Consider the following 72,089-nt stretch of genomic DNA (forward strand, 5'->3'; position numbering starts at 1 on the left):
TGTCTCCTCAAATTGTCACAGAAAAATCTATTTTTGGGGGGCGGCTAGGTGGCACAGTGTATAGAACACCAGCCCTTGGGGTCAGGAGTACCTGAGTTCAAATCTGGCCTCAGACACTTAATAATTACCTAACTGTGTGGCCTTGGGCAAGTCACTTAACCCTATTGCCTTGCAACAAAAAAAAACCTAAAAAAAAAGAAAAATCTATTTTCTTTATCTTTATAGAGATGGACAATGAAGACACTCTTGAGGGACAACCTCAACTTGCCATATAATCCAGAAAATTTCAGTCAGCTTTTATATAAGCCCACCTTGTAAATCTTAACTGGAATAGAATCAGTACCAGTTGCTTTACCACAGGAGAGTAACTTAATGGCAATCAAAACCTCTTCTTCAGTTGGAAATTTGACTTGGCATTGACTTCAACCTAAGATAAATGATCAATGACTTTAATATTGATTGATGAGAATATGTTGAGAACTCTATGGAAATGTTCAGTCATCTCTCCAGGATCATGTCATAATAAATAATCAATATGAATCCATCAGTACTGAATAGTTGAGATGCAATATATGTCTTTGACCCATAAATAGCTTTCAGAGCATCATAAAAGTGCTTTGGATTATTACTATAAGCATAAAACTGAATATCATCTGCCTTCTTACTGAACTAAGAATCCTACAACTCTCTAAGCTTCAGGAGTACTTTGCTTTTGATGGAGTTAAATGCTACCTTCTTAGAAATGTATGAACTATTCTGCTAGTAAACCTGGTAGATTTCTCATTTTTCATTTAGCAGCTTCTGAATTTTCCTTAATTTTCATCAAATTAGTCTTGAAGTTTGAGAATGATCTGATCCAGATGAGCAAATGCAATGCTTTACATCAAATCTCTGAAAGCTGCCCGTTCCTTTTGTGCTCTTGTGTTGGTTCAACTTTCCCCTCCAAGTAAGCAGCAAATTCTTCCCTCTCAGAGAGATAATCTAATCTGTTGACATTAAGTCTTCTGATAGTCATTTTGCCTTGAGGTTGTTGCTTTTGTTGAATGTGAATATTTATCTTGGAGAGGATAGTTCTGTGATCAGTCCAAAACTCTGCACCACACATTTCCTTCATCACCTTCATCTTCTGTCTCTTCTTACAATCACATATCCTATCAAATGCCAATGATTGCTGTGAGGGAGCATTCACAAGTTTTATTGCATTTAGGTAAATGGAAGACAATGTTGGTGATAAGAATGTCTTGAGATGCATAAGTCTTCAGAAGTCAGTAACTATTTGCTATTGCTCTTTCCAGCTTCATTCTTCCCAAAGACTCCCTGCCATGTCTGGTAGACTAAGTCTATTTTTGCTCAGTCACCCAGAATTATAAGCTTGTCTTCCTTTGAAACATTGATGATAAGGGTATCTAGGTCTTCATAAAATTGTCATGGTGGGAACATGAACATTGATGATGGTGGCAGGGCATTTTCTTGCCAATGGAAATTTCATTGTCATGTACCTGTCATTATTCCTTTTGATAGGCATATGAACTTCCTGATTAGATTAATTTTGATTGTTCTTTCCCCATCTAGCATGCATCTAGCATGGACTTCAGCTCCAATCTTCATTTGCCAGCCTTGTTTCATTCAGGGCTGCTTTTTTGTTGTGGTATCTGCTGAGTTCTCCCTCAACAAGAATTTTTCATCTTTCAGGTCTACCAGATTACATGTTATCCATAAATAATGCACATTCCATGGACCAATGGAAAGTGAAATCTTTTCAGAAATGTATGTGTATGTGTGTAACTGGCCTTAAAACCAGAAAAGGCCTGGGTTTAGTCCAGCCTCTTATTCATTCTGGCTATGTAGCTCTGGGAAGGTAGGTGATGCAGTGGATAGACTGCTGGTCTAGATCTGTCACAAAGATTCTTCGTAGCTGTGTGACCTTGGGCAAGTCACTTAACTCCATTGGCTTAAATTTTAAAAAAAGTTGACTGCAAATATTCTTTTTCCTTAGTTCAAATCTGACCTCAGACAATTACTAGCTGTGTGCCATTGGGCAAATCATTTAACCTTCTTTGCCTCAGTTTCCTCACCTATAAAATGAGCTATAGAAGGAAATGGCAAATGACTTCAGTATCTTGAAAAGACAGAGCTGAAAAAGTGACTGAACATAATAACAATTGCCTGAATGCCAATCTACTTTCCCCAACTGAAGTCTAATCCCATTAGCTGAGGATTATTCCCATCTCCCAAGAAGTAAGTAATAGGGAAGAATTGGGATAACTCTTAACTCACCTTCTTATTAAAATATCTATCAAATTGGAATTGTCTTACCTTTGTCAAAGGAGGTCCAAATGATGCACCAGACCAATCAGAAGGAAAACAGACCTAAGTTTAAGAGACCAGTTGGCTCTCACTCAAGATATTTTGGTCATTGAGAGAAGCCATTGACCCAATTTATTGGTTATTGCTAGATTGACTAATAAATTGATCGTGCACAGGTTATTTGGCTGAGATGTCCAGTCTGATCCATTTTACTTAGTTTAAGTGTCACTGTTAGTGAACTGTCCTATTCTTGTCCTAGTGAAAACTGCGTTTCAGTCTGCCTTTGTAATTTTACTCACCACAAGTCAAATAACCTTAGAGGGGGTAGACACTAGTACCGGGGGCAAGATGGGGGGATCAGAAAAGACCACTTAGAGATCTTTTGAGTATGAGTAAATTTAATGCAGGTCAATCACTTAACCCTGTTTGCCTCCATTTCCTCATCTGTAAAATGAGTTGGTGAGGGAAAAGCAAACCACTCCAGTATCTTTGCCAATAAAATCCCAAATTGGGTCATGAAGAGTCAAAAATGACTGAATGTGAATGAGACTGATGCAAGTATGATGCTACTTCATTGTATATATTTTATGAGGTAAATTTTTAGGCTTCTTTAATCCTCTAGCTCTAGTAGTGAATTTAAATACCTAAATATCATTCCCTACCCATATTCTTTCCTGGATATCAATAAATCTGTTTTCCAACAACTATCTGAAATTATCACATATGTCATTTAACAAGTTTTAAGATTGAGAGGGGAAAACATGGCATCTTTATTCTGAGCATAAGCAGTCCTCAACAATGGCATGCCAAATTATTCTTTGAAATAAAAGTTGTAAAACTAAACCCAATTTTATTTGTAAATCAACAGAAAAATATGACAGATCTATCACTATGTCTGATTTTATATGTTTACAATGAAATGAGAATTGATACTACAAAGTAGAAGCTCCAAGAGCAATTGTTATCTTCACAGAGTTTGGTTTAGCAATGGCAAAACCTACCTTCAGTTTCTTACTGACATTACTGTTCTTGCTTAATTAATCAATTGCTAATACTAATTTCTCTGTTTACTCATTCTAAAGTCAGAACACAATGGAAGGAGAAGCCACACCTGGATTCAGGCCTTCATTGAATTTATGGCTCATGCTCAAAAACAATTGCAAATATAGTCCAAAGTAAAATCCAGACCAATCTGATTTTTGAATGACCTGAGTTGTTCTTTTCTATTAGTGCAAATGGCTAAGAGTTAGTTTACTCTGTCAAATTATTTATATAGATTGAGAGGTTTTTTAAAAAAAAAACATATTATTTCTCCCTCAACCCCTAGAAAATTATAAATTGTGGGAATTTTTTTATCATAGTCTCAGTGACATAGCACCAGATTACCAAATTAAGCTGATGACTGAGTTGAATGAACACAGCATTAACCAAAAAAACTAAGCATGCTAGATAAAGTTAGAAATGTCCTTTGGTTTACATTTTCTCTATCCTTTTACTTGGTCTTCAGAGACCTTCTCCTAAATGGTTTATCTTTATCTCACTAAACTTTCCATAAAACTGAGTGAGTTGAACTAGATAATTTCTAAGGTCTGTAATCATTTTTCATTTCTATAATTCTATTATAATTTTCCACCAGAGTCTCTTCCATTTCACCCAAGGAGATCCACTTTTCATCTCTAGTCAAATTGATTTAGTCTGTTTCCATGTCTTTGTGTAAGCTCTTGCTCTCTTTGAAAGCAGCATGAACTTCCTCTCTGCCAACCTCAGAGACAGAAACAAGGAGGTTGTAAGAGACTTCTAAACTTTTGCCTTCTATAGCATATCTGAGTCATTAGGTACCACTTTAAGCTAGTGACAAGGAATTAATTATCACAATGAAATAATACATTCCTTTTTGAGGCAGCTCCAAAAGTGTGCTGGTAAATTTTAATAATAAGGTTTCTGACAAAAAAAAATAATGCATGCATAACATACTTTTAAGTTTAATCAGTATCATTAACATTTTCTCCACCACTTTCTTAAGTCTTCAGTCGACAACACAAGCCTTAACAAGGACTGATCAAGCCCTGGTTTATAGTGGTTTATGGTGATTTCCTGGTTTATAGTGATTTCCAGTTTCCAAGGTATAAATGAAAATGTAATTGGTTCTTGCAAGCAAGTGTGACTTGACTTCAGTAAAACCCTTAAAGTTCTATTAGATTAGGAAAGTTTTTGTTATAACAAGCCAAAATGGCTCTACTTCTGATTTTTACATATTGTTCCTAGTTCTTTCCTCTGGGATCAAAGAGAATGTCTAATTCTAATAAAGTATATACAGAAATATCATGTGGAAAAAAGTTATCATATTCTCTTTTTCAGACAACATTTCTTAAATCTAATCCTTGCTCTATCTGACCTTCAGTTCCCTCACCATTCCCATAACTCAACTTTAAACACACTTGCTGTCAGTTTCTTTCCTAATCTGTAATACTCAGATCTGGATATAATACTTAGCATATAGTCTGAGCAGGACTGGTCAATCTCTAGATTCTATGACCCTCTTTTTTTTTTTAAGGTTTTTGCAAGGCAGATGGGGTTAAGTGGCTTGCCCAAGGCCACACAGGTAATTATTAAGTGTCTGAGGTCAGATTTGAACTCAGGTACTCCTGACTCCAGGGCCAGTGCTTTATCCACTGTGCCACCTAGCCACCCCTTCTATGACCCTCTTAATGCAGATAAGATAGCAATTAGCATTTTGTTAGCTCTGTCACACTGACTATCCTCAGTCTTGTGGGAATCCTTTCTGCTTTCTCAATGATGGTGCTGGGAAAAGGGGTAAAGGATACAAGGAATCATGGTGCTTATTTTCTATAAACAATAATTTGGCTCTTGGTACTATAAATGTGGGATCAATGGCCATTGATTGAGTGAAGGAATTGAATCATAAAAATCTTGACACTTTTATTTAAAAAATGAAACCAAAAGGCTAAAGGAAGATGCTATTAAAGGGAAAGATGACTAAGAAGTTCATTGAATGGCAGGGTTGGATTCACTGTGCATTAGAGTCAATAAGAAATATTTTCATTTCATATTATAGTGAAAATAAAAAATATTTTCAAAAAGACCATTATGAAAATAAATGTAGTCTAGGTGCCAATGCATATCACAAAGGATAAAAAAATGACTTCATTTCAAAGATTGACCTAGATGAGAATGACAAAAAATAGAAATAAAAAGTTAACTATATAGTACAGAGAAAAGAAATGTAAGAGAACAAAACTGTAAAAATATTCCAGAAGTCTTTTATCTATGCATCATGATTCATTTCTTCAACATAAGAATCAGCAAAGTACGAGACAAGAATCAAGTTTCATAATAAAAAATAAAATTGATCATATTTTAACTTATCAGGAAAAGCTTTTCATTAATACATTTGTAGTATATTGAAGGGAGACACAAAGAACTGAGGATCATTATGTATTTGTTTTATGGATTAATGAATTGATTTACCAATCTTAAAGTACAATATAAATGCTAGTTGCTACTTTTGCTTTTGTTGTCGCTACCATTATTTGTTGTGTGTGGGTTTTTTTTTTTATCATTTGTGACTTCATTTGGGGTTTTGGTAAAGATACTGGAGTGGTTTGCCATTTCCTTCTCCAGCTCATTTCACAGATGAGGAAAGTGAGGTGAACAGATTTAAATGACTTGTCAAGGGTCACACATGAACTCACAAAGTTGAATCTTTCTGACTCTATAGTGGGCTCACTATTCACTATGCCACTTAGCTTCTCCAATTGCCATTGACAATTTTCTACTATTAACTAGCCCTTGGTTCTCAGAAAGCAGGTAGTATTTTTCTAGAAGCATACTGAAAACTTTTCTAGTTTAGTATGACCTGCCAGAACATACATGTCCTTTGCATAGTCTTTGACAATTTAAGTTCACTTCAATAACATGATAACCACTAGAATAGGATTCTGAGCAGTCATTTTTTAAAAATACAATATTATTCTATTACATTCATAGACCACAATTAATTGACTCTCGCCCTTATTTGAGACTAATTTTGATTCAATGTGTTGTTGTTGGGGGTTTTTGCCTGTATAAAGAATGCTGCTGTAAATATGTTGTAATATATAGGATAATTTTTTTTTGTCATTAACATCCTAGCAAGAGAATTACTAGATCAAAGGGCATGAACAACATCTGTGAATATTTAGTGACAGGTTTTTTTTCTTGCACAATTCCAAATTGATTTCCTGAATGGTCAAACTACTTTACAGCCCTATGAACAGATCATTCTATAACCCCTTCAAATGCTCACTATTTCAGTTTTTATAACCAGATAGGTGTGAGGTGTGACAGAATTGCTTTAATTTTTATTTTTATTCATATTGGTGATTTGGAAGTTTTTCATATGTTTCTTGATCATTTGTGTTTTTTATTCTGAAAACAGTTTACTCATATCTATGAATGGCTATCAGTCATATATTTGAGGAGATTCCTTATTTGTCTTGAAAATCAGACTTTAGTGTAATTTAATGCAAAGATTTTTTTCTTGCTGTTTTATTTTTCTTTTTATTCTATCTGCATTGGTTGTTGTTTATGGGGTGAAATTACATATTAGAAATTGCCTAGTTTATCTTCTATCCATTATTTGATAAACAATTATTACCATACCATAGTTGTGAATGGCATTTCCTTCTGTTCTCCACTTAAAAAAATTTATATGAACTGATTGCATATATATAACCTATACCAGACTGCTTATCATCTCAGGAATGGAGAGAGGGAAATAATTTGGAACTCAAAATTTAAAAAAAGTTAAAAATTGTCTTTATATGCAACTGGGAAAAATAAAATATTAATAATGAAAAAATATATATGATCATAGTAAATCCCCTAGTCCTCCTGATTCAAGGGCTGGTGCTCTAACCACTGGTCCACCTAACCAACATATCCTTTTAAAGCTTATTGTGTTACATGGTATAAAATGTGCATTATTTCTGAATAACTGCTTTCTAGTTTTCCCACAAGTTCTTGTCTGGAAGGCTTTCCCCCAAAATACTAGAAGTTGTTGGATTTACTGAACATTAGATTATTGAATTAATCATCTAGTTCTTCCTTCTCATTTTTGCTGGCTATAATAGTGCATAGAAGTTTCTATGTTTCCTCATTGGTCACTGTGGGTTTTTCTTTATTTTTAATTTTAGTCATTTTATTTTCTTCTCTCTTTCCCACTTTCTTTTGCTCTCCTCCTCCTCCTTCCTCTCTTCCTCCCCTCTACCTCCTCCTCCTCCTCCTCTTCCTTCTCCTTCTCTTCCTTCTCCTTCTCTTCTCCTTCTCCTCTTCCTCCTCCTCCTCCTTCTTCTACTTCTTCTTCTTCTTCTTCTTCTTTCTTTTTCTCTTTTTCTCCTCCTTTTTCTTCTTCCTCTTCTTCTTCATTAATAATAGAGAGATATAGAGAAAGGGGAGAAGGTTCTTCCCTTTCCCTCATTTCTCTCTCTCTCTCTCTCTCTCTCTCTCTGTAATCAATGATTTATCTAGTTTGTTAATCTATTCAAATAACCAAGTCAGTAGAGATCTGTCTGGCTGCTTAAATGTCATGAGGAATCTACCACTGGTGTTGGCTACAGTTAGATTTAAATAGCTCCCCCAATTATCTCCACATGCACTGCTTGCTTCTATCCCCCTCCAGTTGCTCATCTATTATAATGTTGATTCCTCAATTAATGACTGTATGAAAATATGAGAAGGATAGAGGAAGTGGGAGAAGTGATGACCATGTGTGTTTTAAGGACCCCTTTCTGTTATTTCAGATCAGAAAACTTTGCATTATATGTAGATTTTCCCCATATGATAATTTTTAAGAGAAGTTAGGAAAATTTTCCTGTAGAAGGTGGGATTTTAAGGAATCCATGAAAGTCAGTTATTTGGAGCAGCAGATTGCCTAAGGAGAAGATGATTCTTTTCTGGCTGAGAAGTCACTATTTATCCTTATTATATAATGGTTGGAGGTGGTGGATTCTAAGAGTTATCCTATTCCTAGGGTAATTCCACCAATTTTTTTCATTTCTAACATATTGTTTGTTTTGTTTTGTTTTGTTTAGGTTTTTGCAAGGCAAAGGGGGTTAAGTGGCTTGCCCAAGGCCACACAGCTAAGTAATTATTAAGTGTCTGAGATCAGATTTGAACCCAGGTACTCCTGACTCCAAGGCCGGTGCTTTATCCACTACGCCACCTAGCCACCTAGCCACCCCTGCATTTCTAACATATTAAAAGAGGTGAATGGTGAGCCAGTCATGGTGTCATACACAATCCCAGTCACTGTGAAGATTTAAGCTGGTGGATGTTTGAGCTCAGGAATTTTGACCTACCATGTACTATGCAGATTGAATGTCTGCAGAAAGTTTAACATCAATTGTCGAGCCCTAGAGAACTGGGCTTCCACTGACCAGTCGATCAATAAACATGTATTAATCACCTACTACATTTCAGTAATGTGTAAAACACTGAGCACAAAAAAGGGGAGGCAGAAGATAGTCCCTGTCCTCAACTTTATAATCTAATGAGAGATAATATGCAAGCAAATATATACAAAGCAAATTATATAGAGGATAAATAGGAAATGATTAAAAGAGGGAAAGCACTGGAATTAAGAGGGCTTAGGGAACCTCTTCCTGTGGAAGGTAGGATATTTAAGGAAGCCAGGAAAGTCAGAAGTTGGAGCATAGATTGCATAAAGAGGAACAAATGTCTTGGATGGAAATGGGACATTTCAAACTTCTGTGCCAATCAGAAGTGGTTTGGAATCTATGAATAGCCATGGTGCTTTATCTAGGTATTCAAGGAGAAAATAAATTTAAAGAAAGCTTTCAGAGAGCCAACTAAACAAAATCATCCTGAAGGCAGTTAAGAATGAAATTGGAGGGAATGCAAACAGGCAAAAATTTTAACAAACTTTTCATCAGCAAGGAAATAGAGGACATCGTAACTGAATTTAATGTCATAGACCTGTAAAGGCTACAAGAGGAAATGACATTGAAGATGAGAAAACTATCTTGGATAGAAAATGTCTTCACAGAGGAGTTTTCTGCTAGTTCCAACAAAATTTTGATGTTATCACGGAAATCTCAAGAAGGGGAAGATACCAAGGCGGGGGGGGGGGGGGGGGGGCAGGGATTCTACATAATAGAGGTTGCTGAAAATATCTGTAACACACCCATTACCTTACTATTCTGTCTCTGCAAATGTTTTATGACATTACAACTATAATTTATATCATATCAAAGATATCTTTGATATGTCTATAAGAAGAAAACAGGAAAGCAATATCATAAATGATATACATACATCTTCATAGTCATATAACTAACTGAAAGATATAGATTATTACTTTAAAAGGCACATCTTTTGAAGGAGCAAAATATCACATTAAAGGCTTTCCCTAAAATTATGAGAAACTCCTTGAAAAATGTAACAAATGGAAATAATTTCATTCAGGAGTCCTCTGCTTGGGAAATGTATGCTCCCAAAAGGTGTTTGCTAACCTGGTTTCTAAATGGATATTCAACTAAATATAATTAATTGTTAATATTACTTAATATTAATAACTCAGATAAAATTATCTCTCCAGAATTTCCAACAATCATCTCTTAATTACAAGAGCTTATGGTCTTTTCTCAGTATCATCCTTCTTAAAGTTATTGGCTGCATTTGATCCTGTTGACTAACCTTTCATCCTAGACGGTTTTTCTTTAGGATCTTGTGACAATGCTTTCTCTTGGATCACCTACCTAGCTTATCACTCCTCTGGCTCTTTTACTTCATGCCCATAAGTAATATTATTTAACTTCCACATTCTCATGGGTTTAATTATCATCTTGATGCATGACTCACCAGATCTATATCTACTTACAATTTTTTTAACCTCCAGTTTTAATTCTGCATCAATTGCTTATTTGACATTTTAAACAACCTGGAGAAAACAAATTCATTATCTTTACCTTCAAACTCTTCCTCCTTCTAAAGTTCCCTATTTTTGTAGAAGGCCCCATGGTTCTTCCAGTTTACCAGGCTGCTATCCTCAATTCTCATTCTCCTTTACCTAACATATTCTCTTGCCAAATACTGCCATTTTTACTTCCATAACATTTCAAACTATATCTCAGAGACAGCTTAATAAAGTGTCCTAAACTGAACTCATTATCTGTGTCCCCCCCCTAACCCAACCCCTCTCCCACATTTTCCTATTTCTGCTAAAGGCATTACATCCTTCCAGTCTTACAAGTTTATAATCTTGTAATTCTTGACTTCTCACTCTTCACATCATATATGCAATAAGTGACTTTATCTCACCATATCTACCCTTACCATTCTCATATCCAATCCCTTCTTTCCACTCACATAGCTACTACTTTAGTTCAAGACTTTATCACTTATCACAGTTGCCTTCTAGATGATTTCATCTCAAGTTTTTCAACAATGCAGGCCATCCTTAAATACTGATGACCTTAAACCTTAAACATGATTAGATGACATCCATCCACAGTCTACTTCTGTTGCTTCTTTTTACCTGTAGGATAAAATATAAACTATTTTAGTTTGTAAATCAAGAGTGATCTTTATTAAGCAAGTACAAATGTGATCATGTTTCAGTCTAATAACAAAACAGTTCAATTTAGGAAAAGCAAGGAGGAATTTATATTAATTTTAGACAAAGGAAGATAGAAGATGAGTGGATCCAGGGAGGGAAGGGAACATATAATGGATGTAAACTGAGGCATGAGGGGTGAAGAATTCCAGTAATAGGGCACTGAATTCTTAGTTCATTGAGATAGCCATAATGCAGAGAGTCCAAGGTTTGAGTACAGAACAACAGGATGAGCAGATGGGAAGAAAGTCCTGAACAAGATCTTGAGCCTGCATTTTCTGCTTAAGGTTGCCCCTGGGATGATTCAAGGATGGTTCTTGGGTTTTGGCAGTCACAGGCATCTCCAAATTCTGATCACTGATAAGTCAAATAGCTCTGAACTTGAGAATTCCTAATTGACTGGTTTCTGTTCATTTCCTACTTAATGTCTCTTAATCTTAAGATGCATTATTATCCGCATGAAAACTTTCCTGATTACCCCAAAGACTGTCTTTAACCAGTTTGTACATATTATAGTTACTCACTTTGAATTGATGCTGAATACATATCTATCAATCAATAAACTTTTACTAAGCACAAGTATACAAAAGGAGACCAAAGACAGAGAGAAGGGAGAGCATTCCAGACTGGGTGTGTGGCATCACACGTCTAGAGTCAAGAGAGGGAATGTCACTGGATTGAAGATAGAGAAATAGGTAGTAAGAAAAAGGGAGACCAGAGAAGGAGGAAGGGGCTAGGTGATGAAGGCTTTGAATGACAGAGCAATTTGCATGAATTGATCCTGGAGAAAATAGTCACTGGTGTTTATTGAGTGTGTGTGTCTATGTGGGGAGGGTGTGACATGTTTGGACTTGAGAGAAATGGTTATTTCTTTATATATATTAATAACAATCACTGAATTAGAGCAAGAGTTTTCTGTATCCTCATCTAAAAATCAAACATTGTGAGAAATCTTGGTCAAGACTTACCTAGTCAGAAAGGCAAAGATATACTCAGAGAATAAATTCTAAGTTTAAGCAAATCCAAGTTGGATTCCTGCTCATTGTGTTCACTCAGACTGGTCTGGGAAAATGTGAATTCTCCCTTTTGTCAAATGGATGATATGAATTTTAATGTTTCTTTGACCTTGGTCAAATCTTGATTAGATGTTCAGTTCATATAACTCAGGACTCTCTCTTATTCCAATTCTCATTATAATATTCATTCTCTCATTACTTGTCAATCAATCAGAGTTTATTTCTACCCTCTGCTATTACCCCCCTTTCAAAAAACTTCATAAATAAGGAAGTTTCACCAGGCTCTGTCTCTTTGCTCACAAAAGGGTACCATGAATCTGTTGGCTACTTTGTAGACATAAATTCATTATAATTTACCCAGAAACTCTGTCTCAGAAATTTTCAATTGTTACAGATTTAGGCTTTAGGAAAATTACTTTGCTATATTTGTTGCCTTCAATTAAGAGGATTTTTTTCATTTTTTAAATTTGTATTTCTAGGACCTAGCATTGTACTTGTCACATAGTAAAAATTTGTTGATTGATTGATGGCCTCTCTCATAAAGGAAATCAAGGGAAGAGTTCCAATGGTTGAAGCAGGATTCCTTAAATAGTTAAGATCCTTCAGATACTCCTCTTTTCAGGACTATCTGACACTGTGTTGACTGTCTCATTCTCAGGAATTCTATAGCTTCCTAAATGAGCTCCAAAACAAATCAGGCCAAATCCACTTAGAAAAAAATCAAATCACATCCCTCTATCAGTACACATACCTGAGGTGGACACTGCAAAAGGACAATGAGCTGAATTTAGGACTGAATAGACTAGATTGCTTTTGGGAAATGGCAATTCTTTTTAATGAAACCAAGCTTCTCTCTTTTCGACAAGTTTCTCTCTTTGTGCTATGTAGCTACAAGTTTTAAGAATATTATGATCTCTAAAGCAAAGAAGTTTTGGGTCATGCAAAGGGGAATAGAGAAGAGTGAATATAAGCAAACTGCAGCACATTACAAAAAATTATGCAGAGCTAGTATCAAATTACTATGTTACCAGGAAAAAAAACCAACCCACATAATTTTGAATTGATTACATAGTAAGGAAAAAAAAGGTAATTGATGGACAATCCAGTTGTCTATTTGGTCTCCACATAATGCAAATCAATGAAATCCTTGAGAGAGATGTATAAGAAGACCTGGAAGAGTTGCATAGGATAGGCAGGAATGTGTGAGTAACAAGCTGTAACACTGAAAGAATTAAAATCACAGATCTATTGCAGTATCAGAATATTGGAGACATATTGTTGATTCACAGTTTCAAGTCTAAAACCCCTTCTCTCCAATAATTTCTTAAATTTTATTTTTATTTTAAGGTAATGGGATTAAGTGACTTGCCCAAGGTCACACAGCTAGGCAATTATTAAGTGTCTGAATCTGTATTGGAACTCAGGTCCTCCTGACTCCAGGATCAGTGCTCTATCCACTGCCCCACCCAGCTGCCCCTCTCCAATCATTTTTCTATGTACTCTTGTCTATCCATGGTTCCTCTGTCCTTTTCTCATATATTTGGTATTTAACTCAAGTAAATTTCATCTTGTTGGATTCAGTTTATTATTATCTTCCTGATATCAACTCTATTATTCAATACATTAGCATTGCTTACAGCATTGTACCATCTGTAAATTTTATAAATAGTTCATCTAAAGGAATTTAAATGCAGTCTGAAAAACTACAAAGAACATTACACTAGATGATAACCTGAATGAGGTTTGGAGAGAGAACATTTCCCCCTCTCTGAGTCTCATTTCATCTGTAAAATAGGTTGAGCTAGTTGATCTCTAAGGTGCTTTTCAGTTATAAAATTCTATACATGTAACAGCAATTTAATTTCATACCGTTTTACCTACACAATATCTCACTGATCGACAGAGTTGTATATTTACATTTAGATGCTGGCAAAAGTTAACAAATAAAAAGATTTGTTAAATATTTTTGAATATGAAAATGAATTAACATGTCTAATACTCTCATTTTGAATAGATTAACTTGGAAAATAAACTAAAACTGGCCACTATAAGCTTACCAGTACCTTGTAATTTCATTATGAAATTCTCCATTGAGTTAATGTTGCTGGAATCTTGTCTATTCTATCTTTCATAACTAAAGGAACCCAGAGAGGTGTTTCAGGGGTCTATTTTTTTTAATCAAATGAATTTTATAAGTGTATTCTTACATCAGATGTAAGATTTTGACCCTAGGATTCCAATATGCTTTTAAATTTCTAGGACATAATATACTTACCCAAAAAGTGATTGGTGAATAGTTTTTTGCTAGAAATTTCATTTTTTGAAGAGTATTTGTAGTATTATAAAATTACTATCAAATCAAAGAACCATGGGTGTCTTGTCAAAAGCTTACAAGATAAAAACTAGCTCACTTTTTAACTTTAAATTCAACTTTAAGCCAGTGGTCAAGGGATCTAAGATGTAAATAATGTAGTTTTGCTTTTTTAAAACATTCAAAAATATTGGAGGTTTGATGATGTCACCTGATGATGAACCACTTGAGGTACATTTTTTCTTTTTTGTGGAACATGGACAAGAATCACATTTGAATAATGATCAGTATCATTAAAGGGAATATTCATGTCGCTAAGATCATAAATCCCCTGGACTATTGGAATATTTTTCATTAATTTATTGTTTCTGTGAATCTAGAGATTCTTGAAGCTGTTCACTTATTTTAGAATTATGTGAGTCATAGTAGTACTTTCACTTTAATCAGGAAATTTTTAGTTAATTTCTATCATTCCATAGTGTTTATTCATTGTATTGTTTAAATTCTTCATTTCTTTGATCATTTTTCTTTTTTGTCATTGTCCTGGTATTTTTGGTAGAATTTTTTAAGAGGAAAAAGGAGTGAATTATGAAGGAAAGTGGTTTTTTTAAATGCCATATTTTTCATTAATTCTTTTTGGATGTATCTTCCTAATTTGGGATCCTAAAATCTCTTTTACAACAGTATGACAGGATACCAAAAGCACTTCTGCAAGGATTTGTTGGAAGGGACTTTGGAGATCTAGTTTTTCACATGAGATCTCATTTTTCAGATGAGGAAATTAAGACTCAGAGATTAAAATGACTCATACAATTTGATAGAGGAACTGAAAGTAGCTATGTTATCTCCTTCAGTCACTTTGCCAGGAGTCAAGTCCTTTCTTTCTCTTCTGTTGGAGAGAAAGTTCCCAGTTAGAGTAGGGCTTATACATATATATATATATAGTCTTTCTTAGGGCTTATACATACATATATACATATATATGTATATATGTGCATATATATATATATATATATATATATGTATGTATTCTTTCTTAATGGATTTTTCCCTTGTATTCCGAGTTTACATTGATTCTGCAATACTGTATGCCTTCCCCACTCAGATCACTAAGACTGGGTTTCTAACCACTTTGAAGGATAGGGAGCAGCCCAGAAACTGAAAGTCCAAGAAGCACCGATGAAAAACTTGGATTCCAGGAAGCAAATTGTGCCTTTAGGATCAGTGATCTATTGCTCAGTCTTCAAAGAATTGTAAGAAATGCTTTGTGGGGATAATAGTAATAATAATATTTGATCCTCACCTGACACTGGAAGGTGGGACACTGTTATCTCCATTTTGCAGTTGAGAAAGATATGGCAAATAAAAGTCAAGTGATTTGCTCAGGATCACACAGCTAGGAAGTGTCTGAATTCTTATTCGAACTCAGGTTTTCCTAACTCCAGTGCCTGTTTTCTGTTCTCTAGCTGCTTATCCATGTTTTCCTTTTTTCTTTTTTTTTTTAATTTCACTTTATTTGGTTCACTTCTGTTTTGGGGAGATTAAGAGTAGGAACTGAGCTTAGACCCAAACACTCATTACATCATCTTGGAAGAATTCCTCATGCCATTCTCTTCTCTCTTGGCTTTCATAACAGTTGTCATTTGGCTTTCTCTCTAGTTTTCTGACTGCTCTCAGTTCACTTTTCTGGTCCCCCTTTCTCCTCTGTGTGAGTGCCCCCTTAAGTTTTGTCCTCATTTTTTCTCCTTATGATGTCTTCCACAGAGATCACATTCACTACTATGGATTGAATAGTCAACCTTACGGACGTAATCATATGGCAGCAATCCTAATCTGTGCCCCAATCTTTCATTTTCAGTATTAACTATATCTATCTGCTTGCTCTATTGGCATTTCAAACTTAGCATGCTAAAAATTGAATTTATTTCCTACTCTAAATAAACACTAAATCATGCTACTCATATTATATTCCCCACCAACCATTCCAAATATTCTTAGAAGAGGGTTTTCAAGCTGCAAAAGAAAACTTATCACCAGGTCCCAAACTGCTGATAAGCCTGTGAATTTAACTAGACTGGTTCTTAGACAAAAATATGTATATACCTAAGCCCTTCTATCTTCACAGGACTTGTTGAACTTCTCACTCCCTAACATGCATTCCCCTTCAAGACCCCAAACAAGATATGCATCAGTATAGGACTTCTGTGGAATTCTTTACTCGTGTTTAATAATTATTTGTTAAATCAATAGTGATATTATTAAGGGGCAGCAAAGTGACACAGTGGAGATCTAGTTCTGGAGTCAGGAGGACCTGAGTTCAAATTCAGCCTCAGACACTTAATAATTGCCTAGCTATGTGACCTTGGGCAAATCACTTTTAACCCCCATTGCCTTAAATAAATTGGATTTCTGATCTAGAAGAACCTTTGGGGGAAAAAAGGACATGAAAGTTCATGGAAGTTCATAGCATTGAATTGACCAAGGTTACATTGTGCACCAATACCATCATCAGGATTATCTCCCAATTCCCAAAATTTCACTACTATACTACACCACTTGCCTAATAATGCTTCCTAAAATATCTGTTAAGCAGATTGGGTATTGATATATTATAGACTACTGATTTTTAAAATTTATATTTAATTAACAATTATTTGTCATCTACTTTCTAAGGGAGCTGGACTTGTTAGAAGAGGAATACCACAAAAAAACAAAAATAGAAGAAATGGAGAAATGAAGAACAAGAAATAACCAGTTATCTGCAATACTCTGAAACTTTCTATCCCATTTCTATGAATATCCAACTCATCTTGAATAACAATTACTTCAGAAGGTTAAAAGAGAAGGAATGGACATGGCTTCATAGTTTATGATCAGGAAGAATACTGAAAAATGAGAAAATAGATGCCTACCGCTCCATCCCTTAAAGTGAGTGAGAATTCATTTCAACTAGCATAAGCACAATACTATCAAAGGAAAAGTAGTTTAGTTTAGTACCAAATCAAAGCTGGGATGTTTAACACACAAGAGGCAAAGGATGTAGAAAGTCAAGTAGGTGAATATTTTAGACAAAGGATTGGGGTTGAAGCCATTAATGCAAAGTCTAGGGAAATTAAAACAATTAGTCACTCAGATAGTAGCAGAATAAGGACTAAGGTACAGTTCAAGATTCTATATACCACACAAAAAAATAACATTATTTATTACTGAAGCAATGTTAGGACAAATCTATTAAATTTTGAGTTCTTTCATAAGTGGATTTAAGTAACTTAAAATTGATTATAGTTATGATTTTTTTTAAATAAAGAACTGGATCAGCTATTCCATTTCTGTATGTCTTAGAAATTTCTAGCAAGCTACATCTTAGGCAGCTAAGCCTACAGTCCTGAGTTAAATTAAATCAGTAGTCCAAGACTGCCATCTAGTGATGTCTCATGGTAGTCAAATTTGCTCAAAATATGCATTTCTAGGGCTATCATAGGATCATAGATTTGAAGCTAGACCTTAGACATCTAGTCCAATCTCTCAATTTTATAAATAAGAAAACTGAAAGAATTGAGTGATATTCTATATCACAAAGACTATAATAAGTGACAGAGATGTGATTCAGATGCAGGTACTCAATTTAAAATTCCAGAGATTTTTCACTGTACCACACAAACAACAGTTATACATCACATTCTAAATTCTCCAATTTTATTTGTATTATCTCCTCAAATCATCTGCAAACAACTTGGATATAGGAATCAAGTGTTTTTATTCTTTTATACTTTCTCACAATACCAGATGGAAGATATTCAAATGTTAAGTCTATTAATGAAATCAATCAAATAGAAAATCCTTTCAACAAGAACATGATGAAATTTAACAAATGAACAAAATTTGGCTTCAAAACATAAAATGCTGCAAGCTGGGACATCAGAAATAAGTGCTGGTTTTGAAACCAGAACCTATATTTGAATCTTGGCTTTTGCCATCTGTCTACCTTAGGCAAGTCACTTGAGCTAAAGAGATCTGTTTCTTCATCTGTAACATGAGGCACGGACAAATGTTATCTGTGAAAACAACTTTAATTACTTTAATCAATAGAATAGCATTTTAGCATTTTACCAAACATCTCCCTATGTTGCTCTGAATCTATTTTTTTTTGTTAAAGGTTTTTTTGGGGTTTTTTTTGCAAGGCAATAGAGTTAAGTGGCTTGCCCAAGGCCACACATCTAGGTAGTTATTAAGTGTCTGAGGCCAAATTTGAACTCAGTTCCTCCTGACTCCAGGGCCGGTGCTCTATCCACTGTGCCACCTAGCCACCCCCTCTGAATCTATTGTTAAGAAAGTTTATGAATTAACTGAAGGTGAGGCATTAATTTCATAGTCAGAAAGAATAAGTGTGAGTTAATATCCAAGTGAATTCATTTGAGAACATGAATCAGGCTGAATTCATTTCATTTGGAAATATTTAATAATTATACCATAAAAGTCATTCACAATTCTGTTAACTATTAAAACTTCTTGAATTCCAAGCATATTGTAGATTCAAAAGAATTAAACAACTCTTCTTAAAGCTAGTTGAGAAAACCTTGACATAAAGATTTTAAAATATAAGGACGGAATTAGAGCTATTCTGAAATCAGACGACTCTTTAATCAGCAGCTAATGTCCCACTAAGAAGAAAGGTAGCTAAGATAGCTCCAATATTTCCACTAACTTCCACTTTTATAAAGATATCATGTTTTCCTATGGAATTCTTTTAGGAGTAAAGTAAAATCTGCTTAGAGTCCTTAGAAAAAGATGACTTTAGTCTAAAAGACATGTTATTTAATAACCATCACACACACATACACACAAGAAAAACTGCAATAAAGATCTTCTATTGGTCTGAAAACAAAGGCAATATTTTTATTCAAGTAAACTCAAAAAAAAGTTTTTCCAGAAATATAAACCAAAAACTGATTTAATGTGTTTTTCCATCCATTTGCTTTCCCTAAGAGCAATTATGAAATAAAATCCACAGGACATTTATATTTTCTCATAAGAATAAACTTAGTTCCATGGCAAGAAAATAAACTTCAACTTCACATTTTTTATGTTGAACAAAGTTAAATTATTTACATTTTCATGAAATGTTCTACAACTAACAGAGCTGTATTTACCCCATTTTAAAGAGAAAGTATGCAGTTCTAAGCATTAGGATGTTGATGCAGCTTCTTAGGTCATCTAGAAGTGATATAAGAAATATTAGAGAAATTCAAACTGCAGTAATTGGGCAACTCAGACAAAAAAAGTGATCCATTTTGGCCAAAGAATCCAGCTATCTCAGTCTCCTTTTGGTCTATTTAAAAAGAGAAGTCATTTTATTTCCATTTGTTTTTCATCTGGTATCAACACAGTAAAGTGACAAAATAAACATCTCTATAGAGAGAATGTTTTTTTATATTTTCATCAAAAATTTTACTTTCAATAAATTGCCCGGGGATTCTTGGTGCTGTAATAGGCCTCACATGCAGCTACATAAGCAGATTCAGGGAAGAAATCATCATGATATTCAGCTAAAAACCTAAAATAAAAGAAAGGAAATTGAAAGAAACGTTAGTTGTAATATTTTTACTTCAACTTTGGGTTTTTGCCAGGCAAATGGGGTTAAGTGGCTTGCCCAAGGCCACACAGCTAGGTAATTATTAAGTGTCTGAGACCAGAGTTGAACTCGGGTACTCCTGACTCCAGGGCTGGTGCTTTATCCACTGTGCCACCTAGCCACCCTTACTACTTCAACTTTTATGAATGACATTTTTATGTTCAATCTTACAAGATCTTTCAATAACAAACTAAAGTCCAATATGAGGGGGAAAACAAACATCCAAAAAGTCTTAATCAAAATTTCAGAAATCGAATTTTTCCCCCAAATTACCCCAAAACAAACAAAAAAAACCCCACATCTCTCAAGGTAATGATACTGTAAAATAAAATTCCTAAAGGCTAAATATATAGTTGAGCAAAACATCTAAAGGTCTAACCTGTTCTTAGTCTATTTTTTGGTGTAAGGGAGATATATTAATTCCAATACTCTTGGATCCTAAAAGGAGTGAGATGGAGATGAACAGAATGTATGGATGAGATGAATAGAATGATGGAATGGGAGTCACAAAGACACAATCAATAATTCATTGTGTGATCTTGAGAAATGGTGAACACAACAGTACCTATTTCACTGGGGTGTTGTAAAGATTAAAAGAGATATCACTTCTGAAGTGCTTGCTAACTGTTATTATTTCATTGTGAGAACTATCATGGGAATTTGTTTCATTTAAACTTTTATAAGTAGCCAAAGTGCACAAAATAAAAATTCAAAAATAAAAATGTCAATGTGCTTGGGAGTGTGGGGAGAAGGTTGAGTCTCCGTTATCTTGGTTTTAAATTTATTTTTTCAGGATAAGTCTTGTGTGTCAATAACTCTAACCTCTCCTTTGGAATATATAATCTTTCCATTGGTGGCAAAGTACATGGAGCATTGGAATTAAGATTCAAAATTACAAGAATGTAAATATTTTTAGACATTTACTACATGTATAATCCTGAGTAAATCACTTAGCCTCTGACTCAATTTCCTCATATATAAAGTGGGGATAAGAGCAGCTACCTTCTTAGGCTGGTTGTGAAGATAAAATGAGACAATTGGAAAGTACTGTGTAAATACAAAGTTATTATTATTACAACCAAATAAAGAATAAACTACTAATACTGAAATAAAAAGTCCCCTACAATCTCAGTCCTACCTACCTTTCCAGGTATGTTTCATACTACTCTCCACTTTACATGCTTCTTCAATCAAATCAAACCATTCTCTGTTCCCTTTTCTCATTCTACTCTTTCTCAATATTATGCCTCTGCTAATGTTTTTCCCCATGTTTGCCATCCTAAGCACCACCTCTACTATGAAGCCTCCTCTACCTCTCCTCACCCAAAATGAAAGTAATCTTTTTCTCCTCTCAATTTTCTCCTGGTCTGAAATTCTTCTTTGCATGTAAGTTTCAATTAAATTCAATTTAACAAATATTGAGCCTATTTTGTGTGAGGCAATAAACCAGATGAGGGGGTGGAGGGGAATTCAATAGGCCCTGCCCTCATGGAGCTTATATTTACTAGGGATATATAATTTATAAATAAACAAAATAGTGCAAAAAAATTTCAAGAGGAAGAAGAGTGCAGTGAAAGTGAAAAGGATCAAGAAAGGCCTCATTCAGGAAGTGCAATCTGAAGTGTGACTTTAAGGAAGTCAAAGCTTCCAAGAGGTGAAGAGGAGTAAATGAGAGATCACCTGAACAAAGAGAAAGTGTCAGAGGAGATGGGATGTCAGCCATGAGCAACAACTAACTTGCCAGGCTGACTGAAATGGAAAGAACATGAAAGTGAATAATATGAAATTAAATTGGACAGGTAGGTGTGAGCTGATGTACCTACACACTAGCCTGAGGATTTTGTATTTTGTCCCAGAAGCAAAAGGAAAAAAAATGAATATTATTAAGTAAGAGTGTGACACTGTCAGATCTGTTTTAGAAATATCATTCTAAAAAAAAAAGAAATATCATTCTGGCAGTTATATGAAGGGCATATTGGAAAGGGAAAAGAATGGGGGCAAAAACAAAAACAAAAATACAATTAGGAAATAGTCCAAGTGAAAAGAGATGAGGTCCTGAACTATAATGAGAGTAGAGAAAATGAGAGAAGTTATGAAGATAAAGTAAAAAGATATGTCAAATGATCGAGTTGAGAGAGAGGGAAGAATCAAAAATGATTCCAAGTTCAAAAGCCTCAGTAACTTGAAAACTAGTAGATATGGGGAAATTTGAAGGAAAATGAAAAGAAAATAAATTTTAATTTTTTAATTTTCCTAGTTACTTGCATCAGATTCTTGTCCTGTTCAGACTACCTAAGGTCATGCAAAAAAGTAAAATTTACTCCTCAAATTCAAGTCTAAAAACCACATATTGTTGGCAAAGCCTCTTTTTTTATAGCAGGTTCTCCAAGTACACTAAATATTAAGAAATGGGATGAATCATGTATAAAAACAAAAGTCAACTACAACATAAGTCTAATTGCAACTAAAAGTCTAGGTTAACTGAGCTGATTAAATATTCTACCTGAATGGATATATCAACAAATATGCATTAAACAACAGGCATTGTAATAGGAAATGACTACATAAATACAAAGAATGAGATAATTCTAATGTTCAATATACACTTGCTTAAAAAGAAAATTATTAAAAGTAATGTATTCTTGATAGTCTAAAATAACAGCTCACATTTTACCAAGAAAGAGTAAGTTACCTCAGAAAGAGTTCAAAGTGCTTAACCAAAGCCTTAAGATTCTTATCAGAAAAACACATCTTCCCAAGGATCTCTGGAAGTTTTACTGTAAGTAAAGTAACAATTCACAATCAATGAACCAGGCAAAGGCAGTATGTAAATGCTTATCCTTATCCCACTTTTAATTTTTCTCATTTTCAAGTTTGGTTTTCTACTCCTTCAATTTCTGATGAAATTTGTATTTTTTTTAAACTGATGACTTAGGTTTCACTAAAGATTTACACAATATCAACCAAGAATTTCAAAATAAACCTAAAGCACTACCTAGAACTCCAAACTAGGACAAACTGCAAAGAAAAAAAAATAAAAGAAGCAGAACCTCTTACCAAACATTCGCAACAAATGTTGCGACCCATAAATATACGAGGGAGGAGGAGGTTGATCACTTTGTGGATAATTCTCTGGCATAAGTTTCCAAGAGAGCACCTGAAAATAATAATTTAATAATTTCATGGTTAGTTTATAAACACGAAAACTTTGAAATTTAGAACCCTGCAAGTCTGAATTGTGAAAATGTACAGTAATAAGTAAAGACATTTAAATTGTCATATATAATATTTTTCAAACCAAATTTCTCCTCTTTTATAGAGCCTGTAAGAGATTTGTTTCTATTGATATATTTTTAACACAGCATGTTTCCCAAATTATCACTTAAAAAGGATTCATACATTAATTTTAATCATTTGATATCTATATTAGCCAACCTTTTTTGACCTAAATTTCATCACCAATAAGCAATATCCTCATTTATAATGCTGTAGTCATTATGTACCTGCTTTTTTGGCTAACATTCTATTTTGAATCATTTTATACAAATGTTTCCATGTGTCTCTGAACTGCTGATATTCAGTCAATAAACAAGTATTTAAATACTTAATATGAACCAGGTACTGTGCTAGGAACTAGGGGATAAAATGAAAAGAATGAAACAATCCCTATTCTCAAGGAGCTTAGATTTTGGTACTACACTTACATACATGTACTATTTGTTCAATCATTCTTCAAATGCTAGATATACTTCCCCTTTTTGCCACTATAAATACTATTGCTATAAATATTCTTGGACATATTGAAGTATGCAATCATTAACTTCCTTTGGAAAATAAAACCAGTTGTAGGATAACTGGGTCAAATAGTATAAATAATTTATTAAATCTTATTTAATTCCAAATTGTTCTACAAAAAAAGAATGGACTAATTTGCAGCTCTAACAGGAAAGAAGAAATATGTGTTTTCCCAGAATCCCTTTGTCTTTTTTTTTTCAGTTGGATCAAAGATTTAGAACTAGAAGAGGTCAGTACTCTATCCTTTTATAGACAAGGAAATTGAAGGCCAAGGTGAAAATATTTGCCCAAGGTTACAAAGGCAAAAAAACCCCCACATGATTCAAACCCAGGTTTTCTAACTTCAAATCCAGCTTTTTATAGTTTGTGTACTTCATTTTGAATTTCTTTTGACCACTTCCTACTGTGGTATGGCTTTTAAATTTTATAGATTTGTATTAATTCCTTTCAGGAGATAGCATGGTTCTGGGGAAAGATTGTTGGCTTTGGAATCATAGGACTTGAGTTTAAATCCCAGTACTAGCATTTACTGTGTAACCTTGAGCAAATCACTTAATTTCTCTGGACCTCAGTTATATATAAAATCCTCAAGGACATAGGATTAGATGATAACTAGAAATTTATTATAGCTTTATGCTATTATTAAAGATATTTATGCAAAGTTTTTTTTCCTTTCAACAATTTCTTTTTTTTCCTCCTTGTGAATTTTATGTGAAGTACAATATCAATGTTTGTGAAATTCCCATATAGAAAGGGGTCCCCCTACATCCTTGAGGAATTCCTTAGAAAAACAAATCTGGCCAGGTGCCTTTGGGTCTGAAACTAATAAGACTCAAGTACTTGATCTGGAGATCCAGGACATACCATAAAATTGTTTGAAGAATCACAAAGCACCCTCATCAGCCTAATTATCTTGCTGTATCCATTAAATTCCAGGACTGCCTCCCCCTTCCCTAGGTGTGGCTGGAACAATAAGATAGTAAATTCCTAGGAACCTGTAGGAAGCTCATGAATATGTGACTTCCCCCATTTCAGGAAATAAGCTCAAACAAAGACCCTTTCTGTCTATACGGAATCCCATATTTACATATGATGAGACCATCTTTGCTTCTGTATCCTGCCTGCTTTCAGTATCCCCCCCCCCCCCAAATGCTATAAAAACCCTATCCCCTCAACACCCAAGGTACTATCTGATTTGGGTATTCCATCCCCTGACAGCCCCCAGTAATAAAGACCTCCACACTTATCAAACTCTGGTCTCTTGTCTTGCTCTTTGGGTTCCACAATGCAAAGTTGTTGTTTTTTTTAACTTTTACAAAATCAAAATGGTTCATTCTGTTTTTTTTAATATCATCTTCTATCATATGTCTGGTTAAAAATTCTTTCACAATTTATAAGTGAGAAAAATATAATTTTTCAGTCCCCTTTATTTTTCTTAAAGTGTATGGTTTTTAAAAAATTATTCAGATCATTTACTCATTTAATTTAAAATTTCTAAATTTAAATATAAATAGGTCTAAACCTATTCTGTATAGTTTTTTGAGTAAATCTCAAAATAGAGTGCTTTCAGCAACACTTTATGATCTTGAGTTTATTAAATATGGTCTTGCTGCATTCATTTCCTTTTAGGTTAAACAGCCTCATCTATTCCACTGATTTATTTTTCATTTCATTTTTATTCAATTTTTTTTTCACCAATATAGTTAACTCCCTGATTGGAAATTCCCCATAACCAAGCTGACTAGCAACCTATGTGAATTAATAGTCTACAGAGAGCTGCTGAAACAATGAGAGATTAAGGGCTTTGTCCTCAGGTAAGCTATTATGTCAGAGGTAAGACCTGAACCAAAGATCTTGTCAATATTAAAGCCAGTCTTTTATCCAAAAAGACATGTGTTTCAACTTTGATACTCTCTTGATAGACTAGCCCTTTTATTTTTCCATGTGTTTTGTTCACGTTCTGTGGAATTTAATAATGTATCAACCAGGAGTTTTGATTAATTGGTATAGCCTTAAATCTTTACATTAATTTGAAAAGCATAAATATTAGCATTTTTATAGTATACTGACTTTTACTACACTAACATAACACAAACTATGAATCTTTTTTTGCATTTACAAGTTCTGTATGAATTTCAGCGGGTTGACTCAATTATATAGAAATGATTGTTTGAAGGGATTTAATTAGTATATTACTTTGAGGAAGCTCATGTTTTAGTGATACTGACATTATCAGGCAATCTACAGACATTTTTGCTACCTTTGTCAAATTGTATTCTCTTATTTTTCTTCTATTATTTTTCTAGCATTTCAATTCTAGGCCAAAAAGCAGACAGAAAATTATTGGTTATAATTTCTCCCAGTTTTCCCTATCTCCCCAATAATTTCACCCATTCTCTGCCTCCACACTTGGGGACTCCAATATAAGCATCCAATATGTGTATTCATATATGTGCATATATGCACAAATATGCACGTATATGAATGCATATATGTATATGTGCAACATGTGTCTTCTTCAACTTCAACTTCTCTTAAACTTCCATGATTTTCCCCTCCCTGACAATATTCACTCCTCCTCAACCAAATACTCATTATTTGATCTTCACTTATAACTATTCCCTTCTCCTAATTCATCTTTTTGAAACTTTCTGAGCAAGATCTCCTAGAATGTCAATATTTCCTCTGCCTCACTTTCCTATATGTATTCTTTCTCTTCACTAGATCCCCTTATTCTTCCTTGAATATTACTATTACTTCAAAGCATCTCTTCTCTGAAGTTTCCTATACAGCCACTTCTACCTCCCCTCCTCTCAACAGAGGATATAACCTCTTACTTTGTTTAACAAACCCAGATTTGAGATCCCTCTTTTCCTCTACCCCATGCCTCAAAACTTCTATTTGTTACCTCCCATTCTCTCCTTTGTCCTGATAAAGATGTGATTTTTCATTTTATTAAAGTCAACCTTTCCACTTGTGCTCTTGCACTTATCTCTTTCTGGGAACTTTCTCCCTTGACCATTTCTTCTCTTTTTTAATCACCTTCAGTCACTTCTTACCTATTAGGCCTTTGTTCAACACCTTACTAGGTCTTTTAAAAAACCTCCATAGTGGGGTGACTAGGTGGAGCAGTGGATAAAGCACCGGCCCTGGAGTCAGGAGTACCTGGGTTCAAATCCGGACTCAAACACTTAATAATTACCTAGCTGTGTGGCCTTGGGCAAGCCACTTAACCCCATTTGCCTTGCAAAAACCTAAAAAAAAAAAAAAAAAACTTCCATAGTACTCTGCTATCTCCTCCAGTTATCTTTTTAAAAATGGTATAACTTTTTTTCAAAGTGAAACTTCTGAAGAATAGCATCTGTATCCAGAGAAAGAACTGTGGAGTTTAAACAAAGAACAAAGTCTATTATCTTCAATTTTTTAAAAAAGTGTTTTATGTACTACATAATTTTGCTATCTCTAATATTTTATTTTCTCTTCAAGGATATGATTTCTCTCAACACATTCAATTTTGATCAATGTTTAGCATGGAAACAATGTAAAGATTATCTGACTGCCTTCGGGGTGGCGGGTGTAAAATTCAAAACCTTACAAAAAATGATAGGTAGAAACTACTATTGTATATAATTGGAAAACAAATACAATATTTTGTTTAAAAAGTGAAACTCCTGGAAAGGGATAATCTGTACCCATGGCTTCTATTTTCTCACCTCCAATTCACTTGAATCCTTACAATCTGCCATATGCAATTGAGTTAACACATCTTGCCAAAACTACCAACCCACCCCATCTCTAACAATATATTCACATGCCCTATATTCTAGTTCAAGTATTCAATGACTCTTGCTTATATTATTAAAATAACCTTAGTTGGGCTCTTTGCTTCCAGTCTTAAATACATTCAATGGCTCTCTATTTTCCTCAAATTACCATTTAAGCTATTTCCAACCTGATCCTCATCTACCTTTATAGTTTTATTTCATATTACACCCCTTAATTTACTCAATCTAATTAATCTGGCCTACTGGTTGCTGTCCACACTTGCCACTACACCTCCTAACTACATCTTTACACAAATGGTTCCTGATGTCTGGAATGTTCTCTTTCCTTACCGCTACTTGAAATCTTTAATATTTTTCAAAATAAAGCTCAACTCCACTTAACCTTTTTCTTGGATCATTGTCCCACACCTCCAGTCATTAATGTTCTTTACCTCCTGAAATTACTTAATACTTTGTATACATTTTATATTTGCTTACTTCCTGTTACCAAGTAGAACAGAAACAGATACTTTCTAGAATATACTTCATTGACTTAGGAAAAGCATGAGTGACCTTTCAAAAACACTGGACTTGGGAGGCAGAACTCAGATTCAAATTCCAATTCTAAAAAGTACTAGTAACTGAACATTACGCAAGTCACTTGACCTCACTGAGGTTATTTCCCAGTATGTAAAAAAATACACTATTATTAATACACACCTTCAAGGAGTTATTGGGAAAATTAAATGATTTATGTGAAACTGCTTTGCAACTAAAATACTATACTGTTGGGAGCCAGGGTCTCTAAGCTGTTTGACACAGTCACACTGCTTGATGGAACAACATTTCCTTCTTTAATATATATATAATATATATATATATATATATATATATATATATATATGTATATGGATTTCATACATACCAATATTTATAGGTTTATTACTGATTACAACATTTACTCACCCTAATACTGGAATGACTATAAAGGAAGGATTTCAGAAAAATTCCTTGAATAAAACAGATTGTAAACTCTGTCTAAATTTAACAGGACTGCCTCTCCCTGAGGCATACAAAAGGCTTCAATATTATGAAATCTCTGGAAAATCCAACACTGGGAATTTCAAGAAGATGCCAGAATATATACAGGGAAAACAGATACAAGATGGGTCAGATAGAATTCCAGGGAAATTAATAGTTTTGCCCCCCTTACAATACACAGGAATATATGAAAAAGATGGTGAGAAAATAGTTAGTACAGGTGACCGATATGTGAACTCCAGCAGCCACAGTTTCATGGGAAAGAATAAAAAAGTCACAGAAACTGTGGCTTCTACCAACTAGGCCAGAAAGAAAAATTGGTTATTGTAAGAGTTAACAGATGGGAGGACAAGCATAAAGACCCTCACTACAGACTTTTAAGGAAGTGTATCTAAAAGCATTACCTACACAAAAAATATAAAAAACTTTCCATTAAAAGAACTGCTTAATTAATAACTTTAAATGAATTAACAATTATACAATGTAGTAATAAATATGGTAACAGACTGATTAAGGTCATCATGATCTGAGTAGGGATAAGAAATTAACTATATGATTATTACTTAAACTTATAATCACATGATTAAAACTTGTAACCATATGAACTATATGACTGATGATGAAAATTGTACACTCTTGTAACCAAGGAAATGATCTCAGCTTGCTTGTTTGCTTGAAGCATACATGATTCTGAAACTATAAAAATAAATCCAAGCAGCTGACAGTCAGTCACCCTGCTCCTGCCTATACCCACTTGTTGATTCAACTCATTTCACCGACTGTATCCCTCCTGTCAGGTTCCAAGAACCCCGTGGAGGCTGGACCCTCGCGCACTATACCCTATGCTCAGTTTTACAAAAAAAAAAATTTAATATCAGTATTTCCTCAGTGTTACTGAGTACAGTTCATAAGAAATTAAAATTACAAATACCTCAAAGACAATGGTAGAAAGTTATATAATCAACAAAGGTAGATTGAACATGCTGCCAATAACAACTTGGATGCAAATATTTCAATTCTTAAAAATGAAATTATTTTTGGGGGGATTTTGCAAGGCAATGGATTTAAGTGACTTGCCCAAGGTCACATAGCTAGGTAATTATTAAGTATCTGAGGCCAGATTTAAACTCAGGTCGTCCTGACTCCAGGGCAGGTGCTCTATCAACTGTGCCACCTAGCTGCCCAAGAATGAAATTCTGGGTAAAAAAAAGGCAGGGTTAAATTATTCCAATAAGTAGGAAAAATGGAGTTGTCTAAAGAGATTGATATGGATGCACAGGCAATCTCAGCAACCAAACTGAATTTTTAATAGCTAGGTCAAGATGATAAACTTTGGTTGTTCCTTATTTGATCTAGGATCAAATACAAAATCCTGTTTATCACTTAAAAGTTTTCACTACCTGGCTCTATCATACCTTTCTAGATCCATACCTTATTCCCCCTTCTACACACTCACTCTAAAATCCAGACAAACTGAGCAAACAGATAACACTGTATCTGGCTTTACACAGGCTGTCCCCTATGACTGGAATGTGTTTCCTCCCCACCTGTCTCTTAGAAGTAGTTTCCATTTATTTTATTTTAAAGCTGAACTTAATTTATACTTCTCACATTAGGCCTTTTTTGATACTCTGAATATGTTAATATCTTGCCTCTCCAAAATTATCATGCATTTTGTATATATTTAATAATAACAGTATGCATTTACATAATGCTTTACACTTTGCAAAGCACTTTACAAATAGCTCATTTTATACTCCCAACAACATGGGGGGAAGGAGTTGTAATTATCCTTATTTTACATATAAGGAAATTGAGGCAGACAACAATTAAGTAATACATACAGTCAAAAATCTCTACCCATCTGGGACCAGATTTGCCCTCGTTTTCCTGACTCACATTCAGTGCTACTGGAACACTCCTAGAGCACCAAGCTGTCTCTCAGCAGTCAAGAGTTGTTTCATTTTTATCTCGACAAGTCTGCACCTAACATATTTCCTGATCCACAGCATTTAATAAATTGACACAAAAGCAGGCAACAGGATAAATGCAAAAATGCAGTGCTATATCATAAAAATGTCAGAAGTACTAAATTTGATAAGAAAAAAGTTTTTGTTTGTTTTGCTATCCTATTTTTTAACTTCTCATGAAGAAGAGGATCAAAGAAGGAATAGTGCAATCATTCTGGGTGAAAAGGACAATGAAAACTCTTCTATTTTATTTTGCCTCCTTTTTCTCTGCAAAAGGAAATGGCCTTTAAACTAAAGGACCAAACAAAAAAAAAAGAGAGAGAGATAATTAGGAATTAAAACTAAAAAGTTCATAAAGGAATGACTAAAAAAAGCCAGGGCAGCTAAGTGGTGCAGTGGATAGAGTACTGGTCCTGGAATCACAAGAGGACCTGAGTTCAAATCCTACCTCAGACTCTGCCCCTAGTTCTAGATAAAATCAAATCATGTACTGTTAATGAACTACACCCTCAGTTAGAGAACAGGGGTATGAACTGATTGCAGGGATTGCACTTCATTTTCTGTCCTATTTAATCCTATGTGGAAAGCCCTTCTTTCAGTTAAAATGGGTTCCAGAAAATAATTTTAAAAGCTATTTCTCCTACAGCCAGTTCTCCCTTTTGCCACTAGATGGCAATCTCACACTGGCAAGATGAAATGTTGGTGCATTTACATGGAGTCAGTCAACCCAGAATATTAAGTAAAAAATAGATAAATATGTAGTTATATGTAAATAATACAGGCCTGGAGAAATTATAGATAAAGAAGAGAAATGAGTACATATTTTATTTCAGTGTTTCTCAAACTATGCTGCAAAGATAGTTTAAATGAACTTTACATCATATGTTTATGAGTATTAAAATGATCATTTAGGGGGCAGCTAGGTGGTGCAGTGGATAGAGCACCGGCCCTGCTGTCACAAGGACCTGAGTTCAAATCGACCTCAGACACTTAATTACCTAGCAGTGGACCTTGGGCAAATCACTTGACCCCACTGCCTGCAAAAACAAATTATAAGAGGATTTTACAAGGATTCTGCCAATTTTTATTTATCCTGAGGGATTCTAACACTATAGGAGAATTTGAGAAGCGTTCTATTTTCTAAGTCAAACTGATCTATTTACCCTGAATTTTCTGTCTACTTGCAGAAATTAATTCCGGATACATCTGTGTCCCATAAGATAATTTTTAGTTCTATTTTCATATATTCTTCATTAAAGTCTTATTCCAAGGCCTCAGTGATTTAAAAAAAGTTTACTCTTGATTCTTCAAAATTATCCCAACGGGGTAGAACTATGTAGGGATTCTATGGTACAAAAATTCGAATATGACCTGGTAGTCATTGCGGTTTAGGGAAAACAGTGGATTTGGAATAAGACCTAGGATCAAATACCAGGTCTATCCCCTGTGTAGACCTGAGTAAATCATTTAACCTCTCTGGTTCTCAGTTCTTTAATCTATACATTGAGCAAGTTGGTACAGTAACACATTTTATAGATTAGAATACTAAATCCCAGAGAAAATAAGTGACTTGCCCTAAATTACACAGATTGGAAGGTAATCAACAAGGGCACTTCCAGCTCTGAATCTATAAGAAGTTCAAGTTTTAGCCAAAGCAGCTCATGAAACTGTAAGAGCAAAGGGACCGGAAGGGAAAAGGGAAAGAAGTGTAGTATAAAAATATAGAATTCATAAATTTGCAAATATATGAATACTGAAAAACTACCACTGCAAATAAATGGAAAAATAAAATAAAATTTCAATAAAAAAAAAGTAAAGGGATTGCATTTGTGGTTGAAATCCTGGCTCAATCCAGTGCTTTTAAATATGCCTCTTACTCTGCTATGTCATCATGGCTATTGTTATCAAAAGCTATGCGAGCAGAGGATATCCTAAGAATAATAATTTTCCTTCATTTTCAAAGAAGACTATGACATCATATTATGCCATGACAAGCATATGAATTGGATTTTAGTGACGGGGTGCTATGCTGAGTCACCAACTTCACTTTCTTTTCCAAAGCTATCTGGGCCCAGTGGCCAGATATGAATCAGGATGACTGGAGGTGGCCCTGGATGCAAGAGACTTAGGGTTAAGTGACTTGTCACACAGCTAGCAAGAGCCAAGTGTCTGAGGTTGGATTCAAACTTCCATCCTCCAGACAACAAGGTTAGTGCTCTAAAGGCTGCACCGCCTAACTGTTCAGGATATTCTAAAAAAAGCCCTTATCAAGCTCAAAAGTGATAAAAGAAAATCACTAAGCTAAGCTCAAATAGGCTCAACTACTTGAAAGTTGGTTTCCAGGCAATACATTTTTTTGGTTGGTTTTTTTTTTTTAGGTTTTTTTGCAAGGCAAATGGGGTTAAGTGGCTTGCCCAAGGCCACACAACTAGGTAATTATTAAGTGTCTGAGACCGGATTTGAACCCAGGTACTCCTGACTCCGGTGCTTTATCCACTACACCACCTAGCTGCCCCGCAGGCAATACATTTTTTGAGGGAGAAGGAAGAAGTGGAGGAAGAGAAAGGCAATAACTGTCAAAGAAAACATACTAAGGCAAGAAGCAGTTGAAATGTTTGCCTGGGAAAGCATTCATATTAATAAATCAGGGATTTCATAAAAAAACTGAAAAAAAATTCAAAGTACACATTTTATTTACACCAATAATGCACAATTGCTTTTCAGTACTATGAGAGACTTGAGAAATTTATGCAAGGTCCTCTTTTTCAAAAGGATTAGCTAAGGCGGGGCGGCTAGGTGGCACAATGGATAGAGCACTGGCCCTGGAGTCAGGAGTTACCAGAGTTCAAATTCAGCCTCAGACACTTAATTACCTAGCTGTGTGGCCTTGGGCAAGCCACTTAACCCCACTGCCTTGAAAAAAAAAAAATAAAAACTTAAAAAAAAAAGGATTAGCTGAGATTAATTAACTACAGCTAATAGTTAATCATGGCCATGGCAGAGCCAAAGCTAGAGTCACAATACCCTTACCCTCAGGCCAGCACTTTTTATATTTGTATCTTGTGGCCTCTCACAGGGCTCTTTCTGTTTCTGTAGAGCACTTATTTTCCCCTATTTTTTCCTACCATTTTTTTCTCATCTTTTTATCTCAGAGTCTAAGGGTTATAAAAAAGAAGAAAAGCCTCAAAGAACATAGTGGTTCCTAAAGCCTGTGATTCACTGTCAAAGTGGAAATAATTGTTATTTCCACAATCTTTCAAATGTAGAAATGCTCCCTCCTCCATAGTTTAGCTATATAAAACTTAACAGGAAATGACAAGGTTTCCTTTTGTTTAATGCCATGTACACTGTACACAATGTAATGTTGATTGACTGATTATTAAATCATACTTTCACTTCCAAACATAAAAAAAAATTATTCTAAAATATAAGTAATATGTTCTAAAATATATGAATGTTTTGGCTGTTTAACGTTGTTTCAAAGATATGTTTGTGAATGATTTTATAAAAGCAGGTTTTTATAAAATGAATTCTTAATATTTAATATTTTTATAAAAATTAATTTAAAGTTAAAGTAAACTGAAAATAAAGGGCTAAAATCCAAAAGATAACTCCCAAGTAAAAAAAACCAGAAAGCGCACGTGTGTGTGTGTGAGAGAGAGAGAGAGTGAGAGAGAGAGAGAGAGAGAGAGAGAGAGAGAGAGAGAGTGTGTCTGTGTGTCTGTAGGTAAGATGAACAGCTTAAAGAAGCCCAGGTTGGGCTAAGACCAAACTAAACAGATTCTCTGAGTCACAGGGGCAGAGGAGAGAAGGGAGCAGTCTGGGCAGAGCAAATTCACAGGGAGAGACCACAGAGAAGCAGCAAGAAGGAATCAAAGGAATCAAGAGTGGGTGAAGGGGAAAAACTTATAAGGCTAGATAGAAAGATAAGTTGGGGCCAAGCTGTGAAAGGCTTTAAATGACAAACTGAGGGATTCAATCTTAAAGCCTTTGGAAAATTATTTTGGCAGTCATGTCGGGGAAAGATTTGAAAGAGAAGAGATCTACAATAGGAAGACCAGTTAGAAGGCTACTCCAATAGTCCAGGAAAGAAAAAAAGTGAGGCCCTGAACTAGGATGGTGGCAATGTGAATAGACAGAATGAAATATATTATCACCTTTGGTTTTCTGATATCACTCAAGGAATAGAGAACTAGAAAAGAAGATGTCCAATTGTGTATCAAAAATGAAAAAGCACCTAAGTGCCACACTGATATATTTCAATAAACACCCAGAATATGGGGGAAAAATCTTACATGGAGGTTTATGAAAAGCATAGTATGGAATAAAGGACAGAAAGACAACCTCAAAGCTAGGAATATTTGGGATCAAGATACACCTGTAATGCATGCTGATTGTCGGATGTAGAGCAAGTTACTTAATTACCCAGCACCACAGAAAACTCTAAGACTAATTTTTTTTTTACTCTTCAACTACTAATGATGACAAATTCCAAAATATTAGTTCTTTACCTCATTTAATTCATTATTTCTTCTACCTTCAAAACCAGCAAACACTGTACTTCCTTCTTTGCTAGGAGTCAAAGTAATAGGTGAAGATGATCCACTATGTACTGGGGTTTCTTCCAAAAGATGAGGGGGAAAAAAAAGATAAATTAATTCAGCTGCAAATTATACATTCAATTAAACAACTACACATTAAGTATGTGGTAAAGTAAAAAAAGTACTATAAAGTATAAATCTAAAATCACTAACTCAGTTATTACTCAATTAATAATCACAATCATACATACACATATCATAATTACTTGGCTTTTTAGTTCATTTGTAACTTCCACCTCTAATGGGTTTCATCCTTATTCCCCCCTTTCCTCCTCTCCATTTCTGTAACAGCAACATACATAGTTTACAATTTTAAGACATACCTAGTAACTCCAGATTAAAAAGACTGAACTTGACTGAGTTGGAGAAAAGGTCTCAAGAATGACTTGAACTAATAGTAACTAACAGAAAAACAATTATCTGCAGTCTATTATTTGCCTTAGAATCAGCATTAAGAGAAATACAGCCATCAAATTCAATGGCACAACTAAACAGAAAAATTAATGGTTACATAGTGCTTTAAACTTTTCAAAGCACTTTCCATACATTATCTCATTTGATAATCAGAACAACCCAGTGATAAATATTAAGGCCATTATTACCCCCATTTTACAAAGGGGGGGAAATGAAGGCCAAGGCTGCTTTGCTCAAAGGTCACACAATTAGCAAGTGGCAGAAGTGGGGGTTTCAACCCAAAATTTCCATGAATCCAAATCAATAATCTTTTATGCATAAGGATTAAATCTAAAAAGGATTTAATTTCGTTTTCTTGTGCCAAAACTTAGAATGACTATGACTTATAAAATCAGTTGTTCAATACACCAGCTTCATCATTCTCATTCAATCTCATGTCTCTCACTATGCCCAAGTCCAGAACGCCAGAAAAATTAGAAGCCAAATGTTTCTTTGTGCCCTTAAGAATTCTACCTTTATCGTCCTATATTGTCAGCCTCTCCCCCCTCACCCCCTTTGCCCTCTCCAAAAATTCTACATCTTCCATTTCCTTCATGGCTCAGTTCAAAACTCATCTTCTCTCCATGAAGCCTGACCTATGATAATTTTTTACTTTTCTCTTAACATGTTAAGTCTGGAAAACATTTTATTACATGCTACTTTGCACTTAACTATTCTCTAAAAGTTTCAAAGATGGAAAGAGAGAGGGATTGAGAGAGAGTGTTAGTTTTTACCAAATGGCTAGAGACTTGTCTTCTATTTTAATCTTCCTGGTAAAATGTTATGCATTCTGTAAGTACTTAATAAAGATTTACTGAGTTTAATTATGATTTACTTTTTAAGTTCAAAATGAAACCAGCTGGAGGAGTAAGTACATGTTTTATAATTAGAATTTAAATCTAACTAGTTTTAAACTATGTTTTGAAAAAAGTGGAAGTCTCAGCAATTAGAGCTCATGCATTGGATTAGTCAAATGAAAAAAATAAAAATAAAGATTCAAATCATTAAGCTTTATGAAGAGAATTACTTAATAAAAAGGCTTTAACTTACTCTTTTCCAAATGTAAAAACAGTTTTGGCATTGTGGCAGATGTGTCAAGATGCCTTCGCTTAGGTTGTGGAGAAGCACTGCTTTCAGACAATCTGTCACAGCTAGATGTGTGACGTGTAGAACGTCTTAGAGACTGTAACATTTCCGGCTCCGCTTTTCGTCTTTTGGGTGTTGCTGGTTCTCCTGTAGCAGGCTGACTGTCTGTGGACTGAGGAGTTGGTGGATTTAACAAGGGTGGACTTGGTGACAATTCCTCCTGATTCCTTAAAAAAAAAAAAAAGGTAAGAACCTTAAATTAAATTGACCAACAACAGATTTTTTGTAGTGGGAATATTTATCCCTTTAAATAATGTACTATGGGGAGGAGGGGCGGCTAAATGGTGCAGTGGATAGAGCACCAGCCCTGGATTCAGGAAGATTTGAGTTCAAAGCCAGCCTCAAGACACTTAATAATTACCTAAATGTATGAACTTGGGCAAGTCACTTAACCCATTGCCTTGTAAAAAAAAAAAAACTCAAAACAAAAAAAGTTGTCTTAAATAATGTACTGACATACCAAAATAATAAAGTTACTATTTAGAATAAATTCATTTTTTTCAGACATTTTTCAGTCATGTCTGAACTCTATGGCCCCATTAGGGATTTTCTTGACAGAGATACTAGAGTAGTTTGCATTACTTTTTCCAGGTCATTTTACAGATAAGGAACCTGAGGCAAAAAAAGGTTAAGTGACTTGTCCAGGGTCATATAGCTAGTCTGTGTCTGAGGCTGGACTTGAACTCAGGAAGATGAGTCTTCCTGACTCCAGGCCCAGGCCAGTATCTACTTTTCCAACTATCTGCCCAAATTATATCTAATATTTTATATTCATAAAATACTTTACATACCTTATTTCATTTTATCTTTGCAAAAAAAAAAAAACATGAAATAATCCAATGAGTATTACCTGCATTTTACAGGTAGGAAATCAAAACATACAGTAATGGAAGACTATTGGTGGAACAAACTGCCAAAAAAAGATCTCATTAATCTTTCCAAGTATCCTAAGAAATATATAAATTTTTGTGATTATGACTTCCTTTATATAGATCAATGGATTATAAAATGTGTTTTTTATAACACGCTTTGCTTAACAAAGAGCAAACTGCTAAAAAAATTTTAAGCAAAAATTAGATTTACTAATTACCAAAATTACTAATAGACAAGGTCCAGAATGGAAAAAAACTGATGAATTTAGAATTACTCTCCTTCAAACTTTTGAGAATGAGGGCTAAAAAGCAAAGAATTGAGAATTCTTAGCTGAATATTGTATGGTCTATGGTATGAATATAAAGCATTGTTTGATACAGCTCTGCCTCTCTGAGCACATGACAATGCCCTAACATGGAGGTGTATTTCAAAGATGATACATGAAATAATTGACTTGCACCTACCAATGCTGACTCTAAGCAAAATTGTGAAATACATGAAATTTTTTGTTGGCTATCTCCAACTACTTATTAATTAGTCTCTTTTATTCTCTCCTGTCAGTCCCACTCTATTACACATTAACGGAGAGGTAGGTGTTAGGATTATCCTTATTTTACAGATGAAGAGAAACAGAGACAAACAGAATCCAGTATTTTTAACACTGAATCATGATGACAAAGAGACAAGAAAAGTTTCTTGAAGAGAAAATTTTTTCAAATCTTTTGCACCAGAGTGCAAAATAGGCATTTTAAAAGTATCCGTTCAACTGAATTACGTATCAGAAGTCTCTAAATGTTTTCCAGGACAATGTTTACTAGGAAAACTAAGAAATAACAAGACTGTAAATGATGAACAGAGCCAAGTATGTGGTTCTTTTTTACCACACCACTTACACAATAAGTTATATTGTTTTTACACAATAAGTTATATTGTTTCTAGAAGGATTTAATCTAAATTCTTTAACTGAAAATAAAAATTCACTGAAGTGGTTTAGAAATACAAAAAGATTTAATGATGCTTAGATTAAACTGGACAATGTTCATCTCAATATCAATCTAAAAGAATCACAATAGTGCTCAGAAAAGATTAAATAGCCAAGTAGCAGTTTTACTGTGGAATAAATTTTTTGAGAAAATTATTTCAACTATTAAATTTTAATCATTTTAACAAACTAATGTATATATCTTACCTATTTGTATTTGTTGTGCTTTCCTTGATTGGAAGAAAAAATTTTGATGAAGTCACCTTTTTATATTGAGCTTGTTCATATGGATAAAGCAAAATCAATGGCAGAGTGAAATCAAAGGTAATCCTTAATCCATCAACCATTTCTTTGCAAAGCTCAACACTGAGATGTTAAAAGAGAGAGAAACAAATTAAAAATAATTTACAAAAAAAAGGTTAAATCTGGCAATTAAAATTGTAAATATAGGAATAAACAAAATACAAATGAATTACTATAATTAAGCCTCAAAAACATCCTCAAATTTTTTTATGATATTTTTAATTTATAAGAATCTAATGAATTCTAAGTAACAACAATTTAATTGCTAGACTTGAAGACAGAAAACAGTCAACCTATGTTTTAATTTAGCCCTATTACTTCAAGAACTTCAGGAATATGTAATTTCATCCACATGAATACTCATTTGACTGTCACCTTAGTTGGTAGTATTGGTGTGACCAACCTTCTGAAGATGTGCCTCTATGAATTTATTATTTATTCTCAGGCATTGGATGAAACAATCCTTTTCTGGGTTGATACTCCAAATCTTTCTAAATACTGATACTTATGTAATATTTTAAGTTAGCTTTACCCTTTTCATCTCATTTGACCTCACAATAACCCCCTAAGGTAAATAAAAGAGATGCTATTATTATTATTATTATTATTATTATATTATTATTATTATTACTATTATTATTATTGTTATTATTTTATACCAGTTTATTTAGAGGCTAAGTGAAATCAGGAATTAGTCCCACAGTTACATAGTCAAGTTTTCCAGATAGCAGTAAGCACCACAGAACTGCCTCTTGATAGCTTAGGAGAACCTGCAAGGATTTCACTCCACATCAGAGAGTAATCCCGAGTAGGACTTTAGTGGAGGCCTAATAGGCTAAGTGTTGTCAAACTAAAAAAGTCTATGTTTTCAGAAACAAGAATAAACAATTCAGCAAGGTGGCGAAGTGGATAGAACACTCCACCAGGAGCAAATCTAGGCTCAGTCACTTACTAGTGGTGTGATCCTAAATAAGGCACTTAACCTTTGTTATCTTCAGTTTTCTTAACTTTAAAATGGGGACAAATAATAGCAACTATCTCTGAAGGTTGTTGTGAAGATAAAATGAAATTAAATTTGTAAAGTGCTCTGCAAACATGAAAGCATTATATAAAAGCTATGATGCTGTGTCAAAGTTAGTAAATTAAATTGGTAGGGAAAATACATATAAAATAAAATCCACAAAATGACCACACTGATAAAATTAGCATATTTAACAAAACATACAGAACTACTATATCTAAAACTGATCATTGGTGTGTCTAGAGCCACACTTAGGAGAACATTTGTTCTCTGGCACCTCTTTTGGTGTGGCAGTGTTTCTAATAAGTGTGACTAATGGTGGTGCCGGCCAACTATGCTACAAGAAACAGAGTTTCTAACCCTCTTGCTGGTTTTAACCTTTCTTCATCTTCAATTCCCTCAGATTACTGAAAGCATGATAGAACTGCTTCTGCAGACTTGCATTGCAGCAAAATCACAGAACCTGAATTCTTCTCCTCTCCCCGCCTCTTTCCTATACCTTCATGTACCAGCCATACATCTATGTGCTTTCAGTCCTTGACTTGGAAAAGGTGCTTCTGTTGGGTTCCTGGAGAATGTGCTCTATTTGGTTCTGTTATTTTACATATACTATGTATTTTCTCTAGGGAAAAACAATCTCTCAGAAACTAGAGTTAAGAGAACCCTCCAGCAGAGGGCAAAAGTATGTGGAAAAGTTCAATTCACAAACTGCTTGAAATTCTACCTTTTATTTTTAATGCACAGAATTACAATGAGTAATTTGGCTGAGGCTGACAAAGCCAGCCTAAAAACAAGGGATAGGCCTTAAGAAACTTAAGAGCTAGCTGGGCAAGTAGACATTAAAAGTAGCAATGGAGCACATTCAAAAAGGCCAACAACTATACTATTTAAAGGCAATATTTTAAAAGAATCCAACTATTCACAGAGAATTTCTAAGATCTATAAAATATTTTCCTCACAACTACTATGTGAGAAAGACAATAATATAATATTATCATCATTTTACAAATGACAAACCTGAAACTCAGGGGGTTAGTCAACCTCAGGTCCCTTGACTGCAAGGCCTAGAGTTCTTTGGCACCATGATCAACTGCTTCTCTTAGAAAATAAGCACCCTCAAAACACCTGTGAGCTGAGGTGAAGCAATAATAGTAATCATTGCCAAACAGAACTTAAAACACAAGTGCTCCCTTTCTCCCTCTATTTGAATTCTCTTCTATCCCACAGAACAACAACTGCACATTTCAGATACAGTATGACTTACTTTTTTTCTGGTGGGATGTAATGCACATTCACATTCACATGAGGAGTGGTTTGGTGGTGACGAGATCTTTCATTGGCTGAGAAAGCTGCATTGATGGCAAAATGTTTCACATATGATTCCAAAATGGTTATTATGTTAGTTTGGCATGGTAGTTTCACAAGCTATAAGAAGTAAATATTTTATACTGTTAATCATTCAAATAATAATATTCATGATTCCAATGACAGTAAACCTAAATTACTTCCTATATAACAATTATTAAAAAGCATTGATTTAGGCTATTTCATCTCAATTTCTCTACCTAATTAATAGAGAATAACCAATTTTTTTTCAAATAAAGCTTTAGAGAGAAATGATCTTGGCAAAATAAAACTAGGTAACAAAAACAAGGGGAAAAAGTTCTAGTTTTTCGGTGATGTTTCTGCCATACATCTCTAAAATGATTATAATATAAGTTGCTATAATGATAATTTCAATATGACTGGTGCACAACTGTGAATCATGGAACAATATAATTTCAAAATAATTAAAGTTGTGGAGAAAGCTACAGGACTATTTGTCAAAATGTTGTAGAAGTAAGTCTTGCATCATAAATGAATTGGAATAAATTACCCATAAGGTAGCTTTCAATTCTGAAATATTATAATTTATCATACCAGTAAAGAGAGGGTGGAAAAAAAAGAGCTAGTATCTTAAAACATTTTAAGTATCATACTGTTACAAGAATTATTTTTAAAACTAAAGTTTTAAAAATGTAAATTCTCTATTCCCCAAAGCTTTCCTCAGCTACTGTTAAGTTTAGTTAGATGCAACGCAAATAAAAAGTGTAAACTGCTCCCCCAATTTGTATACTCCTTTGCATACACGTTTTCTCCTGTTGATATAGTAGCAATCTTCTTCAAGCTTCTTCTTCAAAACTTCAGGTATTTCTATACTTATTGTTCTTTCTTCCATGTCCCTTTTTGTATGAAACTCCTGTTCTTCTTTCTGTAACAAAAAACCATTTTTAACAGTTTAATACAATAACACTAAAAGAGGTTTCTGGGTTTTTTTAACTGCAAAGATATAATAACTTTCATAACAGATTCCTGAATTTATAAAACACCTCAAATCATAATCATAATGTTAATACTCTGAAGCCAGACGTAGCTCTATAGTTTGTCTACTACTTGTTTGGCACTGTGGACTAAGTTCTCAGTAACCTAAGGGAAAAACAAAAAAAAAGCCAGAATATGGCATCTGATACTTCCAGAAACAATTAACAATTCCACAACCTAAGTAAATGGCTACAGGCTGCATCACCACTTATCTAACACCACTGACTTGCTCCTCCTCACCTGAATCATCATTCTGCCACAATGGACCTGAAAACTGGACCTCTATACCCATGCTTTTTCAGAATTCATTTGTACTGTCGTTGAGAAAATTATCTGTCATCTTTGGAGGTTTCACCCTAAGACCCAGTTGATTAGTAAATGAATGTGTATAAACTGTCCAACTTAAGCCAATTAAAATGAATGATCATCTTACACATCAGACCATGCTTCAGCTTAACATCCCATTTCAGACCATCTCAACTGGACCTCATTTTCCAACAATCCAGAATAAAATTCCCTTTCCTGGCCACCTTTCCTCTCAATATGTTGCCTTCTGTCAGAATGTAAACTTCTAGAGGGCAGGGACTGTCTTTTAAAAAAATATATCCATCTTCAATGCTTAGCAGTGCCTTATAGATTGTAAGTTCACTTTATTTCATTCATTCATTCAACTGAATAGAGAAATTTCAAAGGTGCCATTTTTCACACTATAGGAGAAAACTATTCTGTTTAAAAATTGCTTAGAAAGATTTAGAACTTGAACAAATATCTTTGGACATCTGAATAAATGCTAAGAGTCAATAAAACATCTAGTACAGTACTGTAAATAAGTCAAATCTTTTGTACAAAGTCAAGTTTTAAGAGAATTTTTAAAAAATATTTAAACCATGATTCATATTTGAAAAATTTTGCTACAATAAATTTGTTTTCTTACGTCTAAGATACAGGAACAAAAACATTTTTTAAATTAAGTCTTAAATTTTTACCATTTCTGTTTTCTCTTCAATGTCACTTTCTTCACTTCTTATTTCCTCATCTGTTTCTTCACTACTATCATCAGAAGAGCTACTTATGGCTATATCAAACAAACAAATCATATTTTGTCATTATCATCTTATATCCAACGAGTCTACCTAAAATTGTAATGAAAGTTATTTTCTCCAAAAACCTTGATGAAAGAAAGCTTTCAGTTTATAATTTACTGAAAAACTAAAGGTTACTAAATTCATCAAGTTTGAGCTCATAGAATATCCTCAATAAGGTTCATGTTTATTCGTGTTTACTCAGAAAGAACATACAATCTACACAGGAAAAAACAAACAGATGAAACATGCTTATTTCCATCCTATGGGATGGTGAATCCACTGAGTTGGCACCTCTAGTAAACACAGAAGAGACAGGAGCTGCAGACTTATGATGAGCTCAGCTCAGAATAGGAAAAGGGAGTGTGAACTGCAATGCCTATGAGCTGCCAAAGATTCCATCATGTACCCTAATTCAAAAGGCATCATTTCAATCTAATGTTCTCCAAGAGATAATGCACAGTTGTGAAGCTTGTTAATAAAATCATAATTGCTGAAAACTCAAAAATTGCAGGTGACCCAAAATTACAAGTGGGACAAAAGAAGTCTGCAATCATTTCCAATAATACCATATGTGTAAAAATTTGTATAAAGACTGTGAAAGAGGAGGAAGTGCATGATTGATTAGAAAAGGAGGGCTGGTCATTTAACAAGAGTATAGAACAAAAAGGTGACACTTTCCCAAGTGTTGTAAAATGTAAAAAGTCTAGAAAAATATTTCCAATATAAGCAAGAATTGTACACTATTGAAAAGCTAGAGAGAATCTTCATATCAGTAAGATCGAAACAGTATTCATGCATTAAAATAAGTAGCAAGGATTTTTTTTTCTTAATTTTTCAAGTAAAACATACAAATGCCAAATGATGGTTTAAGAGTCTACAAATGTTAGATGAAGTAAGATCCGGTGGCTGAGTCCTAAACCACATTTCAAGATGCTAAAGGAAACACATCAGAATCTGAGAAAGAAGTTAAGTAAAATAGATGGAAAGGCCATTAATGGAGAAAAGCACAAGGTTGAATGAATGATGACAGAGAAACACTGATTCTTATGTAGCAGATATGCAAAAGATTTTATCCAATCAGCTTAAAATGATTTCACATCCAATATCTCCTATTAATTCACATTTATTTAAAGTTTTACATATATTAACTTATTTGAACCCCAGAAGTTCTAGAAGAAAAGTTTTACAAAGGTATTAAACTCCCACTTAATAGATGAGAAAACTGATACCTAAGAATTTAAGTTTCCTGAACTTACTTCTCCTATGTCCAATGTTCCTTACAACATGACACATCTCTGTGGATAGATAAGTCTAAGAAAGTAAAGTTATTATTCAATATATCAGATAACTCACAGTTTTCATCATTTTCATTTTTTTCTTCGGCAGGAAAACTTTTTAACACAGAGTCAACACCAGGCAACCTGCAGCGTCTCTTCTTCCTTCCTTTTCTTCTCCTAAAGAAGATAAATTCAATTGAACTACATCTATAGCAACTTAAATAGAAAAAAATGACAAAAAGAATTAAAATAAAAAATAAAGGTTAGTATCAGTTTCAATATTCTAATACAGTTACTATGGCTACTCCATCAATTGATTCAAATTTAAATGGCTCCATGTTCATTACTAAATGGCTTAAATAAATGTTCATTTTTCATATAAAATTTAAAACATCACTTAAAAATTTACACTGACTTGAATTTAGCATCCTTACATGCGAGCTACAGCTTTTCTTGCCAATTTACGTTGTAATCTACGATTTTCATCTGTGTCACGAAGAACATGATCTTCAGCTGCCCATCTATCCCAGCTGAGGAAACAAAAGGTGGGGGAAAAAGTGACTAGAAATATTCAAAATTCTAAAATTATAGTGAAGCAAAGTCTAAAAAAAGCAACGGGGGAGGGGAGGAAAGGAGCTATCACAGACCTATTTTTTAATTTTAGAAACACAATCTAATAGTTTAAAATCAGAAAGTAGTCAAAAAATTGAGAAATTATATCTTTTAAGTATATTTAAAGACCAGGTTTCCTTAATTACTCACAGTATTTTCAAAGTAGATAGTCTGCCAAATATCATTCTTTAGAAAATGAAAACACAATTCTTCCTTTCAAAAAAGTGTTCTTAAAAAGTTTTTCATTTGTTTTATAATGTTTTTAATAGTCTCCCTAGTACATTGGTTCTGCAGTTTACACTTACCTTCTGTTCCAACCATTAAAATGGATCAGATATTCTGGGATCTTTCTGCCCTTCTCATCTTTCCCAACAATAACATCAACAATCTGAAATAGGAAGAAACAGGTAAGATATCACTTATACATTTGGGAGACATACATGAGAAATTATGAGCCTGATCAGAGTGACCAGAAATAATTTTTAACAGGTTTCTCTCATTTTTTAAATCTGTGCCGGAATGACAATTTCTTCCCAAATCTCCGTTTTTTTTTCTTTAGTGGATGCATCCCACTAGGAATAGGAAGTATCCACCCAACTACCTTCTAATTGGTCTCTATGGATTTTAGTCAGGGCTATTTTCTTCACCCCATTGGCCAGGGAACCTATCATTAAAAACACACCAAACCACAGGCAGGACAACTTGGCCTCGGCCCTGGGAAAGTCTGGGAGATGTAGTCCCTAGGCCTCCACCTCTCTCAGGCTAGACTCGACTATTCTGAGCTGTCTCTTTCAACTTTTTCTTTACTTCTGACCTCTAAGAGGGGGTACACAAATGCCACTTCCCTCTCACTCACAATCTATCTCCCCTGCCTCAAACTGGAGAATTTTCTTCCAGCACATCCCTGCCACAGGCTTCAAAGATTTGTTAGCGGAAGCTACGTGGTGCCTCAGGAACATGTTGGGGGCGCCCATTTTAAAGTGGCACAGGGCAGGCAGCCACTACGGGGAGGCCTCAGGAGGGAGGGAAAAGCTGCGCCTCATTACGGGCAAGGGGGCTCAGGGGGCACTGCTAGACGCAGCGTGGAGGGCAGGGCCAGGCCAGGAGCAGGGCTTGGCCACCAGGAGGGTGCCCTGTGGGAGGCAGGCGCAGAAACTCGGTGGGTTTTGAGAGAGAGGCAGAGAAATGAATGAATGTAGAGACGGAAGACGGATGAGAGAAATAGGCAGGGCTACATAGATGGTCGATAGGAGGTAGGCAGGCAAATATAGAAGTACAGACTAAAAATCGATACAAATGAATGTTTTAATAGGTTCGGTTTCCTTTGTCATTTAGTTTATGCATTTAAAAACGTTATCCTAAGAAGGGGTCCGTGACAATAAAAAAGCGATTCAAAGTTTTTGCCACGCGAACTCCTCGGATCCTCACAGCACCCGCCTGGGTTGGCGCTATCATCCCCCTTTTTTTTTAATTAGGGAGGAAACTGCGGTCGAGAGTTAAGTCAAAGTTAAAAACCCCGAAGCTATTGCAATGGGTCACTGCAACCTCAAAGTGCCTAATTCTCATAATTGTTTTTTTTTCCTTTTTAGAGAAAATGGCCTGTAGGAGAATTATGTTTCACTCCTATCCGCTGTCTACACCTCTGGCATGGGGGGGGGGGGTCGCAGGCAGTAGCGGGACGCCCTTCGCGCAGCACGCTTTGGCTCGGGGGGGGGGGGGGCCTCCCAGGCGCCCGCGTCCCGGGGGCGGGAGGCGTCGGAGCCCAGCGCGCGCCCCCGGAGCCGCGGCCCCTCCCACGGCGCGGCGCGGCCCTCCCCTCCGCGCGCGGCCCCGGCCGCCCGCCCGCCCCGGCGGTTGGCGCCCTTTCCCTCGCGCCGGCCCCCCCGCCGTCCTCCCCGTGGCCCCGCCGGGAAGCCGCGCGCCCGGCCCCGGCCCCTCTCCTCCCGGGCCCATGCGGCCCCGCCCGCCCCCCGCTCGGTGGCACCTTGGCATCGTACAGGACTCGCGCCTTAGTGGGGTCGGGCTCGAAGCACAGCACTTTCTCCCCTGACTGAAATTTAAATTTCATTCCCCCGCACGAGCTCATTTGTTCATCGTGGCAGAGGGAGAAAATCCAGGTCGCGAGGAGCGGCGCGCGAGGTGGGGGCGGGGCGGGTGCGGGGCGGTGCGGGGCGCTGGGGGGGCCGGAGACCGAAGTGGGGAGGGGGAGGGGGGCGGGGAAAGAGGCCGCTCCGGCCCGGTCTTCCCCCCTCCCGCCTGGGCCCTCCCTCGGCTCCGCCTCCCGCTCGGGCTGCGCTCCGGCCGGCCTCCCCTCGGGCCCCCCGCCCCCACCCGCTCTGCCCGGCTGCTTCCTCCCTCCGGCTACCTGGCCCGCGCAAAAGCGCGGCGCGCACGCGCTCACCCACCCCTTTTTATGTGCACGCTGCCGTCGCGCCGACGTGGATGGGTGGGGGACCTCCCCCCCCCCCGGAAGAGAAGCGGAGAGGGTGGGCGGTGGAGCCGGATGGCGGCCCAGGGGGCTACTGAGCATGCCCGGCGCGGGGGCCGGTGGGGGTGGGGGAGAGGTGCGAGGACCCGGCCATGGGCCGCCCGGAAGAGCGCGGGGGGGGGGGCGCAGCCCGGTCACATGACGCGCGGGCGCGCCCAGGCTTCGACCGGGAGGCCTGCTGCCAGGGCCACCCGGGCCCTCGCCCCCTCCCAAAGAAGGAAATCGCGGAGAGATGGAGAAGGGAGAGCGGAGGAAAGGCCGGGGCCGGCCCCCCACCGCCACTGAGCCTCGAGCTTCACAGTCCACCGTGGCCCGACGGCGCCATACTCTAGTTTTTCCTTCCCGTGTGCCCAAGTGGGGGAAGCATGGCATCGAGCCCAAGACCCTGGATTTCCAGGCCACTTGCACGCCAGCTTAGCGGGGGTCCCTGCCCTCCCCCTTGGGTGGGGAAGGGGGAACAGCCAGGGCCTGCATAACTGAAGATGAAACTAGGTAGAGCCGCAGGTCCAAAGTGGAGTGAGTTTAAACTTCGGGAAGAGTTGGTTCTCCAGTCCTCCCAGTGGAGGGAGGCCCTGAGTTCTGGCTCTCCCTCTTCTCCCTTTTTACACAAATTTTATCTGAGCCTTCATTTCCTAAAATGTAAAAAGGTGACTATTCATCTTTTCTAAAGGTCATTATAAGAATCAAGAGAAAAGGGCAGCTAGGTGGCACAGTGGATAAAGCACGGGCCCTGGAGTCAGGAGTACCTGGGTTCAAAGGTGGCCTCAGACACTTAATAATTCCCTAGCCCTGTGGCCTTGGGCAAGCCACTTCACTCCATTGGCCTTGCAAAAAAAAGAAAAAAGAAAACAATGGGAGTGTACTGGATGCACAGGAAAGATGAAGAGAATTGTGAATGTAAACGGAAAGAATCTGGGTGGATATGTAAATTGACTGGAAGTAGAGAGTTATGATTGTAACAGAAACAATTGTAATCTTGGGTGAAGACCCTCCCCAATACCACTCATTCATTGTTTAATGTAAAATTTAAATCCTTTGCCCTCTACCAGTTCCGTATAAGGGAAGGGAGTTCACTGTTTGCCTTTTGGATGAGAGGCAAGACAGAAAAGCCTGGGTTGGACCCCAGTCTTCTCTGACAATGGCCCAGCCAACACTGCTTGGTTGTTCTTTTATCTATTTCTCTACTTGGTATCCCTGGAATAGGATTAGCAAAACTCTTCCAGTCTTGTGATTGGCTGGGCCATTTCCCCCTTTGTAATGGATTCCCTAAGGGCTCCCCTCCACACCCTGTGAAGACCAACACCCTACATCTCTCACAATTCCCCCTTTTCATTTTAATAACAACTTGGTCTTCATACTTCACCATCAGTGTCTTCCTCAAATTAATTCACAATCCCCATCCTCAATAGAACTACTGACTTTCCCTATCAATATCTTTACCTCTTCCTTATTAGAACTGTACACCTGTACTAATTTGCTGGTAGAATCTTGTACTATGAGTTATTAACTGGATCACACATGGGAGATGCACCCAACTTAATAGGATTCTCCCACTTAGGGCCAATAGTAAGATACCCAGTAACTGTTTCCATGATGAACCAGTAAACCAATTCACTCGAGGAACTAAATAGGCTTGTCCAGGTTTGGACTGGAACATGTGCCAACTTTCTAATATCCCTTGTTATCTTCTTTATCACCTGCCCATTGTCATCTATCTTTGGGCAGCAGCTTGACAAGTTCAATTTACCACAGCCACCTCCTTCCTCTGCCAAATCTAGCTATGTTGAAGACTCATCTCTCTTGCTTGGGACAGCCAGCAAGTCCAAGGCCCTAGCTGTGTGACTGGTCATTTTTCCACTACAACTTGGAGTCTTATTAGTCTATTCAGGATAAGCTGGGGTTCCATAGCCCCAACTCCCATCCTGTGCCCAGGTAGTAGGCCTTTAAGTCTAGATAACTCCCTGACCAACTCTTTGGATGACTGGGTCTAGGTAGTAGTCCTACAAATCTAGTAATGTCCCTCTAGTGGTAGTTGGTCTTCCAGGAATAGTTTCCAACAAATGGATAATACTGTTCCTCCTCTTTACTTCCAAGGGGCCCTCTTAAATAGGCCATATAATCATCATGATAATAGGTACATTTCCAAAGTTGCTGTACCTCCTCCTACTGCAAGTTTTTATACCAATGTCTTTAGAAAGGTCTTCATGGCTCCAAAATCCAAACTAAATTCCTGATTTTGGGCCATTGGATCAACCCTAAGAATAGCTAATATATTCCTAGTGATGTTCCTTAAATTATCTTTCTTGCAAATGGCCACTTCAGCACTTTCCTTCCAAGTCCACACTAACTCATAATCAGTTTCCCTTAACAAATACCCCAGTTTTCGCATGGTTACAAGGGATCCAGGTACCATCATTAATCTCACATGAGTCTGAGGCCACCTGTCTTGTTGAGTCCTGAATATATGTACCCTGCTTCTGGACATGTCCAGATGTTTGCTATTGCCCAGGCAAATATCCTGGCCAATCGCCCTGAACTGACTCAGTCATATGCCACTGGTATCTCTCTCCTCTGGATCAGAATTCTGTGCCACCATGCACCTCTGACCAAGGACTGAGAACCTAGGCCAGCCCAGGGGTACCCAAGGCCAATTCTCAAACTGCTGTGAATGATGGCAAGTCCAACAGCCACACCAAAAGACTGGGCATTGACTTCTGCCAGCTAGTCTCTCCTTTCACCTTTATGAACACTCAGAGATAGGACTCATTCCCTATACAGACTCACATAGCTATAATAATGCCACCCAATCATCTCCCTCTTTCTTCCTCAATGGAGAACATTTTCACCCCTACCTCCCCTCCTCCTTTTCATAAGAAGGACATAAGTAGGAGTGTCACACTCACAGTGTCAAGAGGAAGTTACAGATAAACAATGTACACCTAGGTGAGAGATGGTGGAGATGAACTGGTCCAGTGTCTCTCCTCTCCTCTTCTCCCTTGGAGGCATCCAACGTCCTTCACCATCTTCTGAATCTGTTTGAAAAAGTCCTCTCCAGCTCTGACTCCTTGAGACCTTGTCTTCTGGTAGAGAAGCTGCTTAACATCTTATTCAGATCAAAACACATGCTTCCATCACTAAACAATGAGATTCTAAAGCTTATTACAATTTACATTTTGCCTTATTGCCATATTGACACACATAGTTCACTTTTAACATAAACTTCCATTAATATTTTACTACATGAGCAAACTCACAAGCTTGAGTCAATGTGATCATTCTCCTTGGGAGTTTGCTCCATACACATACATTCAACAGTTGTCTTTGTTCTAAGAGTTCCCAGGATCTGGCTTTAACCTAAAGGTGTTGAGTTTAAAATCCCAAACTACTTAACTCCTTGCAAAAGTTACAATAGTGTTAAAAGAGTTTAATCCCAAACTAATTTAACAATCTAGGTTATTTAATTCCTCCCATTCTGTACAAACTTTGTCAGAATATTACAACACTAGTATCCCTCTTTTAAAACCCTCAGCGGGCTTCCCAAGACTCTAGTTCAGAAACTTTAAAAACAATGCGAGTCATCACTCAGGCCATATGGCCGGCAGGTATTCATTAAAAGTGATTTCCTTTCAATAAAGGAGTCTCTTAACCCCTGGATCTTATACGTTTTTTTTCTTTCCAATGACACATCCCACCTGTGGAGGGATCTTTCCCTTTTAAGGCTTAAGCACTTGAGCTCTCCTGTTTATCCCCCCCTCCCTCCACGGGTGGGTGTGTGGGGCACTTAGGTAGACTCAGTCTAGGGTTTAAGTCTTAACAGGATGGCGGATGGGACTGAGACCACCACGTATCCAACCCACCAATCCTTCCCTCAACCCAGGGAGAAAGCATAAGGATAGGAAATCTCTCCTCTACCTTCTCACTCTTTCCCTTAAAGGTTCTTTCTTCTCTTGAACTTCTAAACTCTTTCCCCAAAGCACAACTTCCTTTTTTTTTCTTTAAGAATCTCCCTCCCCTTTCTTTAACTCTGCACACCTAGCAAAGTACTACAGTACTACAGGTGAGGGAGGGGCTGCCCACCACTTCCTTCTCCCCCACCTTCTGAAACTCCTGGGCCCAACTCCCAGCTAACCCTCTTTTAAAACCTGAGCTTGGTCCTCAGACTCTAAAAGAGACACAAGACAAGACATAGAACAAATACACACACTTCCACGGGAACATTCAAACTCACTCACACAGCATTGGATCCAATCATCTTCCTTAATTTAGAAAACATTTCTTTTCCTCCTCTCTCCAGACTTCCTCTTTCCTCTTGGGCCCTGCTGTTAGCTTCCTCCTCTCTAAGAGTGGCCAGAGGATCCTACCTATGTTTTTTTTTTTATCTTTTTCTAACTTTCTTAGACATAAATTATCCAGCATGCTGCATGTTCCACCTCCTCTTTATTTAAAGGTACCTTATGGTTCACTGTTCATCAGATCCAAGCTTTGGGCACCAGACAAACTGTTCCTGGATGGGGATTTGTGGCCATTCAGAACAGCAGTATCTGATGAGCTTACTTTTCTCTTTACCCTGGGCAGGATCCTCACTGTCCCAGCTAGCTCATTTCCTACCTGAAGGCCTCTCCTTGGGTATTGGATGGGGGGGAGGGCTCTTCCTCCCCTCCCTGAGGCACCTTTTCATCCCCTGGCCTCCAATCTAGGAATTCCTTTCCTGGAATTGTCTAGAATCAGCCTCAAAAGATAAAAACCAAAGTTTCTCTACCTTTCTGGTTCAGTTCCACAATTTTCCATCACTCTCCCCGTCAATGGCAGGCTTTCAGGTCCATTCAGAGATCCACCCAAGGGAACCCCGGAAAAGAAACAAGGATCTGACTTGAAATTAAGCTATGAGTACTCCTTCCCCCGTCTCTTCTAGGGCTTCCTTAAGGGATTTTTGAAGATCCTGGAACGAGGCCCCAAATTGTTATAAATGAATGAAAAAAAAAACCTTCTAGAGTGAGAGAAAATTGTACATTTTATTCATGAACCTTGCAAGATACACCTTACAAGGTATGGGTACTTCACCTAGGGGTGAAGCACGAATTAGTCTTCAAAGTCAGGTAATTTATGGTCTTCAGAAATGCTTTCCCCTCCCTCTTGGATGTTCTTAGGCTGTCAGAGTTTGAATTACAATCTGAAAGGTTCACCCATTCCATGATATGTCCTTAATTTGATCCCCCCCACACATCATACGAAGCATGATATGCTAAAGAACCCCAATCATCACAGGGGGTGTGTGGGTTAATAGTCAATTACCTAATTGCACTAACTCAGTAGCATTAGGTCAAGATCTCTAGGTCACTCTTGACTGGTTGAGAACCTGGTTTAGGGTTTAGTATCCTTGGAATGGGATTAGGAAGACTCTTCCAGTCTTTTGATTGGCTGGGCCATTTCCCTAAGGGCTCCCCTTCACACCCTGTGAAGACCAAAGCCCTACATTTCTCACAGTGACTATGAGTAGAGGGCCCCACAGAGAACAACTGAAAATTTTGAAGATGTTCAGATTGATCACAACTTTGTATGAAACAGCTCCTGACTCTTGGCAGAAAACTGACATATTAGACCAAGGAACCTAGTGAGATGTTCATTTGCAGACATTGCTAATTTATTTTATTTAACTATATTATTACAAGTGAGGTGAATAATGAGAAGTGAATATATCAAATACAAAGAGATGCAAGGAGAAAAAAATAGAGTATATATATGCAAAATAAAATCTCAGGTTACAAATGCAATTTTTGTTACTGTTTTGTTAAAGATTACAGGTGCTTATGTACTTTTAAAAAACTACATGTAACAAAAATTTGTTGCTTCCTATACAACTTTTTTTATTCTTTGTGTAATATAATATTGTGTTTATTTCATAATAAAAAATATTAAAAAGATATAACCCCTTGGAAAATTAGGGGTTTGCCTATAATTTTATTTTTGTAAAAGATTTGTAATATAAACAGTTAACAAATTTATTTTTATTTTAATAAAATATGAGAAAATGTTTTGACAAGACCTATAATTTTTATTGGTATAAGAAATTTTTTTCTGAAATCAACTAAAAATGCAAATCAATAATTGTCCTGCATTTTATAATCTTAAAGAGGGGGCACTGAAAGTTTAAATTATTTACCCAGAGTGACATAGCTTCTATATTACAGAGGTAGGACATGAACTTGAACCAGATCTAACCCCCAATGCCAGTGCTTTATTCACTATGCCTCACTGCCTCTCATCTGAGCCATACTACAATATTTTACATAAATAAGCTCTTTGTGAATAAGGATTATTTCTTTCACTCATATTTGTATGCCAAATGTCTAACACAGTGCCTGGCATGTAAGCAATTGCTTAAAAGTATATTCATTAAATAAAACTACAGTTGTACTAACTATCAAATGTTAGGAAAAATATTGACAAGCTAAAGTGGGACCAGGAGACCAGGATGCCTATGGAGAAAGAGGAATGAATTCTGACATAACAGAAGGACAGAATCTAGTCTTTTTCTTAAAAATCTTTAATAAAGCAAAAGCTCAGTCACCTTAGGCAGGATATTCATGATCTCAAGATCTCAAAGCTCTTTACCACACAGAGCATCCTTTTCTGAATGCTTTCTAGGACTTGAGGACAAATTGAAGGAACTGAGGATATTTAACAAAGAAAGAGAAAATTTAGTGGGAACACTGAGTTCTCAGATATTTAAAGAATTTCTCATGCACTGATATAGTTGCTAACAGATAGTAGTCACTTAATAAATGCATATTGCTTTAATTGATTGATTTGGAATAGGAATTTAATTTCTGCTGTTATGCCCCCAGATGACTGAACTAGAACCTTCAAGAAGAAATTAAAGGAGGTTAAATTTTATTCAGTTTTTCCTAAAGAAAGGAACTCACTAAAACTTTTTAAATTTTAAGTGGTCATATCTGCATCTGAAAGGGCCAGGAATTCTCTTAAGCCTTGGAGGAAAAAACCTCATTCTAAGGGCTTATCTTTTATTTAGGCCTTTTTTCTGACTCACTCAACTACAGAGGAGAATTAAAAGGACAAAAATTTGGAAAACTACAAATCCTGGAGCTATTCAATTGTTATTGAACAAATGACCCCCTGGCTTAAAAGTTAGTACTTAAGAATGAAAATTCAACATCATTAGCTAGCCCAGGGTGAGGTCTTTGATTGAAAGACTCAAGCCACCAGATTTGGGGGAAAAGTTCAGAGAAAAGAATAAAGTTGAAAGTAAAAAGTAGCTGTTTTCTTTTTTTTTTAAAAGGGGTTGGTAGTACAGTGGATAGAATACATATGTGCCTTGTAGTCAACCCGGTCTGAACCCAGTTCCAGTATATTGTGAGCTGTATGATCTTGAGCAAATCACCAAACTTCTGTTTGCTTCAGTTTTCTCAACTATAAAATGGGGATAACACCCACCTCCCCAGATTATTATGAGGAAGAAATAATATTTACAAATCACTTTAGCATAGTATCCAGAAAATGGTAGATGCTTTATAAATGCTACCTATTATTAAAAAGCTTGCCACTTGGGGATGAAATTGATTTCATGGGAAGATAAGAAGCCTCAGTAGTCAAAAAGATTCTGGTGGAAAAAAGGAAGGAGAGATATATTTTTGGAAAAAATTTTTTTAAAGAAAAGGAAGGCGGGAGCCTCTCCAGCTGAGCCTGCAGATACGGGAGCGTCTGCGGCGACCGGACCTGGGGTCGGAGAGCGCCGGGCCCCCCGGGACGGAGTGGCTCTAGACGGAGGAGCTGCCGGGCCGCGGTAGGGTGCCCAGCTTTGGGCCGGGCGCCACCGCTTCGCTTCCTCCGCCACAAGCCCCTCCTCCCCGCATCCCGGGCCATGGAATTCCCGGGCCATGGAATTCCCGGGCCATGGAATTCCCGGACGTGGGAGCGCACTGCTCGGAAGCCACCTGTCAGCGCCTGGATTTCCTGCCTCTCAAGTGTGATGCCTGCTCTGGCATAGTCTGCGCAGATCATGTGGCCTATGACCAGCATCATTGTGACTGCCTGCAAAAAGGATGTACAGGTGCCCGTTTGCCCACTGTGCAATGTCCCAGTGCCTGTGGCAAGAGGGGAATCACCCGACCGTACAGTAGGAGAGCATATCGACAGGGATTGTCTCTCTGACAGCTCACAGCAAGCGTAAGATCTTCACCAATAAGTGTAGCCGAACTGGCTGCCGGCAGCGGGAAATGATGGAGCTGACCTGTGAACGCTGTGGCCGAAACTTCTGTCTCAAGCACAGGCACCCCCTGGACCATGAGTGCCCCGGGAACAAATTGCCTTCCAGACAGACTGGACCTGCAGCTATCTCCAGAGCCCAGGGCTTAAGTTCTAGCACAACCCCGGTCCCTGGCCCAGGGTTGGGGAGAACCTCCCCCTCTGCTCACAGCAGAGGAGCCGAGTCACCAACTCTTGCCTTGCAGAATGGCCTGAGTGAAGATGAAGCCCTCCAGCAAGCCCTGATACTGTCTCTGACGGAGGCCAAGCCTCTTGTTCCTAGTACTCAAGAGGAAGAAGACCTAGCTCTGGCCCAACTGTTGTCAGCCAGTGAGGAGGAATACCGAAAACAGCAGGCTCAGAGCCGAAGCCTGAAACCTACCAACTGCAGCCTTTGCTAGGGCCCTGGGCAGTTGAGTGGGGACGGTGACTCAGCTTAGAGGGGCTGTGGCCCTCACCCTTCCAGTGTCTCCTGGAAGAGGCTAGAAGCTCAATCCAAGAATGACAGTGGAGATTAAGGAAGAACACACCGGAGTGCCTCTGAGTTCAAGGTGGCAGGAGCTGCTGCATCTTCTGTGCCCCCCACAGAGGGGTTACCCCAGGAACTGTTGCATATATCCCTTGGTGGGCAGGAGGAACTTGGAAAGGAATAAAGTATCTGCCCAAATAGTGGTTATGACTGCCTTTCTCTAAATACAGAATGGAGCTCAGGTTTCACTGCACACTTTATTTCTGCATTTCTGAGGTCCTGTTTCCCTGAAATGTGAGGTATACCACTCCCACATTAAAGTGGACTGGGGAACTAGATCTCCTGGGCTGCACAGCTACAGAAGTCTGGATTGATGAGGACCCCTTCCCAAGCTCATGGCCCCGGGGACTGGCTCCTTGTGACTTGAGGCGCTTCCTCATCTTGTCCCTGTTGTTGCAGGAGCCACATGTCAGCATACACCCCTCCTCGGGCCAGCAGTGCCTCATGCCTAGGATGGGGAGGAAGATAAGAAAAGGCAGAGTCAGTCAGTCCTTAATCATCTGGTGGCATCCACAGGAGATTCCATAGTTAATGTGTTAGTTTAAATTTGTTACAAGAAGTGGCTTGATGAGGAGGGGGGTAGGGATACATTTACAAAAATAAACATGTCAATAAAAAAAAAGGAAGGCAATTCCTGGTGGGTGGAGCCAAAATGGCAACAAGAGAGCAAGGGCTCTTAGAAGTTCTCTCATAAAACTTTGATACTAAGGACTCTAACTAAACTTTCCAGAGACAGAAACCACAGAGGGGTCCAGTGAGGCAGTTCTCCTACTCAAGGTAACCTGGAAAAGAGCAGAAAGGCTTTGCTCCCCGGGGTTGGAGGGGCAGCCTGCCAGAGGGGTGGCCTGCCAGAGCCAAAGAACTTCAGCCTCCCGGAGGCAGCCCCAGGGCGCTGGGAGCCATGGCTCCCAGCAGTGGGGGGGGAGTCTCCGGAGTTACACCCCCGGGAAGCACCAGGCACAAATTGGGGGAACAGCCGGGAACCTCTGCCAGAGCTAGCACATGAAACCCAGCCCTCAGGGCACACAGTGCACAACTTGGTCTTCCAGCAGCCCAGATCCAGGAACAGAAGCAGGCGGAGCCAGTAAGCAGCAGCCCCCGGGGCATGAGCCCATTGAACTGAGGGAGGGGAGTGAAGAGAGACTGTAGAGCTCTGTCCTCTGTCCCTGGAACAGGACTCTGGGGCTCTGAACACATTCAGATCCTGATCGCTGTCTAGGCTCCCCCCCAAATAGAAGAGCAGGGCCCCCTCCACCTCAGCCCTGTGGCAGAGTGGGGCGCATATGGTCATTCACAGACCAGGAGGGAGGACAGATCCTCACACACTGAGATCCTTGTGGGAGGGTCCCAAAAGCTCAGGAAGCACCCCAAAACCAGGCTCAGGCTAGGAAAATGAGCAAGCAGAGAAACAAGAGGAAGACTAGTGAGAAATATTTTGCATATGAGCCCAAGAAGGATCAAAATACTCAGTCTGAAGATGAGGAAGCACAAGCTCCTGCATCTAAAGACTCCAAGAAAAACAGAAATTGGGCTCAGGCTATGACAGAGCTCAAAAAAAGACTTTGAAATTCAAATGAGGGAGTTAGAAGAAAAACTGGGAAAAGAAAGGAGAGAGATGCAGGAAAAACATGAAAATGAAGTCAACAGCTTAGACAGGGAAATCCAAAAAAATGCTGAAGAAAATAGCATGCTAAAAACCAGCTTAGGTCAAATGGATAAAACAGTTCAAAAAGTTATTGAGGAGAAGAATGCTTTAAAAAGCAAAATTGGCCAGATGGAAAAAGAGATAAGAAAACTCTGAGGAGAACAAATACTTCAGACAAAGAATGGAACTCAGGGAATTGGATGAATTTACGGGAAACCAGGATTCATTACTTCAAAACCAAAAAAAATGAAAAATTAGAAGACAACGTGAAACATCTCATTGAAAAAACAACTGATATGGAAAACAGACTTAGGAAAGATAATTTAAAAGTATTGGAATACCTGAAAGTCATGATCAGGAAAAGAGCCTTGACATCATTTTCAAAAAATTACTACAGGAAAATTGCCATGATATTCTAGAAGCAGAGGGCAAAATAGAAATAGAGAGAATCCACCAATCCTCCCGAGAAAGAGATCCCCCCCCCAAAAAAAAACCCTAGGAATATTATAGCCAAGTTCCAGGACTCCCAAGTCAAAGAGAAAATATTACAAGCAGCCAGAAGGACACAGTTCAAATATTGTGGAGCTGCAGTCAATATCATACAGGACTTAGTAGCAACTACATTGGAAGCTCGTAGGGCTTGGAATATAATATACCGGAAGGCAAAAGAGCTTAGAATGCAACCAAGAATCAACTACCCAGTAAGGCTGAATGTCTTCTTCCAGAGAAAAAAGATGGACTTTCAATGAACCAGGGGAATTTCAAATGTTCCTGTTAGAATGGCCAGAGCTGAACAGAAGGTTTGATCTTCAGATACAGGACTCAGGTGAAGCATGGAGATTGGAGGAGAGGGGGGGGAATATGAGGGATTTAATGATGATGAACTGCATCTATTCCTGCATAAAAAAATGACACTGATAATACGCATATGAACCTTCTCAGTTAATAGAGCAGGTAGAGGGAGCTTTTATAGTTGAAGCACAGGAGAAAGCTGAATTTGAAGATAAAATATGGTACAGAAATGGAGTCAATAGAAAAAAAGGGAAATGTAATGTGAGAAAGAAAAAGGAGAGCGGGAATAGGCCAAGATATCTCATATGATAAGTTTTTTCTTTATTACAATGAGCTATTGCAATGATATGGAAGGGGGGAAGGCAAGGGGGAATGAGGGAATCTTTGCTCTCATCAGAAGTGTCTAGGAAACAGCATATAGACTCAATGGGGCATAGGCATCTGGAGTAAGAAGAAAAGTGGGGGGGGGACGGGGGAAGGGGGAGATGTGAGTGATGGAGGAGAGGATGGACCATGGGGGGAGAGTGGTCAGATATAACACATTTTCCTTTTTCCTTCTTGCAAGGGGCTGGGATTGGATGGCCTGTCCGGGACCATAGAGCCAGGTGGACGCTGGGCCTAAGGGGTGGTAGGGGAACTCGGGGCCTCTTGGCCCCAGGACCAGTGATCTGTCTGCTGCGTCACTCAGCGACCCTACAGCAGAGTCAGAGTGAAAGGAGAGAGAAAATATAGTACATGATAGTGGAGGAAATAAGAAAGGAAGGAGTTGCGATCAGCAATGGCAAGGGTGGAAAAATATGGAAGTAACTTTTGCGATGGACTTATCATAAAGAATGAGATCCACCCACAGCAGAGTTGTTGGTGTTGGAACAAAGACTCAAGCACATTTATTATTATTATTATTATTATTTTTTGGGGGGGTGCAGGGCAAATGGGGCTGGGTGGCCCGCCTGGGGCTGCATAGCAGGGTGATTGTTGGGTGCCTGAGGCTGGATTTGGACCCAGGTGCTCCTGGCTGAAGGGCCAATGCTCTGTCTGCCACCTAGCCACCCCTACTATTAATACTATTTTATTTTATTTGGAGTCTTTTTTTTTCTTTTTTTTTGGGGGGGGGTTTCAGGGCAGTGGGGTTGGGGTGGCTTGCATGTCACACGTCTGGGTGATTGTTGGGTACATGGGGCCAGATATGGGCTTGGGTACTCCTGGCTCCAGGGCTGGGGCACCATCCATTGTGCCACCTGGACATACCTACAATTATTACTATTACTATTATTTTTTTTCATTTTAATTTTTTTCTCTCCCCTTTACTTTATCGCTCAAGCGAGTCTATATTTTGGGGGGGAGGGGGTATTCTGTTTACTCTTAAACAAGAATATTTTATTAATGTATAAAAAATTATTTGTACAAAAAGAGAATAAATAAATATTAAAAAAACAAAGAAAAGGAAGAAAAAACTACAGGCTTTCCTTGAACTTAATGAGTATGACAGTACCTACTTGTCTCTTGAAGAGATAAACCAAAAATGTCTGCTGTGCCAGAAGCTAGAGACTCCATGCAAGCAGTATGTCCAAGAGACACTATAAGTCCAGTGGAGCAAAATCCTGCAGAACCCAGTCTAGCAGTGGAAACCACAAGTTCAACAGAGCAGTGTCATCAGACTAACTAGAGTATATTATGCCACTGATATCTTTCACATATGAGTTGGACTTGATGGCTGCTAAGGTCCCTTCCAACTCTTAATTTCCATTGTGGTGATTCTCTGAAACAGACTTGTAACTTTGCCACATTATGGTAGATTTGTAGAATTGATTTAAAGCTACTTTTCTTATTTTTCTATATTTCTTTGTGTCTTTGCTTTTAAACTAATTGTATCCTATCTGCAATATCAGTGAAAGTTCATGAGTTATGGTGAATGCAGACTTACAAAGTACTTTAAACCTGAGACTCCCTGAGAACCCACCCTACAAATGTGAATGTGTAAAATTATAGTCTCAGAGTTGGAAGGGAAGTTAAAAGTCACTTGAAAATAATAATAATAATAATGATAATAATGATCATGATAATGTGTCTTTGCTTTTAAACTAATTGTATCCTATCTGCAATATCAGTGAAAGTTCATGAGTTATGGTGAATGCAGACTTACAAAGTACTTTAAACCTGAGACTCCACCCTACAAATGTGAATGTGTAAAATTATAGTCTCAGAGTTGGAAGGGAAGTTAAAAGTCACTTGAAAATAATAATAATAATAATAATGATCATACTAATAATAATAATAATAATAATAATAAAAATATTTGTTGAATTGTTTGATGCTGGATAATGGAACCCATGAATATGTATGTTTGCCCAGAATAATTCCTGTTTTCTCAACTTTCCTTATAACATTCTCAATGAGTTTTAAATGCTGTAGAAAGCCTGTTGGGCCTGAAAATAATTGGAAGTACCTGCATTTCTTTACACTTCTGTAACTGATGCTGCCTGCACCTGTGGCATATCAGATTAGTACCAGTACTGAGTCTATTATTTCCGTAACAACCTGTATATAATTATATAATCATACTGTGCTTAATTCTTTGGTCTATATGAGATTTAGAACCATAGTATGGATTTTAGCTAGATTAGAAAAGCATTACCTTTAGAATGCAGAAGAAAATTCAGTAGGGAATACTGGATTTTCATTTAAAATTTGAGTATTTTTTAAAATACTTTATTTTCAATATCATAATAAGCTACCTACTTGTTTCCACATATCCAAACCCAAAAGATCTGAAACAATAAACAATAAAAATTTCACCAAAGTTTGTAGTAAGAATAAGGTGCGAAGCTCTAAAAATCTGGTCCATCTGAGATTTATCTTATATGCTATTTATATGTATCAGATTAATTTCCCAAGTTTGGTTTTGATGCTACATCATCAGCCTTTGCCATTTTATTCTATAAATTTTATCTTCTGAATTATTATTGACCCTTGACTGGGAGTAATATTCACATGAATTGTAAATTTTGCTGTTAACCACATTGGGGAAATTACTTATGCTTTAGAACATTTCAGTACATTCCAATTAGTGACTCATGAAGACAAACAGCAATCCTTGGGTTTTCTGATTAAAAAAAGTTGTAGCTTTATTCTCACAATTAATAAAGACTAAATCATCTAAGAAGCTTAAAAAGAATAGGTTCAAATGTTTTTTAACTGATAAAAGATATTGGACCACATTAAGCTACATATCAGATGATTTCACAACTTCAGGAAACTTTAATAACAGGATTGGTGTTGGATATTTCTTTTCTGTCATGAAAAGTTTATGTTCTTAAAGTACCATCTTGACACAGGTTGTGACATGATGGTTTGAAGAAATGATTAAAAGAACATTACAACTGAATTAAATTTCCAGGCTTAAGAAATATCCAAAACAAATGCACAATTTCTAAGCTTAGAACTATCTAAGAGAACTTATTGATTTCAATTGAATATTACAGTGTACTGGACGCAAGTTAGCCATGTGAGTAATGGGTATGCATTATCTTCCTAATTAGCTCATTTCTTTGCATAACTAGAATTATTAAGAAGTATTTTCTTAAATGAATCCTAAATTTTTGTCTTTGCAACTTCCACCCCATAGCACTCTTAGTTTAGCCAAGAAGAACAGATCTAATCCCATTTCCAGAGAACATCCTTTCTAGAACTTGAAGATAGTTATCATGTACTCCTTGAGTCCTCTCTTCTCCAAATTAAACATTCCTAGTCCCTCCAACTAATCTTCATATTTCATTAACAATGATGCTGTTTTGTCCTTCATCCTCGAAGAAGACCCTGACATCAGTGAGGTAATGCAGGAATGCCATGTTACTCAAGTGAATTGAATTTAAGTGAGGAAGGAGGATTGTGAAAAGTCACCAGCCTCACTTTCTGGATGCTTTTTGAGAACAAAGGTCAAACAACAATGCATGTGAGTAGTAAGAGCTGCCCAACTTCCTTCTTTTCTTCTTTCTTTTTCTTTCTTTCTTGCTTCCTTCCTTCCTTTCTTTCCTTTTCTTTCCTTCCTTATTTCCTCCTCTCCCTCACTTCTTCCTTGCTTCCCTCTCTCCCTTCCTTCTTTTCTTCCTTTTTTCCTTCCTTCCTTCGCTTTTTTTCTTTCTTCTCTTCCTTCCTCTCTGGTTTTCCCTCCTTTCTTTCTGTCCACATGGGGTCCCTCACTTCTCTATCTGAAGCTGCTCTGCCCAAAGGATGATCCTTGACAAAATATTTTGTGGTTTATAGACCCCAAATCAACTGAGTCTCCTTGATTGGTCAACAAAAGATCCCAGGTAAAGTCCCACTTTGTCACTGTTTGGGCTCTGATAGGCTTAGAATGAATGTAAATTGCAATTGTTTCTGTTTTGACCAGAAATCCTGAGTCCCTTACCTTCCCAGTTAATTTTTTTTTTGACTAATGAAAAAGAGTTCATTCTTTGTTTCTTTTATTTCTTACCTAACCTTAATCACTGAATGGATATTACCTCAGTTCAAACTGAGATCTGGCAAAGAACTCAGCTTTAAAAAGGCAAAGGTCTCCTATTACATCCTCAGACATCCTCATTCATCCTGCTTCATATCTGACCATTGAATCTACATGACTCTGGAAGGGAAAGTGAGGTTGGTGACTTTGTACTGCCTTCTCTTACTTAAATCCAATTTACTGGCATGTGATGGCATTAGCTACTTGATGTCATAATCCTCTTCAAGAACAAAGGACAAACAACAACATAAGCTATTGATTTAAGACAGTCTACCAAGTCAGATACTCTCCTCTGGAAGTTCTTTGGTTCATTGACATCCTTCTTTAAAATGATGCCCATAAATAAAATATCCCAAACATAAAATGACTGGACAGCATACAGTAGGGTTAGGGTTTCTTCCTGGGAACTTTGTTTCTCTTAATGCAGTCCAAGATCACATTTGTTTTTGTTATTATTATTTTGAATTTTGACTGTTCTGTTATATTATTGACTCATTTTGGGCTTCCCATTCACAAAAACACCAGGATCTTCTTATAAAGTCAAATTATCTAAGCATGCATCTCTCCTATTTTGCAACTATGTAGTTTTTTCCCCCTTGAATCCTGCTGTGTCTTTACCTCTATCCCTTTTAAATTTCATCTTATTAGATTCAACCCAACTTTCTAGCCTCAAAATCTCCTAAGATTCTCTTGTCCATCATGCTAGTTATTCTGCCCTGGAGTCAGGAGGACTTGAGTTCAAATTTGGCTTCAGACATCTAACTAGCTGTGTGAGCTTGGGCAAGTCATTAACCCCATTACCTTGCAAAAAGCAAAAAAAAAAAGTGACTCATGAAAACAAACAGCAATCCTTGGGTTTTCCCAAGTCAATGATAAAGAAACTGCGCAGCAAAGGACCAAACATAGATCCTTGGGTCATTCTTTTGAAAAACTTTCAAAATTTACATTATTATATTAAAGATTACTTTTAGATTCACCCCTACAACCTCCTGAATCCAATTATATTATCCTCCCCAGACCACACTTCTTCATCAATTCTATAAGGAATATGAATTGCTTTATGAAACAGTTTGCTAATTACAACACTCTCCTAATCTATCAATTTATTAGCCCTGTCAAAAAATGAAGTTTGGTATGATCAGGTCTTTTTATTTTCATAAAAAAAAGATTCTTGATATCTTTTGATTTTATGCTTCCTGTATTTCCCCATATATCCTTCTTTATTCCCCTCCCAAAGAACTATATCTTAAAACAAAAGGGGGGGGGGGAAGTCCAGCAAATCCAAATATCAAATAAAAAAAACTGATGCTATTATGTGCAGTTTGTTACACCTACAGTTTCTCATCTTCTATCTCTTCTTTGGGATTAAGGTCATTATAATTCTATAGCATTTGGGTTTAATTACTTTTTTGTTGTTGTTCTTTGTATTTGCATTCATTCAAAAATTTTCTTCATTCATTTCCATTTGTATTCATTGTTTATATTGCTTTTTCTGGTTCTTACTTCACTTTGTATTGCTTCATGTCTTTCCCTACTTCTATATATTTATTTCATTCATTATCTCTTAATAGTAATATTCCATAGTAATATTCCCTTATATTCATAAAGCACAATTTATTTATCTTTCAGTCAGTCAATCAAATAGCATGCTTTGAGTGTTTAGTGTTAGGTCCTGTATTAAGGCACTGTGTTCTATTTTGATGAAAAATTCCAATAGATGTCTGGGCAATTGAAATAATTCATCATTATTGTAATATTCCTTTGGGCCTAACTTTTAATCTTTTCTGAGAATATCTTGTTCATCAAACCTTAAAGCACAATAATATTCTACCCCAATCATATACAAAAACTTGTTTAGTCATTCCCCAAATGATGGACATCCCCTCAATTTCCAATTCTGTGACATAACAAAAATAGTTACTATAAATATTTTTATACATAAGTCCTTTTCCTTTTTTTTTTAATCTGTTTGGAATACAGACTCAGTTGTGCTATTTCATGGTCAAAAGGTATGCATAATATCCAACAATACCACTACTGGGTCTATACCCTGAAGAGATTATTAAAAAAAAAAAAAGGTAAAAACCTCACTTGTACAAAAATATTCAAAGCAGCCCTGTTTGTGGTGGCAAAGAATTGGAAATCAAGTGAATGTCCGTCAGTTGGGGAATGGCTTAATAAACTGTGGTATATGTATGTGATGGAACACTATTGCTTTATTAGAAACCAAGAGGGATGGGAATTCAGGGAAGCCTGGAAGGATTTGCATGAATTGATGCTGAGCGAGATGAGTGGAACCAGAAGAACACTGTATACGCTAACAGCAACATAGAAGTGATGATCAACCTTAATGGACTTGCTCATTCCATCAGTGCAACAATTGGGCACAAATCTGGGGTATCTGTGATGTAGAACACCATTTGTATCCAGAGGAAAAAATGGTGGCATTTGAACAAAGACCAAAAAAAACTGTTATCTTGTGTAATTTTGCTGTCCCTTATACTTTCTTTTTCTTCTTTAAGGAAATAATTTCTCTCTCATCACACTCAATTTAGATCAGTGTATACAATGGAAACAATGTAAAGATTAACAGACTGCCTTCAGGGGGGAGTGGGGGGAGGGAAGTGAGATTAAGGGAAAATTATAAAATTCAAAATAAATAAATAAATACATTTTTTTTAAAAGTACTCACAGTTTTATAGCCCTTTGGGCATAGTTCCAAATTGTTCTTCAGAAAGGTTAAATCAATATACAACTTCACCAACAAAACATGTGTTTTAATTTTCCTACATCTCCTCCAACAGTTGTCATTTTCCTTTTATTCCATATTAATCAATCTGATAGGTATGTGGTGGTACTTCAGAGTTGTTCTAAATCAATAGTAATTTGGAATATTTTTTCATATGATTATTGATAGCTTTGATTACTTTGTCTTAAAATTTCATATTCATATATTCATGTCCTTTAAACCTTTATCAACTGAGGATTGACTCTTATTTCTCTAAATTTGTCTTGTTTTTTCTATATATTTAAGAAATGAAGTTTTATCAGAGAAACTCACTGTAGGGAAAAAAAATTTTCATGTTAATGATTGCCAACTATGTATTTCCCTCCATTCTATTGTTACTATTCTACGGTCTTTCTCCTTTTACCCTGTCCATTCTAAGAAGTGATTTGCATTTGACTTTTACCTTTCCTAAACTGCCCTCCCTTCTGTCAGTTTCCCTCACAACTTTTCTTATACCCATTAGACAGATACATAGATAGATTTCTATACCCAAATGAATATGTATGTTATTTCCTCTTTGAACCAATTCTGATGAGAGCATGTTTAATGTGCTCCCATTCTTCTTTCCTCCATTTGCCCCTTCATAGTAAAATCTCTTTTGGGCTTCTTAAATGTCAAATAATTTACTCCACTGTACCTCTCCATGTCCCTTTCTCCTATGGCATTCTTCTTTCCCACCCCTTAATTCTCATCATGCTTTGTGACTATGTATTCCCTTTCTAATTGTCCTATTAATGAGAAGTATTTTAGCCATTAGAGTACCATTCTCCCCTATACTTTGACCTCATTGTTTTTTTTTCCTCTCTTTCTTTTTTTATGTTTCTTTTGAATCTTGTATTTAAAAGTCAAGCTTTCTATTCAACTTTGATCTTTTCATCAGGAATACTTGAAAGTCCTCTATTTCATTGAATCTATTTTTTCCTTGAAGGACTATACTCAATTTTGCTGAGTAGGTCATTCTTGATTGTAATCCTAACTCTTTACTCTCTGTAATATCAAATTCAAGCCCTCTGATTCTTTAATATAGAAACCACTAAATCTTGTGTTATCCTGCCTATGGTTCCATGATTCTTCACTTGTTTCTTTTTGGCTGCTTGCACTATTTTTTCCTTCATCTGAAAGCTCTGGAATTTGGCTATAATATTTCTAGGAGTTTTCATTTTGGGAGTATCTTTCAGGAGATGATTGGTAGGTTCTTTCAATTTCTATTTTACCCCTTGGTATTAAATTCTTGAAAGATGATGTCTTGGCACTTTTTTTTGATCATGCCTTTCAGATAGTTCAATAATTTTAAAATTATTTGTCCTGTATCCATTTTCCAGGTCAGTTGTTTTCCCAATGAAATATTTCACATTTTCATCTCTTTTTTATTCTTTTGATTATTTCTTGATGTCTTATAAAATCATTAGCTTCCACTTGTCAAAATTTAATTTTTAAGATATTATTTTCTTCAGTGAGCTTTTATACTTTTTTTTCCCATTTGACCAATTCTGCTTTTAAAGAAATTTGGCTCCTATGATTTTTTTATACTTTTTTTCCCATTTGGTCCATTCTTCTTTTCATTGATCATTCTTCTCTTCATTGGATTTTTCTGCATCTTTTACCATTAGGCCTGTTCTATTTTTTTATGGTGTTATTTTTCTCAATATTTTTTTGAACCTCATTTCCTAACCTTTTAACTCTTTTTTCATGATTTTCTTTCATCACTCATTTTTATTCCCAATTCTTCATCTACCTTTTTACTTGGTTTTTAAAATCTTCTTTGAGTTCCAAGGCCTGAGACCAATTCCTTTTTTTTTCTTGAGGCTTTAGATATAGGAGTTTTGATATATTATTTTGTTCTGAATTTATATTTTGAACTTCCCTGTCACTATAGTTGGAATATTTTTTCTCCTGTTTGCTTATTTTCCATTCTGTTTCTTGACTTTTAACTCTATACTATTCTGGAGTGAAGGGGGTGCAATTTCAAGCTTCAAGCTTTTTGTACAGCTATTTTCAGAGATAATTCTGAGGACCTGTAGGTTTTTGGTTCTTCTAAGATAGTATTGAAGTAGGGGAAATAATGGACAGAAAATTATGTTATATAATTAATCTATTACCTCTACAATGACCATGTACCTTACATTAAAGCTGATACCCCTCCTCCATCCCATTTCCAAAGCTATAAAATGAGTTCTATGAACTTTTTTTTGTTTTTCCTTTTGCTAGGAAATGGAGTTAAGTGACTTGCCCAAGGTCAGACAGCTAAATATGTATTAAGTGTCTGAGACTGAATTTGCCCTGACTCCAGGGCAAGTAGTATATCCACTGAGCCACCTAGCTGCCTCTTAATGAACTTTTTAAAGTACCTTGCCTTCCCTGGCAAGGACTCCAGGTAAATCCCTCCCTCCAGGCACAAAACAAGCTCCTTTTCACAAAACAATTGATCCCTGCCCTAGCCTGAAAGGATTAAGTCTTTGAGCTACGGTCCCTCATCTACATATCCCTACTTATTTCATCTCTGCTCTCTGAGTTTCTTCTCCCATCTTCATACCCTAAATTGCCTCATCTTCCTGCCTTTAAAAGCACACTCTTTCCTCAGTTGAGTTGTTCATTTTATTTTGAGAGGGCAACTATCTCTGAAGAAGTGTGATCCCCCAAATAACCTCTCATGCTCCTCTAACTTTTCTTATTACTCATCCTCTCATGATGACTTATGTCATCCATGCAGCAGCTGCTGCTGGCTTCCATCTGCCTTTACTCTTCCTTTTCCTTATTTTTTGCTATAGTACATATATGCTATATTATGGAAATACTTAAATAAATCTTTTTGTCCCTAAAATTTCTTTTGGGTCAGAACTGATCTTATACATGAATACTTTCATGTTCCACCTGAACCTTTAGCTGGCTACATTTTTCTCTCTGCAGCAGTGCAATCTAGGGAGAGGTGTGTTCACCATTCTCCTAACCAGTATTTTGGTCTGTCATTGACCACAAGCATAGGATCCCTGTTCCCCTGAAGCCACAAGCTCTGGTATCACAGTGTTACTCCTTGCCCTGGAACTGAGACTCAAGACTATGACTCAGATCCAGAATCTTGCCCCAAGTGCCAGCAAAAGGGAACCCTGTAAATCTCCTTCTGACCTGTTGTCCAACCCATCTATGGGCTGAGAAGTCTAGAAACCATCACTGTTGTCACTGATTCAGTCCCTACCCCAATCTTGATTTGTTAGGGCTCGGTATATGCCAGTGTGACCTGCTCTGAACTGTACTCCACTATCACTCTGATGCAACAGACATTTCCTGCCAATCTTCTAAGTTGTTATTGGTTGGAAAATTGTTTCACTCCTTTTTGTAGACTCTGGCATGCTAGAATTTGTTTAGATCATATTTGAAGGGATTTGGAGGGATTTATGTGAAAGTTCAGGCAAGTCCCTGCCTTTACTTGACTCCACTTCCCAAAATCAATTCCAACCTTATCAAAATAAATTTACAAGAACCTATCATTCCTATATTTCAAATTGGGTACAGAAATCCAAATCTCAATCTTCGACAACATTTTCTTAATCATCTGTTCCTTTCCCTTTGCTTTGGTACCCCTTAACTTCAAAGAGCACCAGTGATAAAATACCACTTTTGATCCAGTCATCCTCAGTTTCTTGCTCAAGACTTAATCTTCCTCAATACTATAGGTTCCTTGTAGTAATATCTTTTGTATTCACATGAACAAATAGAAATAAATAGTAGTCATTCCATTTGACAAGTTATGGAAGGTTCTCTATTACATGTTATATGTTTACCAAAGTAAGAAAAAAGATCCCTCTGAGGCCACTGGCTACGTGATTTCAGTTCTGCCTATGAGGAATCATTATTCAGACTCGGGAAAACAAGGGTGGAAATAAAACAAAAATTAAAGAAGTTACAACACATAGGAAGGGATAGGGAAAGAGAGAGAGAGAGAGAGAGAGAGAGAGAGAGAGAGAGAGAGAGAGAGAGAGAGAGAGAGAGAGAGAGAGAGAGAGAGAGAGAGAGAGAAAAGCTGGGCCAGCAGATCAGAGAAGACTGCAGCCCTGAGTGGGAGTCTAACCCAGGTTTTTATGTCTTGCCTCTCATCCAGAGGGCAAAATGGTGAACTCCTTTTCTCTTACTGGATCAGGATACATATTTTACATTAAACAATGAATCAATGGTACATCAAGAATGGGGATCTCCACCCAATTTGACAAGATTCTACATTCATAGTTCTCTACATCTTTTCCATGGTAGTCAATTTATATCTCAAGAGTAGGTGGTAGTCAATTTACATCTCTACCCAATTTCTTTCTATTACATTCACAATTCTCTTCATCTTTCCCCTGCATCACCTCTATTTGTTAAAAATCCCATTGGTAACGAGTCACCTATCATTCAACTTCTTTTGTTCTTCCACTGACACCTGACAACATCATTCATTTGAAGACATGTAGATGTTTTTTTTTCCTTAGAACACTCAGCTCCCTCTTATTCAGGAAGAATCTTGAATTTTTATCTTAACACCAAGAATTTATGAGGGTTCTTTTTTCTTCCTTTTTATTCTACTTCCATTTCAACAAATGTTAGTTACTACCTCAGTTTCTAATTCTTTGTCACCATAAAAGTTCCACCAATACATTGTTTTCCTTGGGACTCTTCATTGTTTTTCTTTTTTTCTTCCCAATTTTTACACAGAAGGATTTCTTCCATTAAAAAATAACCATTAAATTGTCTTCAAAATTTGGAATTTAGAAAAATATTTCCCAAGACTTTTAATCTTCTCTTCTAACAGAGAAGCAATTCTGAATTTTGAGTTCATGTAGTAGTCCCTTGCCCATGGAAGGAATGCAAACATCACACCATCAGTACAAAATCCTCTATACTCTCTACCCTTACTAGTAGTTTAGAATCATATTATCTCCTTTTTGTACATGTTCATTTTATATATATATATGTATATATATATATACATATATATATAAAATAATATATTTATATACAAAATATCATAGTCTGTCTTCTCCCTCTTTTGTTCTTGTCTTTCACCAGAAAGAAAAAACAAAATTCCTGTTACACACTCACTTAGTAAAGCAAAGCAAATCCTCTTATTTTCTATGTCCAAAAACAGCTTTCAATTTGAACTCTGAATTTCATCACTTCTCTCTCAGGAAGTGGACAGCATATTTCATCAAGAATCCATCCACAGTCTAGAATCATGTTTGATCATTGTATTTATCAAAGTTCCTTAGCCTTTCAAAGTTGTTGGTCTTAGCAAATTGTTGTTATTATATAAAATATTTTCCTGGTTCCTGCATCAGTTCATGCAATTTTCTCCAGGTTCCTTTAAAACCACTTCTTTCATCAATTATTAAGGCACAATACTATTTTATCACATGTATATTTCAACAAATATTAATTACCACTTCAGTTTCTAATTCTTTGTCACCATAAAAGCTCCACTTAAATATTTTCATACATCACTGTAAACATTTTTATACATCCTTAGAGTTTGTTTTGCTAAGGACTAATCCCTCTCTTAAGTCAACCATCATCATCCTTAATTCACCTTTTACTCCCTCCTCCCATTTCCCTCTTGGTTTCCTGTTTAGTGAGATATATTTCTGTAACTAATGATTATGAAATGTCTGTTCTTCCTTCATTTTATCAGTTCAGATTAAGGAGAGATTGAAGTGTTACAAATTTTCTTCCTTGTTTTTATAGACGTGTACTTATACATCAGATAGTTAGGAGGTACAGTGGATTATATAGCTTGCCAGACCTGGAGCCAGGAAGACTCCCCTTTCTGAATTCAAATCTGGTCTCAGACACTTATAATAATAATGTTTCTCTTTCATTCCTGAAGAAGACCATGGCATCAGAGAGATGATGCCATGATAAGCACATGAAT

The 72,089-nt window shown here is 36.8% G+C and overlaps 1 protein-coding gene and 1 pseudogene across 2 annotated transcripts; one reads left to right on the forward strand and one right to left on the reverse strand.

Moving 5' to 3' along the window:
• Positions 1–17,954: 17,954 nt before the first annotated feature.
• Positions 17,955–47,562, reverse strand: MSL3 (MSL complex subunit 3). 2 transcript variants are annotated; one of them, XM_074192455.1, is made up of 13 exons: positions 47,170–47,562; positions 45,491–45,573; positions 45,008–45,103; positions 44,650–44,750; positions 43,198–43,286; positions 41,979–42,101; positions 41,115–41,275; positions 38,734–38,892; positions 36,576–36,838; positions 34,983–35,092; positions 22,959–23,058; positions 22,594–22,678; positions 17,955–19,823 (listed from the first exon to the last, which is right to left on the reverse strand). In XM_074192455.1, exons 1-13 carry the CDS (start codon positions 47,269–47,271, stop codon positions 19,724–19,726), a joined length of 1,572 nt encoding a protein of 523 aa, XP_074048556.1. In that variant the 5' UTR covers positions 47,272–47,562; the 3' UTR covers positions 17,955–19,723. The 2 variants fall into 2 exon arrangements, with proteins under 2 accessions (XP_074048556.1, XP_074048557.1); XM_074192456.1 differs by lacking the exon at positions 22,594–22,678 and having other exon boundaries at positions 19,734–19,823.
• An 8,022-nt stretch (positions 47,563–55,584) lies between these two features.
• LOC141492067 (AN1-type zinc finger protein 2B pseudogene) lies at positions 55,585–56,561 on the forward strand (annotated as a pseudogene).
• Positions 56,562–72,089: the final 15,528 nt, after the last annotated feature.

The sequence above is a fragment of the Macrotis lagotis genome, chromosome 6 (assembly GCF_037893015.1).
Source record: "Macrotis lagotis isolate mMagLag1 chromosome 6, bilby.v1.9.chrom.fasta, whole genome shotgun sequence".
Classification (NCBI taxonomy): Eukaryota; Metazoa; Chordata; class Mammalia; order Peramelemorphia; family Peramelidae; genus Macrotis; species Macrotis lagotis.

Excerpts from the sequence above, each read along its gene's own strand:
- MSL3 (XM_074192455.1), bottom strand. The coding sequence starts at position 47,271 with ATGAGCTCGTGCGGGGGAATGAAATTTAAATTTCAGTCAGGGGAGAAA. Across the intron at positions 35,093-36,575 it reads GTTTTTACATTTGGAAAAGA|AAACCCCAGTACATAGTGGA; the intron begins GTAAGTTAAAGC and ends ATCTTTTGGAAG. Across the intron at positions 22,679-22,958 it reads ACATTTGTTGCGAATGTTTG|TAAAACTTCCAGAGATCCTT; the intron begins GTAAGAGGTTCT and ends CTTTACTTACAG.